The 72,089-nt window shown below is 42.8% G+C and overlaps 1 long non-coding RNA gene and 1 pseudogene across 2 annotated transcripts; both read right to left on the bottom strand.

Annotated features, from left to right (window-relative positions):
• Positions 1-32,018: 32,018 nt before the first annotated feature.
• On the bottom strand, positions 32,019-40,152 carry LOC145850394 (uncharacterized). Its single transcript, XR_014379095.1, has 3 exons — positions 39,534-40,152; positions 36,755-36,781; positions 32,019-32,935 (listed from the first exon to the last, which is right to left on the bottom strand). It is a non-coding gene; the product is annotated as an uncharacterized LOC145850394 (long non-coding RNA).
• A 2,534-nt stretch (positions 40,153-42,686) lies between these two features.
• Positions 42,687-44,471, bottom strand: LOC106562873 (butyrophilin subfamily 1 member A1-like; annotated as a pseudogene). Its single transcript, XR_014391708.1, has 4 exons — positions 44,402-44,471; positions 43,808-44,162; positions 43,382-43,663; positions 42,687-42,843 (listed from the first exon to the last, which is right to left on the bottom strand). The product of XR_014391708.1 is annotated as a butyrophilin subfamily 1 member A1-like (transcript).
• Between the last annotated feature and the right edge of the window lie 27,618 nt (positions 44,472-72,089).

The raw sequence follows: 72,089 nt of genomic DNA, 5'->3' as shown, positions 1-72,089 counted from the left end.
AAATCAAGCCATGAGGTCAAAGGAATTGTCCGTAGAGCTCCGAGACATGATTGTGTCGAGGCACAGATCTGGGTAAGGTTACCAAAACATTTCTGCAGCATTGAAGGTCCCCAAGAACACAGTGGCTTCCATCATTCTTAAATGGAAGAAGTTTGGAACCACCAAGACTCTTCCTAGAGCTGGCTGACCGGCCAAAATGAGCAATCAGGGGAGAACCTTCCAGAAGGACAACCATCTCTGCAGCACTCCACCAATCAGGCCTTTATTGTAGAGTGGCCAGACGGAAGCCACTCCTCAGTAAAAGGCACATGACAGCCCACTTGGAGTTTGCAAAAACGCACTTAAAGGACTCTCAGACCATGAGAAACAAGATCAGAATGGTCAGAATGTCAAGCGTCACATCTGAAGGAAGCTTGGCACTATCCCTACGGTGAAGCATGGTGGTGGCAGCATCATGCTGTGGGGATGTTTTTCAGCGGCAGGGACTGGGAGACTAGTCAGGGTTGAGGAAAAGATGAACGGAGAAAAGTACAGAAAGATCCTTGATGAAAACCTGCTCCAGGGCGCTCAGGACCTCAGACTGGGGTGAAGGTTCACCTTCCAACAGGACAATGACACAGCCAAGACAACGCATGAGTGGCTTTGTGACAAGTCTCTGAATGTCCTTGAGTGGGCCAGAGCCTGGATCGAACATCTCAGGAGAGACCTGAAAATAGCTGTGCAGCGACACTTCACATCCAACCTGACAGAGCTTGAGAGGATCTGCAGAAAAGAATGGGAGTACCTCCCAAAATACAGGTGTGCCAAGCTTGTAACCCAAGAAGACGCGAGGCTGTAATCGCTGCCAAAGGTGCTTCAACAAAGTAATGAGTAAAGGGTTTGAATACTTATGTAAATGTATCATTTCTAAAACCCTGTTTTTGCTTTTTCATTATGGGGTATTGTGTGTAGATTGATGAGGGAAAAAACAATTTAATCCATGTTAGAATAAGGCTGTAATGTAACAAAATGTGGAAAAAGTCAAGGGGTCTGAATACTTCCTGAATGCATTGTATGTGTGGGGTACAGAGCTGAGGTAGTCACTCAAAAATCATTTTAAACACTATTATTTCACACAGAGTGAGTCCATGCAACTTATGTGACTTGTTAAGCACTCCTGAAAGTATGTAAGCTTGCCATGACAAATGGGTTGAATACTTATTGACTAAAGACATTTTGAATTAATTAGTAAAAAATTCTATAAACATGATTACACTTTGACATTATGGGGTATTGTGTGTAGGCCAGTGACACACAATCTAAATTGAATCAATTTTAAATTCAGGCTGTAACACAACAAAATGTAGAAAAAGTCAAGGGGTGTGATTACTTTCTGACGGCACTAACTTCAAGAGAAGTAGAAGTCACACAGTGGGCTCTATTTAACAAACCTACAGCAGTGGTCCATCTCAGCGCAGGCAGTAGAGCTACAGGTTCAGGGGTGTCAGAAATAGTTTCACAGTTATCAGTGCAGTGGCTGGTGTTGGCGCCAAACGGCTGGGTTTTGATTAATAAACACGTTGTAGGTGTGTCAAGGTTTGGCCCCTCACTGGCCAATCAGAATGTGCTCCATGGTTATATATGTGGTTGTTTCAAGTTGTGTATTTACAGTCTTTTATGTTTTGCCTTGGAATCAACTCCAATTCCAATGTTAGTCCGTCATAGTTAGTTAAATGTCAAACAGAAACAAAATAACAAAATGTAGACCTACTGTATCTTTGTAAATGCGTTAACTTGAACCCATTTGCAGTCCACATTGTTCTAAGTAATTGCGTCTTCAATAGCATTCACACTGATATAGGGGCTAGGCCTAGTGTAAATTACATTATGGCTGAGCATGGAAATGCCAAACATTGTCAATAAGCAAGATTAAATTAATTATTAATAAGGCCTAAAAAGAGAACGAATAATTCTAATAAAATTCTAAACAAAACAACAACTTGTTTGAAATAGGCTGTCATATTGTCTCCCCGTGGGCATGAAATATTAAAACAACACAGACTATGGAGGGTTTTATGCACATCCAAACTGTTTTCTCATTCACACATCTCCAGAAGTTGCATTGCAAGCACACCACTAACGATGTCACCATAACACCGGGAAGGTGAATCAATCTAATAAGTCTGGTTGTAGTAAAATTAAACGAATAACAAGCTATCAGTTTTTAGAATACAAGAACAACAATAAACAAATGTAAAATGTAATGACATCATAAAACGGCCAGGATAAAATAAATACATGCTTTGCTGTCGAACCAGCCTTCGTTACAGTGGGCCTAAGGGAGGGCTTGGGTTTTGAATATATGAAGCGGAAAACAAGACATTTTTACATGTTACAGAAAACTTCTAAATATGAGGTTCACCGGTATTCCCAGAGTTTCTCATCTCTCATTTCATGATGGGCTTGGACACGTAGCCTACATCATGGAGGGGTTTTACGCACGTCCAAAACGGGACCAGCACGGCTCAAGGTATGTGGGCCTGCCTACAATGCATAGATAAAAAGGGAATGTCGGCTCACTGTTTTACTCCTCTCAAACTGATATTTTAATAAAGCTTTGGTGATTAACATTTATTTCCAAGAGGTTTCAGGTGCCATACCCTTTATCGACAGTCTTGACTACTTTGCTATTGCATTGGGCAGACAAAAAAAGCCTTAATTGAGAGGATGTGAAAATAAAACGAAATGGGAAAAAAAACATTAGTTTTTTTATGTTTCTAAAACCGAAGTATACAGGCACCTAAAGCACATTACTCTTGTTCCATGCACATATGGGCAGTATGTGTCACGGCTGAATAGGCTGGTTAACGCTACATTCATGGCATAACCAACTGCGTTACCGCTAAATTCATGGCATAACCAACTGCGTTACCGCTAAATTCATGGCATAACCAACTGCGTTACCGCTACATTCATGGCATAACCAACTGCGTTACCGCTACATTCATGGCATAACCAACTGCGTTACCGCTACATTCATGGCATAACCAACTGCGTTACCGCTACATTCATGGCATAACCAACTGCGTTACCGCTACATTCAGCTTTTGGTTGGTCTTAAATATCCCTATCAGCGCTGCCTGAAATTAGCACTCTGGATCATGTTTTTAAGGACACACCTCAAATATTTTCACTCCGCCCATCTGAGCGCAAGCTTACTGTATAAATTGCCGAACCTGCCATTAGGGCTAGAAAATGCCAGTGCGCCAGTTTTTACATGACGAAATTGAAAACTAATGTGCATTTGACACTAGCGCTGCCTTAACACCAGCCTAAAATAGACACCATTATGTTCTAGAACAGGATGTGTTGAGGCTGTAGAGGACCACTAGACTAGAGAGGTAGTCTCTGATACACCTGAATCACTGATGGACCAGTCACATTAATGTTGATGTTCTAGAACAGGATGTGTTGAGACTGTAGAGGACCACTAGACTAGAGAGAGGTAGTCTCTGATACACCTGGATCACTGATGGACCAGTAACATTTATATAATTCAATTAAGAAGTGGTGGTAGGGTGGAACATCTTCATTGGAGAAGTTGTCTCACAGAGGTACGCTGGAGTCATTTAGGTGCTTGGAAGTCAATTAGGATTTACGACATTAAAGTAGTGATTTGAGGAGTCCCAGAGAGAGACTACATCTTCTAGTGTTCATGTTTATGATGTTCTGTCTTCCATCTACTCTACATATTTACAGAAAGAGAGGGGTATCTTCAGACCATCACTTTGCTAGATTTATGTCAACCATTTTGTGTCTCTTTTTCTTGCTGAGCACCAAGTGGCAACCAGTATGCTACATTCATTCATTTTTGGACATGTATGAATTATATGTACCCATTGATTCTTGAAGAATAAACATATAAATGATTAAATAGCTGTGTTTAACTGTTGTACCCCATCAGAATCCAAAATAAAACATTGTATTATCTCAAAGCTTGTCATCTAAGTAAATGCAAGAAACACTATACAGTGTAAAACATATTTAAAACTATAATTTTGATACAGTATCATGGATGGTCAGTCCTTGCATCCATAGCTCTGTTTATGAATTTGAGAGTGACATTATTTCTCCAGCCCCTCCCTCAGCTTTTTACCAAAACAACAGTGGCGGGGATCACGCTTTGTTATTGTTTCAACTTCTGACTGTGCTTAGGTGTTCCTTCTGATGTTGGAAAAGTGTTATGAGACAAGGGCCGGATGCAATTTGTCGTGGAAATATTGAATAAAATATTTCTCAGATACCGGAACTTGTAAATTCAAAAATACTTTATTACAAAAGCAACAGTAGCTGAGAAATTCCATGGAATGACTGACTTCTCTTGTTCAAACAATCAGTATTTATACATTTCTACCAAACCGTTATCTTTCTGTTTTAATTCTGGCTTGTTTACGCCCACATCTGACTCAGTTTAGATTATATTGTTGGCGCCACCACAGGTTTACTATAAAAAAATTATACATTTATTACATATATATGTTCCCATTATAAGTACATTTCCAATAGTTTTTAATTAATACAACCATGTCTTCCCAATACATATACATAGCTTGTGGCCCTTGTATTGGTTGGTAAAAATGCATAGTCACTGTCCCACACCAGTTCAGGTCTGTGTCACTTGGAAATGATTAACCCATGTACCTGTCTAGTAACCTTGACTAGATTCTATGTGGCCCCAGACAGTCTGGTCTATGTTAGTTCAGCTGAGCTTATTCACATTGATACTTCTTAGTCATGTTTCTTCATGTCTACTGGTTAACTCTATGTTGGACCACTCCTGCACATTCACATTGTTTCAACCTTTATTCTGTTTACACATGTCTAATGTTTAACCTCATATTGCTTCTTCTTCCTACTTCAAAGGAAATAGTATAGGTACTGGAAAATCACCAGGTGACTGGAGACTCTCCAACATTGGCACTGGAAAGTTACCAAAGAACTGGAAATTTCCATAAGATTGAAGGCGCATTATATCACAGCACACTATAACAGACTTTTAAAGGTATTTAACACTTTAGTCGACGTGCAGTGTTTACCATGAATGCGATCTATTCGAATGCCGGTGGAAAATGCCTTTAAAAAGTGCTTTGTCAGCTTTGAATTGCCCTGCGCAGTATCCAGACCACCTGTCTCCAGAGCTTCAAATACAGTTAATCTCTTTCCGTAACGTGTCGAGGACGGCTATTAATAAAAGCAGTTGAGCTGACAGCTGATTTGCACTGTTTCGCTATGGTTTTAGTCAACAATCTAACCTTTAAACAGCGTACATCCCTCCTATAGACAAGTTGCAGTGAAGTAAAATCAATTGATGTAGTGATACTTTCAACCACCAGAGGGAGGCAAATATACGTTTATTTGACAGCGGACGTTGACATGGTCCTAGTAAGGTCTGGATGGTCTTCTGACTTATAAAACGGTGGGAAATCAAACAAATAAGTCATGAAAACATAAACATATTTTTTAAAGTAATTCTAGTGCCTGATTTCGGGGACTGGCAGCTTGTGGGCTCCCGAGTGGCGCAGCTGTCTAAGGCACTGCATCTCAATGCTAGCGGCGTCACTACAGACACTGGTTTGACCCTGGGCTGTATCACAACCGGCTGTGATCGGGAGTCCTATAGGGCGGCGCACAATTGTCACAGCGTCGTTAGGGGAGGGTTTGGCTGGGGTAGGCCATCATTGTAAAATAAGAATTTGTTTCTTAACTGAATTATAAAGGTTAGATAAAAAAATATATATAAATTAATTTAAGATGTTACTGAACTGCTGTATTTGAAGTACAACTCCCTTCTGCTCAGTTTCACTGATGTTGCTATGGCAACTCAAGCTGTTTTTACCATCAACGTAACTGTTGCTTCTGCAGAGATATCATTTTCGAACCTAAAACTCATAAAGAACTATCTAAGAAGCATTAGGCTCTCGGTTTGATGAGTTTTTGAACACCTAAGTAAGCTCCACTCATTACACTGGTGCTGTCGTAGCCTTGACAACAGCATTTGTTCACTGACTATCCCCTCATACTATCAATCAGTTTCTTTTTCACTTTTTCAGTCACATTCCTGAAGGCCAAAAAACAACATTTAGCTTCCTGGTACATTTGGAAATGAAAAAGGTTTATGAATGACTCTTTGGAGGGTTACTGTCAAAATGATTTATTATATATACGTATAAATTAAATGGTCTCTTGGGCTCCCCACCTTGCCGGGGCTGCGGGGGTGTCAGGTATGCCAGTGTTTCTCCCCATATGTTCACTAAGATTAAAGTTATTATAGGTCTGTATAGTTTGAGGTCTGGATTGAACAACATAAATGTCCACTTACAGTAGTTTGTGATATCCATCAGTATGTTGCTCATTTTCATAACCAACAGTCTCTTACTCTATATTTCAGATGTTGAAACCATCAGAAGACATGCAGGTGTGTTTTATACTATGTGACTCTAGCTGTATTTTAGGGAGGAATAGTGTCCTCACTGTCCTGTTGATCTGCTCCAAACTCATCAATACTCTACAAGCCAGAGTATTAACCTGAAATAACTATCATGTATTTACTGTGACAGCTGTAAGCATGGGCAAGTAAGGCTGAGACAAAGATTCAATCAGATCAAGTGTTAACCAGCGATACCAGATAGCCACATAGGGGATATTTTGGTTGAGGTGGAACTGCATTGGATCCGTCAACCTGTGTGAGCTGCTCTTGATCATTGTCAAGAAGCCCCAGCCGCCCCACTGGCTTTAGAAGTTCAGAAAGAGGTGTAGGCTGTACAGAAATAATTGCGATCAAATTGGACGATTTCTATCATCCTAATGAAGGTGTAGATTACATCTCACATTTCAGTGTTCCAACTTGTAAACAAGGCTGCATTTCTGTTAATGCAAGTGCAGCCAATGGCAATGTCCGCTTTTTGTATAATGCCAAGAGTCACTTGTGTATTCAGACTGGTCTCATAGACTAGATGTAACATAGTAAACGTGAATCCGGTACACTGAAATTGTTTGGTATGATTACATAAGATAGAAGGTTACTTAAGGCTAAAACAAAAGGAGGGTGGTTGGTCAGGCTGTGTGGGCGTATAATGCAAACGTCTAGCAGCAACCGTTGATGCTCCAATCTCATCACGGACAACTTTACCATTTTAGCAACTTTCTTAGCTGCTACTTTTTAGCTACTTTGCAACTACTTAGCATGTTAGCTAACCCTGACCGTAACCCTTTTAGCTAACCTTTCCTTAACCATTTTAGCTAACCCTTCCCCTAACCTATACCCTTTAACCCAACTCCTAACCTTAACCCTAACCATAACCCCTAAACCCTAGAGCTAGCTAACAGTAGTGTTAGCCACCTAGCTAACGTTACCAACAACAAAATGGAATTCGTAACATATCATACGTTTTGAAAATGTGTAATATTGTACATGTTGGAAATTCATAACATATTGTACGAATTGCAATTCTTCACATATCATACAAATTGTAACTCGTAAGGTATCATACAAAATGGATTATGGACATCCACAAATGAATACATACCATACGAAACGTAACATATCATACTAAATGGATTGTCTCGTATAATCTTACAGAATAATAGCAACTGCTTTGAGACCACTTTGCTGGATTTGACAGCTCTTAACACAGCTCTACCTCCGACACTGTCAAAACAACCGCTATGTTGGATAAAACAGATCTGATTGAATCCAGCCCTAAATCATGTATTAACATTAGTTTAGAGGTTGTCACCCTTGACCTAATGAAAACTGCTACAGGATGTCCTGTTGTCTCTACCTCAGTCACACATGGATCACTAATAGAGGAAGACAGTATCATGTGTCAGAGTTCAATACAGTAACATGTCCTCCACTTGTATTATACCCACTGATGTCATTGTGTTTACCATAGTGTATTATACCACTAATGTTGATGTCATGATGTCTGAGAGAGAAGCCCCAGAAGGTGGAGGTGTTTGTGGATTATGAGAAGTGTCAGGTTTCCTTCTACAATGTGGAGGACAGGTGTCATATCTACTCTTTCACTGGCTGCACCTTCACTAAGAAACTCTATCCATTCTTCAACCCTGGTGGTTCAGATAGTGTTTCACTGGTCATCTGTCCTGAAGATGTCACTGACTGACTGTTTTAAATCAAACAAGGTGCAATTGTTATTTGTGAAATGCTTGTTATTCTGCTAATGTGCAGTAAATATACTGTATATAATAAAAAAGTATAGAAAAACAAACCAAAACCAAATGCAATATTTGTTACAGGAATTGACTTACTTAATAGATTACGCATTTCAAAAAAAAAATAGAGGGGCGTTGTTTTTCTAGCTTTCTCCATTGAGGGCATTGTGTGGAACATTCTGTCTTACTGGTCATCTGTCCTGTAGATGTCACTGACTGACTGTTTTAAATCAAACAGGGCAGATACAGTATAAACAGCAGTAACTCCTATTGGGAGACTTAATGTACATGAGTTCTAAGTTATAGATTTCCTGTCAGTCTTTGTTGTTGTTGTAGAGTGGACCAGTTGATTGTTTATTGGATAGGACAGAGAGGTAAAGAGTGAAGGTAGGAATGTTGAAAGAGCAATGGGTTGGATCTGAACCCATTCTGGTACTGGACCATCCCAGACCACTGATTATTTGACTAATCTTTGACGTGTCTTTCACCAATCCCTTGGACTGTTCTGTCTTCTGGAGTGTGTGCTATATATTTTTATTCTCTGTGTTTTCTAAATGTATAGTGCTTTCTGTGGTGGTGGGGCAAGCCAGCAGAAAATATGGAGCCTAGCGCCGTGATTGGCTGTGTTCTGTCTCTCATGGGGACACTTTGTCACCGTGAAGTCGATGGGTAGACTTCCAAAATTCTAGCCCTTTGAGTGCTGCCATAGAATTACATTAGAAGTGCCCATCCAAGAAGGCTCAAGGTCATTGGCCACAGATAAAATGACGTCAAATCACGTTACATGTAGAGTAGCTTTGATTGGACTGATCATGTCAACATCATACTTTCAACATCTTAGCTAGCAGTCAATATCATGAATCAAGTCGACAATCTACTGGCAAATCCTTTTTAATCCTTGTCTTATGAAGATAAATAATGGAGTGAAATTAAAGATAAAACGTATCGATGCTTATCGGCCATTGGACATAAACATTACACAACAAGTTAGAAATTGCAAATTCAACAATGAGTGGTTTGGAAGGAAGTGCTCACAGTACAACAAGGTGAGTCCAAAAATGTCTTGTTTGCTGCTGCATAAATGATGTAATATGCCAGGGAGATATGTATACTGTAGCTAAGAAAGTAATACTAAATGTATGTTGTGTAGTAAGCTGTTAGTAGCCCATGTGCCTCATGCTAATAATTTGGTCCCTTTTCCCCTCCTGTTCTGACTTGGTGGTGCACATGAAGCCTATTTTAGAGAAATGTAATCATTGAATATTGTAAGAGTTTTCATTTTCTGCTTATATGCCCCCGTTATTTATCCTACGGTTCTGACTTGTTGTACAGGGAGAATACTGTTAGAACAGCCCATGTTCTGAATTCTGTTGCTGTATACTTCAAAAGTGCTGAACAAGTAGTTATATTGACAACGTCCGTCCTAGCTCGCTCATTTATTTCTTAATCGAAATTACGGATTGTCTCTTATCCGCTCGCCGTTCCCTTATGCCATCGTTTGTAAATCTCAATTGTCAGTAGAAACCACATTTGCTTAAACAAGGCAGCCATATCAGCTATATGTTTTAAGAAGGCAGTAAATGAGGCTGAATTAACTGTTTCGCTGCCAGACATGGCTCCGCTGATAGCCAGGTGTAGCAGTGGTAAGGTGTTGGGACTGCTGTTGGGACTTTGCTGTTGGGACAGCTTTATGTAGGCCCTAACAGTTTGTGGGCACTGTTTGTAACCGTTAAAGTGCAAACAATGTATTGTTTAGTGTTGTGTTGTGTAGTGGCTTTGCTGGCGTGCACAAGATTTACATGCTAAAATCACAACTAGTTGTGTAACCTTTCTGCTGTGTGCTCCTACATTTAGGTAACAATGTAGCAGCAGCACAAAATACATGTGTTTTACATATTGATCATTTGATAATAAAATGTTCTGAAAGAGTGTTTAAAAATTGTTTTAGCTCCATCATTGTCATCAGACAGACTACTGTTTCAGTCAGACTACTGTATACGACAGACTACCCCATCAGACTACTGTATCAGACAGACTAATGTGTCAGACAGACTACTCTATCAGACTATTGTATCAGACAGACTATTGTGTCAGACAGACTACCCATCAGACTACTGTATTAGACAGACTACTGTATCAGACAGACTACTGTATCAGACAGACTATTGTATCAGACAGACTACCCATCAGACTATTGTATCAGACAGACTATTGTGTCAGACAGACTACCCATCAGACTACTGTATCAGACTACTGTATCAGACAGACTATTGTATCAGACAGAATACTGTGCTTCCACATCTGCATTGCTTGCTGTTTGGGGTTTTAGACTGGGTTTCTGTATAGCACTTTGACATCGGCTGATGTAAAAAGGGCTTTATGAATAAATTTGATTTATTAATTGATTGTATCAGACTATTGTATCAGACAGACTACTGTATCAGACAGACTATTGTATCAGACAGACTATTGTATCAGACAGACTACTGTATCACACAGACTATTGTATCAGACAGACTACTGTATAAGACAGACTATTGTATCAGACAGACTACTGTATCAGACAGACTACTGTATCAGACAGACTGTTGGATCAGACTACTGTATCAGACAGACTACTGTTTCAGACTACTGTATCAGACTACTGTATCAGACAGACAACTGTTTCAGACAGACTACTGTATCAGACTACTGTATCAGACTACTGTATCAGACAGACAACTGTTTCAGACAGACTACTGTATAAGACAGACTACTGTATCAGACAGACTGTTGGATCAGACTACTGTATCAGACAGACTACTGTTTCAGACTACTGTATCAGACAGACTACTGTATCAGACAGACTACTGTATCAGACTACTGCATCAGACTACTTTATCAGACAGACTATTGTATATAAGGAATTTGAAATGATTTATACTTTCAAGTATATTTCAGCAATTACATTTACTTTTTTATACTTAAGTATATTTTAAACCAAATACTTTTAGACTTTTACTCAAGTATCATTTTACTGGGTGACTTGTACTTTTACTTGAGTCATTTTCTATTAAGGTATCTTTACTTTTTTAAAGATGCCTTAAGTATGACAATTGGGTACTTTTTCCACAACTGGAATAGTGTCCTCACTGTCGTGTTGATCTACTCCAAACTCATCAATACTCTACAAGCCAGAGTATTATCGTGGCATAACTATCATGTATGTACTTTGATCACCAGCCATGTGTCTTTGACAGCTGAATGCATGGGCAAGTAAGGCTGAGGCCAAGAGTCAATCAGATCAAGCATTAACCAGAGATAGCAGACACCCACATAGGGGATATTTTGGTGGTGTTTGAGGTGGAACTGCATTGTAGGTGTCAATCGGTGAGCAGCTGCTCTTGATCATTGTCACGAAGCCCCACCCATGTCAATCACTAAAAAAGTTCATAAAGAGAAAGTGAAGGCAATACAGAAATAATTGCGCTCAAATTGAAAAAAACATTCAAGAAAATAATGAGGATTTCTATCATCCTAATGAAGGTGTAGATTACATCTCCCATTCCAGTGTTCCAACTTGTAAACAAGGCTGCATGGGATTTCTGTTAATGCAAGTGCAGCCAATTGCATTGTCCGCTTTAGGTATAATGCCAGGAGTCACTTGTGTATTCAGACTGGTCTCATAGACTAAACGTATTATAGTAAACGTAAATCCGGGACACTCAAATGAGTATGATATGATATGGCTGTGGGTTGGAGAGTAAGGGGAGGATTACACTGAGTCCTCATGATGGATACTAGACTGTATGGCTGTGGGATGGAGAGTACAGGGAGGATTACACTGAGTCCTGATGATGGATACTAGACTGTATGGCTGTGGGATGGAGAGTACAGGGAGGATTACACTGAGTCCTGATGATGGATACTAGACTGTATGGCTGTGGGATGGAGAGTACAGGGAGGATTACACTGAGTCCTGATGTTGGATACTAGACTGTATGGCTGTGGGTTGGAGAATACAGGGAGGATTACACTGAGTCCTGATGAATAAAAAAAGAAATACAAATAGGACAAAACACACATCACGACAAGAGAGACAACACTACATAAAGAGTGACCTAAGACAACAACATAGCATGGCAGGAACACATGACGACAACAACATGGTAGCAACATAACATGACAACACAGCATAGTAGCAACACAACATGACAAGTTTGATTTGAATTCGAAATAAATCACTGACAGTGTCACCAGCAAAGCACCGCCACCCCATCACACCTCCTCCTCCATCCTTCACGGGGGAACCACACATGCGGAGATTATCCGTTCACCTACTCTGCGTCTCACAAAGACACAGCGGTTGGAACCAAAAATCGCAAATTTGGACTCATCAGACCAAAGGACAGATTCCACCAGTCTAATGTCCCCGAAGCTGACAAGGTAAAAATCTTTCATTCTGCCCCTGAGCAAGGCAGTTAACCTGTTAGGGCTAGGGGGCAGCATTTGCACGTCTGGATAAAAAAAATGTACCCGATTTAATCTGGTTACTAATCCTACCCAGTAACTAGAATATGCATATACTTATTATATATGGATAGAAAACACTCTAAAGTTTCTAAAACTGTTTGAATGGTGTCTGTGAGTATAACAGAACTCATTTGGCAGGCAAAACCCTGAGACATTTTCTGACAGGAAGTGGATACCTGATGTGTTGTATTACCTTTAAACCTATCCCATTGAAAAACACAGGGGCTGAGGAATATTTTGGCACTTCCTATTGCTTCCACTAGATGTCACCAGCCTTTACAAAGTGTTTTGAGTCTTCTGGAGGGAGATCTGACCGAACAAGAGCCATGGAACGATGATGTCCCATTAGACACCTGGCGCGCGAGTTCATGTTGGGTACCCTCGTTCCAATACGTTATAAAAGAGTATGCATTCGTCCACCTTGAATATTATTCATGTTCTGGTTAAAAAAGGCCCTAATGATTTATGCTATACAACGTTTGACATGTTTGAACGAACGTAAATATATTTTTTCCCCTCGTTCATGACGAGAAGTCCGGCTGGCTTAGATCATGTGCTAACAAGACGGAGATTTTTGGACATAAATGATGAGCTTTTTTGAACAAAACTACATTCGTTATGGACCTGTGATACCTGGAAGTGACATCTGATGAAGAGAATCAAAGGTAATGGATTATTTACATAGTATTTTCGATTTTAGATCTCCCCAACATGACGACTAGTCTGTATCGCAACGCGTATTTTTCTGGGCGCAGTGCTCAGATTATTGCAAAGTGTGATTTCCCAGTAAGGTTATTTTTAAATCTGGCAAGTTGATTGCGTTCAAGAGATGTAAATCTATAATTCTTTAAATGACAATATAATATTTTACCAATGTTTTCTAATTTTAATTATTTAATTTGTGACGCTGACTTGACTGCCGGTTATTGGAGGGAAACGATTTCCTCAACATCAATGCCATAGTAAAACGCAGTTTTTGGATATAAATATGAACTTGATAGAACTAAAAATGCATGCATTGTCTAACATAATGTCCTAGGAGTGTCATCTGATGGAGATTGTAAAAGGTTAGTGCATCATTTTAGCGGGTTTTATGGTTTTGGTGACCCTGTCTTTGAATTGACAAAACATTACACACAACTCTTGTAAATGTACTGTCCTAACATACTCTAAATTTATGCTTTCGCCGTAAAACCTTTTTGAAATCGTAAAACGTGGTTAGATTAAGGAGATGTTTATCTTTCAAAGGGTGTAAAATAGTTGTATGTTTGAAAAATTTGAATTTTGACATTTATTTGGATTCAAATTTTGCGCTCTTGAAATGCACCTGCTGTTGATGGAGTGCACCACGGGTGGCACGCTAGCGTCCCACCTAGCCCATAGAGGTTAACCAACTGTTCCCCGGGGCGCCAAAGACATGGATGTCAATTAAGGCAGCCCTCCGCACCTGTAACGGCTGTCGGGAGAGAGAGTAGACCAAGGCGCAGCGGAGTTAGTGTTCATCATGATTTTAATTAATGTAAGAACACTATACAAAACTGAACAAAAACACGACAGCAAAACAGTCCTGTTAGGAAATAATCTAACAGAAACAATTACCCACAAAACCCCAACGGAAAAACAGGCACTTATGTGTGACTCCCAATCAGCAACAACCAATAACAGCTGTGCCTGATTGGAAGCCACACTGCCAAAATCAATGAAACAGACAACATAGAAAATCAACATAGAACGCCCACCCAATGTAACACCCTGGCCTAACCAATGTAAAGAACAAAAAACCCCTCTCTATGGCCAGGGCGTTACAGTACCCCCCTCCAAGGTCCGGACTCCGGCCGCAAAACCTGACTCTGAAGGGGAGGGTCCGGGTGGGCCTTCTTAAGGCGGCGGCTCAGGTGCGGGATGTGGCCTCCGCTCCACCCTCGGCGTTGCCCACTTAGGTAGCGCCCCTGGCCGCGCCGGAGGACTGGTGGGCGACCTTGGTTGCGCCCGGCTGGCGGGCAACCCTGGCTGCGCCCGGCTGGCTGGCGGCGATGGCTGCGCCCGGCTGGCGGGCGACACTGGCTGCACCCGGCAGGCGGGCGACCCTGGCGGCTCCGGACAGGCGGGCGGCTCTGGCGGCTCCGGACAGGCGGGCGGCTCTGGCGGCTCCGGACTGGCGGGCGGCTCTGGCGGCTCCGGACAGGCGGGCGGCTCTGGCGGCTCCGGACAGGCGGGCGGCTCTGACGGCTCCGGACTTGCGGGCGGCTCTGACGGCTCCGGACTGGCGGGCGGCTCTGGCGTCTCCGGACTGGCGGGCGGCTCTGGCGGCTCCGGACTGGCGGGCGGCTCTGGCGGCTCCGGACAGGCGGGCGGCTCTGGCGGCTCCGGACTGGCGGGCGGCTCTGGCGGCTCCGGACTGGCGGACGGCTCTGGCGGCTCCGGACTTGCGGACGGCTCTGGCGGCACCGGACAGGCGGGCGGCTCTGGCGGCTCCAGACTGGCGGGCGGCTCTGGCGGCTCCGGACTGGCGAGACCCACTGTAGGTCTGGTCCGTTGAGCAGGCACAGGACTGACCAGGATGGGGAGACCCACTGGAGGCCTGGTCCGTGGAGGCGGCACAGGAGATACCAGGATGGGGAGACCCACTGGAGGCCTGGTCCGTGGAGGCGGCACAGGAGAGACCAGGATGGGGAGACCCACTGGAGGCCTGGTCCGTGGAGGAGGCACAGGCTTAACCTCTATGGGACCGGCGGGACGAATTCGTCCCACCTACGTAACAGCCACTGCCAGCCTGTGGCGCGATTTTCAAAATCTTCAAAATCCTATTACTTCAATTTCTCAAACATATGACTATTTTACAGCCATTTAAAGATAAGACTCTCGTTAATCTAACCACACTGTCCGATTTCAAAAAGGCTTTACAACGAAAGCAAAACATTAGATTATGTCAGCAGAGTACCAAGCCAGAAATAATCAGACACCCATTTTTCAAGCCAGCATATAATGTCACCAAAACCCAGAAGACAGCTAAATGCAGCACTCACCTTTGATGATCTTCATCAGATGACAACCCTAGGACATTATGTTATACAATACATGCATGTTTTGTTCAATCAAGTTCATATTTATATCAAAAACCAGCTTTTTACATTAGCATGTGACGTTCAGAACTAGCATACCCCCCGCAAACTTACGGGGAATTCGCTAACATTTTACTAAATTACTCACGATAAACGTTCACAAAAAGCATAACAATTATTTTAAGAATTATAGATACAGACCTCCTCTATGCACTCGATATGTCCGATTTTAAAATAGTTTTTTGGTGAAAGCACATTTTGCAATATTCTAAGTACATAGCCCAGGCATCACGGGCTCGCTATTTAGACACCCGGCAAGTTTAGCACTCACCATAATCATATTTACTATTATAAAAATGTCATTACCTTTTGTTGTCTTCGTCAGAATGCACACCCAGGACGTCTACTTCAATAACAAATGTTGGTTTGGTCCAAAATAATCCATCGTTATATCCGAATAGCGGCGTTTTGTTCGTGCGTTCCAGACACTATCCGAAATAGTAAAGAAGTGTCGCGCGCTTGGCGCAATTCCTGACAATAAAATTCAAAGTATTCCATTGCCGTACGTCGAAGCATGTCAACCGCTGTTTAAAATCAATTTTTACGTCATTTTTCTCGTAGAAAAGCGATAATATTCCGACAGGGAATCTCCTTTTCGGCAAACAGAGGAAAAAATCCCAAAGGCGGGGGCGGTCGGGGTCACGGGCATAAGCTAGTGTCTCTTGATGGGCCACTTGAGAAAGGCGATAATGTGTTTCAGCCTGGGGCTGGAATGACGACATTCTCTTTTTTCCCGGGCTCTGAGAGCCTATGGACGACGTGGGAAGTGTCACGTTAGAGCAGAGATCCTTAGTAAATGATAGAGATGGCAAAGAAGTTCCAGAAATGGTCAGACAGGCCACTTCCTGTAAAGGAATCTCTCAGGTTTTGACCTGCCATTTGAGTTCTGTTATACTCACAGACACCATTCAAACAGTTTTAGAAAATTTAGGGTGTTTTCTATCCATATGTAATAAGTATATGCATATTCTAGTTACTGAGTAGGAGTGGTAACCAGATTAAATCGGGTATGTTTTTTATCCAGCCGTGTCAATGCTGCCCCCTAGCCCTAACAGGTTAACCAGGATGGGGAGACCCACTGGAGGCCTGGTCTGAGGAGGAGGCACAGGATAAACCAGGCTGTGGGGGAGCACTGGAGTTCTGGTACGTAGGCTCCTTACCCACACTCCAGGCTGAATGCCCACTTTGGCCCGGCATGGGCGGAGCGCAGGCATTGGGTGAACTGGGCCCTCCCAGCGCTCCGGAGACACAGTGCACAGCGCCGGCGCAGGATAACCTGGACCGAGGAGGCGCACTGGAGACCAGACGTGCTGAGCTGGCACCATCCGCCTTGGCTCGATGCCTGCACTCGCATGGCACTTGCGGGGGGCTGGCCTATAGCGCACCGGGCAATGCACGCCCACTGGAGACACCGTGCGCTTTACCGCATAACACGGTGCCTGACCAGTACTGCGCTGCCTGCCGTAAGCACAGGGAGTTGGCCCAGAATTCCCTCCTGGTTCCGCCACACTCCCGTGTGCCCCCCCAAAAATGTTTTGGGGGGGGCTGCCTCTTGTGCCTGTTGCGCTCCCTCTCCTCATACCAGCGCCTCTCAGATATCGCTGCCTCGATCTCCCACTGCGGGCAGCGATAATCCCCAGCTTGAGCCCATGGTCCTTTTCCGTCCATTAATTCCTCCCATCTCCAGGAATCCTGAACGTTCCTCTCCATCTTCTCCAAAGTCCATGAGTCCAATTTACTTTCCTTCTCCTGGTGCCTCTCCTTCCTCCGCTGCTTGGTCCGTTTTTGGTGGGTAATTCTGTAACGGCTGTCGGGAGAGAGAGTAGACCAAGGCGCAGCAGAGTTAGTGTTCATCATGATTTTAATTAACGTAAGAACACTATACAAAACTGAACAAAAACACGACAGCAAAACAGTCCTGTTAGGAAATAATCTAACAGAAACAATTACCCACAAAACCCCAACGGAAAAACAGGCACTTATGTGTGACTCCCAATCAGCAACAACCAACAACAGCTGTGCCTGATTGGAAGCCACACGGCCAAAATCAATGAAACAGACAACATAGAAAATGAACATAGAATGCCCACCCAATGTAACACCCTGGCCTAACCAAAATAAAGAACAAAAAACCCCTCTCTATGGCCAGGGCGTTACAGCACCTCTCTGATTCATAGGGGTTGGGTTAAATGCGGAAGACATTTCAGTTGACTGCATTCAGTTGTTCAACTGACTAGGTATCCCTCTTGCCCTTTCCCATTGCTAGTGTTTATTAGCCCAAGCAAGTCTCGTCTTATTATTGGTGTCCTTTAGTAGTGGTTTCTTTGCAGAAATTCGACCATGAAGGCCTGATTCACGCAGTCTCCACTGAACAGTTGTTGTTGAGATGTGTCTGTTACTTGAACTCTGTGAAGCGTTTATTTTGGCTGCCATTTCTGAGGCTGGTAACTCTAATGAACTTATCCTCTGCAGCAGAGGTAACTCTGGGTCTTCCTTTCCTGTGGCGGTCCTCATGAGAAACATCATAGTGTTTGATGGTTTTTGCGACTGCACTTGAAGAAACTTTCAAAGTTCTTGAAATGTTCCTAATTGACTGACCTTCACATCTTAATTCTTGCATCTAGGCGTTCCGCGCGACCCCTAGCCAACAGCCAATGGAACAGCAGGGCGCAAAATTCAAAACATCAAAAATCTAATAATTTCAATTTCTCAAACATATGACTATTTTACACCATTTTAAAGATACACCTCTCCTGAATCCAACTACGTTGTCCGATTTCAAAAAGGCTTTACTGCGAAAGCAAAACATTAGATTATGTTAGGACACCACCTAAACAAGAAAAGCCACACAGCCATTTTTCTAGCAAGGAGATGTCACAAAAATCCAAAATCCAGCTAAAATGAAGCACTAACCTTTGACGATCTTCATCAGATGACACTCCTAGGACATCATGTTACACAATACATGTATGTTTTGTTCGATCAAGTTCATATTTATATCCAAAAACAGCATTTTACATTGGCGCGTGATGTTCAGAAAATGATTTGCCTCCAAAACCTCCGGTGAACGTGCACATTCATTTACAGAGATACTCATCATAAACGTTGACAAAATATGTAGCAATTATTTAAAGAATTATAGATATACTACCTCTTAATGCAACCACTGTGTCAGATTTCAAAATAACTTTACGGAGAAAGCACATTGTTCAAAATTCTGTGTACAGAGCTCCGCCATCAATGCAAGCTATACAGTTAGCCGTCAAGCCACGGCGTTGTCAAAACTCTAAAATACTGTTATAAATATTTTCTTACCTTTGCTGATCTTCGGCGGAATGCACTCGGAAGGACTCCCACTTCCACAAGAAATGTTCATTTGTTTGATAAAGACATTTATGTCCAAATACCTCCGTTTTGTTGGCGAGTCCAGAACACTATTCCAAAGGCACGAGACAGGGGCGCAAATCAATAGACGAAAAGCTCAAAAGTTCCATTACCGTTTGTAGAAACATGTCAAACGCTGTTTCCAATCAAACCTTAGGGTGTTTTTAACATAAACAATCGATAATATTCCAACCGGACAATAACGTATTCATTACAGAAGAAAAATAAAAATGCTATCCATGCGTGAATGCGCATGAGTAACTACATGACCTCAGACAATCCACTGCTTGAACCGGCTGTTATTCGGTCAAAATTCACCATAGAAGACTCAAACAACTTTCTAAAGACTGTTGACATCTAGTGGAAGCCTTGGGAAGTGCAAGTTGACCCCACAGACACTGTAGTTTCAATAGAAAATGGTCTGAAAGACTACAAGTCTCAGACTTTCCACTTCCTGGTTAGAAACTTCAGAGTGTTTTCTATCGAAATCTACTAATAATATGCAAATATTTGACTCTGGGCCCGAGTAGTAGGCCGTTTAATTTGGGTACGTTTTTCATCCAGCCGTGTAAATACTGCCCCCTATAGCGAAGAGGTTATTAAAGTAATGATGGACTGTCGTTTCTCTTTGCAAATTCGAGCTGTTCTTGCCATAATATGGATGGCCTTTTACCAAATAGGGCTATCTTCTGTATACCACCCCTACCTTGTAATTGAAATGCATTCTAGGTGACTACCTCATGAAACTTTTCGAGAGTAGGCCAAGAGTGTGCAAAGCTGTCATCAAGGCAAAGGGTGGCTACTTTGAAGAATCTCAAATATAAAATATATTTTGACATTTTTTGGTTACTACATGATTCCATATGTGTTATTTCAGTTCTGATGTCTTCACTAGTATTCTACATTGTAGAAAATAGTAAAAATAAAGAAAAACCCTTGAATGAGTAGGTGTGTCCAAACTTTTGACAGGTACTGTATATAATTAAAAAGTCCAGAAAAACAAAACATACCTGAACAGTTTAACAAGAATAATGCAATATACGTTACAGGAATTTACTCAGTTAATAGATAATGTATTTCTTTAGTAAAGAGTGGCGCTGTTTCGCTCGCTCAGATGCTTTGTCCAGTGAAGGCCTCAGACTGGACTTTGCCTTGGGCCTCCAAATCACTAAGTCCACCCCAGGTTAAGGTACAGTATTGTTCCCTGGGGTGAAAAAAGATCAAAATACACATCATGTACCTTCAGATGTACACATGATCTAACATGGTACTGTTTGGTACCTTTAAGGGTACATGTGTGGATAATGTATTATAATGGTTTAAAAAAACAGATAAAGCAACACCTCACGGCACAACGCCTCTCCCCTATTTGACCTAGACAGTTTGTGTGTGTATATATTGATATGTAGGCTATTTGTGCCTTTTTTAAATTGATGTAGTTCTGTCCTTGAGCTCTTGTCTATTAATGTTCTGTATTATATCATGTTTCATGTTTTGTGTGGACCCCAGGAAGAGTAGCTGCTGCTTTCGCAACAGCTAATGGGGATCCTAATAAAATACCAAATGATAAATTGTTGTACCCAATATATTGAATATGAAGGTACAATCATTGGAGGCGTGGCTTAGTGGGGCCGTGGCGAGTGGAAGTGTTTAAGTGGTCTATGGTTATGTTAATTAAAGTTTGTGCATTTCCACTGCCAGTTATGAAGTCTTTATAAAGGCTTACAGAAGAGCATGTGTGATTAATATTGCAGCGACCTTAACCCAACACTGAGCGACCTAGTCAAGAGGTATGGAGAAAAGGAACTTTAAAAAATCCATAAATGTATCATGCTTGTGTAACGTGGTTAGTTATGTTCCCCATGCCAAAGCAGAAATGTGTATTTAATATTGATTTATTCTAATTGGTTGGTTTAAGTCAGATATAAATAAGGGGCAATGCCATTGGCTATGGTTGCAGATAGGGTGAGATGGCAAACATATATGTTTCCCAGTCTGATATTGACATGCAAGCGGTAGGTCATGTTCTGAAGTGTTGTGTTCTATTTTAATATTTACGATGTGTACGAGTTCACCATGTATATTAGCTATATGTACAGTATCCTGTTAGAGTTTGATGTAATTCTAGCCATGCATTTTGATATAATTGCTGTATGAGCGATTAGCTAGCATGCTCTATTGAAGTAATGGTGGTGGCATTTAGCATGTGACTCATACATGGTTGTTTCTCCCTGCTGCAGATCCCTGCTACAGCAGCCATCTTGGTGCATGTCAGATCCATGCTACAGCAGCCATCTTGGTGCATGTCAGATCCATGCTACAGCAGCCTTCTTGGTGATGTCAGATTCATTCTACAGTAGCCATCTTGGTGATGTCAGATCCATGCTACAGCAGTCATCTTGGTGATGTCAGATCCATGCTACAGCAGCCTTCTTGGTGATGTCAGATCCATGCTACAGCAGCCATCTTGGTGCATGTCAGATCCATGCTACAGCAGCCATCTTGGTGCATGTCAGATTCATGCTATAGCAGCCATCTTGGTGCATGTCAGATCCATGCAACAGCAGCCATCTTGGTGCATGTCAGATCCATGCAACAGCAGCCATCTTGGTGTATGTCAGATCCATGCAACAGCAGCCATCTTGGTGCATGTCAGATCCATGCTACAGCAGCCATCTTGGTGCATGTCAGATCCATGCTACAGCAGCCATCTTGGTGCATGTCAGATCCATGCTACAGCAGCCATCTTGGTGCATGTCAGATCCATGCAACAGCAGCCATCTTGGTGCATGTCAGATCCATGCAACAGCAGCCATCTTGGTGCATGTCAGAGTCCTTCTACAGCAGCCATCTTGGTGCATGTCAGATCCATGCCACAGCAGCAATCTTGGTGCATGTCAGATCCATGCTACAGCAGCCTTCTTGGTGATGTCAGATTCATTCTACAGCAGCCATCTTGGTGATGTCAGATCCATGCTACAGCAGTCATCTTGGTGATGTCAGATCCATGCTACAGCAGCCATCTTGGTGATGTCAGATCCATGCTACAGCAGCCATCTTGGTGCATGTCAGATCCATGCAACAGCAGCCATCTTGGTGCATGTCAGAGTCCTTCTACAGCAGCCATCTTGGTGCATGTCAGATCCATGCAACAGCAGCCATCTTGGTGCATGTCAGAGTCCTTCTACAGCAGCCATCTTGGTGCATGTCAGATCCATGCTACAGCAGCCTCCTTGGTGATGTCAGATTCATTCTACAGCAGCCATCTTGGTGATGTCAGATCCATGCTACAGCAGTCATCTTGGTGATGTCAGATCCATGCTACAGCAGCCTTCTTGGTGATGTCAGATCCATGCTACAGCAGCCATCTTGGTACATGTCAGATCCATGCTACAGCAGGCATCTTGGTGCATGTCAGATTCATGCTACAGCAGCCATCTTGGTGCATGTCAGATATATGCTACAGCAGCCATCTTGGTGCATGTCAGATCCATGCTACAGCAGTCATCTTGGTGCATGTCAGATCCATGCCACAGCAGCCATCTTGGTGCATGTCAGATTCATGCTAAAGCAGCCATCTTGGTGCATGTCAGATCCATGCTACAGCAGCCATCTTGGTGCATGTCAGATCCATGCTACAGCAGTCATCTTGGTGCATGTCAGATCCATGCTACAGCAGCCATCTTGGTGCAAGTAGCTAGCTAGCCAATATCAGCATGGTTTCAGACCATAGACATCAGAAATCTAACACAAGGACAAGTAACATTATACATCAGTTAGCTAGTTATGACCAGTAGAGGTACGTGGGAAAAATCACTGAGAAAGCCAAGTCAAGCCAGTAAATAAAGCCATATTACAACCTACTGTATATAGTGATAATTGCATTGTTTGCTCTATAACCCATTCGTTCATACGCCACCATGATATACAATAAGGCAGTGACAACAAAAAGACAACAGTCAGACAGTGGAGGAATAAATTCAACTACACATATGTTTCTTTCATCACAAAACCGGAGAGCAACATCTGTCTGGTGAAGTCCACAAAGCAAATATTGCATTTAACAAACAGTTATATGACCTGGAGTAAGGTCAAGCAAGTTAATGTTTTCGACATTACTAACAACCACTGATTTAGAAACATGGCGTTACCACAAGTCAGCAAAAAGACAACAGGGGCACTGCCTCCACTATTCCAGCACCATTTACACTTAAACATGTAAACCCCTCACATCAAGAAGGCTATATATGCTTAGTTCAATACACTGAAAACAAACTTAAAGATACCAACAACTACAGTGCCTTGCGAAAGTATTCGGCCCCCTTGAACTTTTCGACCTTTTGCCACATTTCAGGCTTCAAACATAAAGATATAAAACTGTAATTTTTTTGTGAAGAATCAACTACAAGTGGGACACAATTATGAAGTGGAACGAAATTTATTGGATATTTCAAACTTTTTTAACAAATAAAAAAACTGAAAAATTCGCAAGGCACTGTATTTAGTCCAGTCAATGTTGCTAAATATCCTGTGGCTGTCCATGGTACTGGTGTGTGTGTGTGTGTGTGTGTGTGTGTGTGTGTGTGTGTGTGCGCAAGTAAAACATGTTTTTTTGACACACCCTACCTGTAGACTAGTTGAACACCAATTCCATCCTCCTCGCATGGGCAACAACGAATCAGCTAAGTAGCTAGCTAGTTAACGTGAGCCTACTAGGCTACATATTGAACTTCAATCGTTTCAGGCCAGTGGCACAACATATGCATTTATGGTTAGATCAGAATTGCCATAAAAATAAAGAGTTTCACACTCTATATATATAAACTCACAGTAATTTACTGGGTAAAGATTGCCGTCATAGTCATTGGCCTGTAAGTCATAACCACAAGGTGAAATCCCCAACTACATCCATGGCTTAGGAAATGGCCAATTTAGCAAACTAGCTACTGCAGGACATCAACACAAGCAGACCAGAAACAGACACGTTTTTCTAAAAATGACATTTTGGTTAGGATGTGATTTGATTGGTGTGAAGATAAATCCAAACTGGCCTCCCTTGGGGGCGTTTTGCTGCACCAGGACAACCCACAGTTGATCTCAGCTCAACGCTGATTAGCTCATTATTTATCAAGGGAGGTCAAATGCTTGCCAGCATCAATCATTCAAATGCTACGGTGGCAACATGTTATACTCTTTTGGTCCAGACAGCATCAGATACATGGGGTACACATACTGAGGGGTGCTGTTTCCCTCGGTCAGATGATTTATCCGGTCAGATTCAGCCCCTTGCAAATTGACGGAAAATTATGAAAACACAGAGAGAGAGGAAATAAACTATTTTATATAGAGATTTTTGGGGGTCAAATATTTGTGGAAGCCTGGCTTCCCTTGGCAACAATGAATCCGCTCCACTGGTTAGGACTAAATAGTGAAGCGTCACAACTGTCGGAAGGATTAGACCAAAGCGCAGCGTGTTGAGTGCTCATCTTCTTTTATTTAACGTATAAAGTGAACACTTAAACAAAAATAACAAAACGACAATCGACAGTTCCGTAAGGTACACGGACTATAACGGAAAACAACCACCCACAAAACCCAAAGGAAAACAGGCTGCCTAAGTATGGCTTCCATCAGAGACAACGAAAAACATGGAAAATGAAACATAGAAATAGAAAACTAGAACCAAAATCCCCTAGAACCAAAACCCCCAAAACACACAAAACAAACACCCCCTGCCACGCCCTGACCATACTACAATGACAAATTACCCCTTTTACTGGTCAGGACGTGACAGACATTTTATATTAAAATGAAGCAAATTAATGTCACAGTCTGCCAACAACTATACCTTTAGCTAGCTAGCTAACACAAAGTATTGAATGAGTGGCTTGAAAACAGTCAAATCAAGTATTCCAAAAATATTACTAAAATGGAAACATTTCACTTTATATCTAGCAAGATATATTATATAGCTAGCTATGTCGTACCTTTTCAGCGGAAAGAAATCTCGCTTTCCCTTTCTGCTCTACAGTTGAGCTCAGCTCAACGCTGATTAGCTCATTATTTGTCAAGGGAGGCCAAATGCTACGGTGGCAACATGTTACACTCTTTTGGTCCAGACAGCATCAGATACATGAGGAACACAAATTGAGATGGAGGGGCGCTGATTTCTCCGGTGAGATTCAGCCACTCGCAAACTGAAGGAAAGTTATGAATACACAGAGAGGAAAAATATATATATTTAGATTTATAGAAAATGAATACCAGTGAATACAGCGGTTCTCAGGCAGGCTAGGGGCACACTGTTGTTACTGTTGCATCACATTGGATGACCACCAGCAACATCTTGGAGCTTTTGAACATAAAAAAATACAACAAGTTACATATTGCTGCTTGTTTTTGTTTTTTGCTTTCAGAAGGGCCCTACTGGTTTAATGGGTCAGAGGTCAAGTCAGCCCAGGTTTTTCTTTTCTTTCTATGGAGTAACCAGTGTCACTGAGTGTACATAACATGTAACAGGCATGTTTTCCTGTGGGGTCTTTCAATTTCCCTAGATCTCTTTAGAGAATTGTCTATAGACTGGAATGTTTGGTGACATACACTGCAAGGTATTGCATTCCTCATATGTTGTTTATAGTGTGCAAGTGGAATTCAGCAGGAGAGAATGTGACGTGGTAAGTTATGTTTCCACTTGCCACTGCAGAAATGTGTATTTAATGTTTATTTATTCTATTTGGTTGGTTTAAGTCAGATGTCAATAAGGGGTCATGTCTTTGGCTATGCTTGCAGAACATACATTTTTCCCAATCTGATATTGACATGTTCTGAAGTTCTGTGTTCTATTTTAATATTTACGATGTGTACGAATTCACCATGTACATTAACTGGTGACTAATATACACTGAACAAAAATATAAATGCAAAATGTAAAGTGTTGGTCCCATGTGTCATGACCTGAAATAAAGGATCCCAGAAATATTCTACACGCACAAACAACCTACATGATCCCTGTTAGTGAGCATATCTCCTTTGCCAAGATTATCCATCCACCTGACAGGTGTGGCATATCAAGAAGCTGATTAAACAGCAAGATCATTACACAGGTACACCTGTGCTGAGGACAATAAAGACTGTGAAGGACCTCGGCATTACTCTGGACCCTGATCTCTATTTTGAGGAACATAGCAAGACTGTTTCAAGGACAGCTTTTTTCCATCTACGTAACATTGCAAAAATGATGCAGAAAATTAATCCATGCTTTTGTTACTTCTAGGTTGGATTACTGCAATGCTCTACTTTCCGGCTACCCGGATAAAGCACTAAATAAACTTCAGTTAGTGCTAAATACGGCTACTAGAATCCTGACTAGAACCAAAAAAAGGTATCATATTACTCCAGTGCTAGCCTCCCTACACTGGCTTCCTGTTAAGGCAAGGGCTGATTTCAAGGTTTTACTGCTAACCTACAAAGCATTACATGGGCTTGCTCCTACTTATCTTTCCGATTTGGTCCTGCTGTACATACCTACACATACGTTACGGTCACAAGTCACAGGCCTCCTAATTTTTTTTTTTTTTTTTTTTTGTCATTTAGCAGACGCTCTTATCCAGAGCGACTTACAGTAGTGAATGCATACATTTCATTTCATGAATTTTTTATTTTTATTTTTTATTTTTTGTACTGGCCCCCCGTGGGAATCGAACCCTTACCAGTGAAGACTCCAGCTGAAGTAAAAAATAAATAAATGAAACCAAAGATAATGTTTTGTGATAGATATGACAGATGAGATAAAGAATATGGATGTGGAAGACCTTGGCTTTCATGGTTACACGTGGTCTGCGGTTGTGAGGCTGGTTGGACGTACTGCCAAATGGAGGTGGCTTGTGGTAGAGAAATTAACATTAATTTCTCTGGCAACAGCACTGGTGGACATTCCTGCAGTCAGCATGCCAATTGCACACTCCCTAAAAACTCTAAACATCGGTGGCATTGTGTTGTGTTACAAAACTGCACATTTAGTGTGGCCTTTTATCAAATCAAATCAAATGTATTTATATAGCCCTTCTTACATCAGCTGATATCTCAAAGTGCTGTACAGAAACCCAGCCTAAAACCCCAAACAGCAAGCAATGCAGGTATAGAAGCACGGTGGCTTGGAAAAACTCCCTAGAAAGGCCAAAACCTATGAAGAAACCTAGAGAGGAACCAGGCTATGAGGGGTGGCCAGTCCTCTTCTGGCTGTGCCGGGTGGAGATTATAACAGAACACGGCCAAGATGTTCAAATGTTCATAAATGACCAGCATGGTCAAATAATAATAATCACAGTAGTTGTCGAGGGTGCAACAAGTCAGTACCTCAAGAGTAAATGTCAGTTGGCTTTTCATAGCCGATCATTGAGAGTATCTCTACCGCTGCTGCTGTCTCTAGAGAGTTGAAAACAGCAGGTCTGGGACAGGTAGCATGTCCGGTGAACAGGTCAGGGTTCCATAGCCGCAGGCAGAACAGTTGAAACTGGAGCAGCAGCACGGCCAGGTGGACTGGGGACAGCAAGGAGTCATCATGCCAGGTAGTCCTGAGGCATGGTCCTAGGGCTCAGGTCTTCCGAGAGAGAGAGAAGAAAGAAAGAAAGAAAGAAAGAAAGAAGAGAAAGAAAGAAAGAAAGAAAGAGGGGGGGGGTAGAAAGAAAGAATTCACACAGGACACCGGATAAGACAGGAGAAATACTCCAGATATAACAGACTGACCCTAGCCCCCCGACAAACAAACTACTGCAGCATAAATACTGGAGGCTGAGACAGGAGGGGTCAGGAGACACTGTGGCCCCATCCGATGATACCCCCGGACAGGACCAAACAGGCAGGATATAACCACACCCACTTTGCCAAAGCACAGCCTCCACACCACTAGAGGGATATCTTCAACCACCAACTTACCATCTTGAGACAAGGCCGAGTATAGCCCACAAAGATCTCTGCCACGGCACAACCCAAGGAGGCGGGTCGCGCCAACCCAGACAGGAAGACCACGTCAGTGACTCAACCCACTCAAGTGACGCACCCCTCCTAGGGACGGCATGGAAGAACACCAGTAAGCCAGTGACTCAGCCCCTGTAATAGGGTTAGAGGCAGAGAATCCCAGTGGAGAGAGGGGAACCGGCCAGGCAGAGACAGCAAGGGCGGTTCGTTGCTCCAGAGCCTTTCCGTTCACCTTCACACTCCTGGGCCAGACTACACTCAATGCGCAGGCTGTCAAAAGTGGATTTTTTAATTTTTATTATGACTGTGTAGACTTGGACTGTCACGCCCTGACCATAGAGAGCCCTCGGGGTTCTCTATGGTGTAATAGGTCAGGCCGTGACTAGGGGGGTTTCTAGGTATTATATTTCTATGTTGGTGTATGTGTATGGTTCCCAATTGGAAGCAGCTGATAATCGTTGCCTCCAATTGGGGATCATACTTAGTGTGTTCCTTTTCACCTCTTGTTTCGTATGTGTGCTTATGTGCGCTACGTACTTCACATCTTTATATCATTGTTGTTTTGATAAGATTCACTATCATTAAAATGTGGAACTCTACTCACGCTGCGCCTTGGTGCAATTATTTATATGACGGTCGTGACTGAATATCCCACCAGGTGAGCACCAAGCAGCGTGCCCAGGAGGTGAAGGAGAGTTGGTCATGGGAAGAGATACTGGGTGGATGCGAGACCCTTCCTTGGTGGGAGTCGCCGAGGAGTAAAGGAGGACAGCGACGACGCCGGGGTCCGCAGCCACAAACAGCCCAAGGGCAACCCCAATTTTTTTGGGGGGGGCACAAGGGGCGGTCGGCCCGAGGAGAGAGCCAGAGACCGTCTGGGAGTTGATGCAGCAGTTTGAGGAGGGTTATCGGAGCGAGGTGTTGGCTAGGAGTATGCTGCAGTGCCGGCGTTTTGAAGAGCGTGTCATCAGTCTGATGAAACCTGTACCGGCTCCACGCACCAGGCCTCCAGTGAGCCTTTCCAGCCCGGCATGTCCTGTGCCGGCTCCCCGCACTCGCCCTGAAGAGCGTGTCATCAGTCCGGTGAAACCTGTGCCGGCTCCACGCACCAGGCCTCCAGTGGGCCTACCCAGCCCAGTACGTCCTGTGCCGGCTCCCCACACTCGCCCTGAGGAGCGTGTCATCAGTCCGGTGAAACCTGTGCCGGCTCCACGCACCAGGCCTCCAGTGCGCCTCCCCAGCCCGGTACGTCCTGTGCCAGCTCCCCGCACTCGCCCTGAAGAGCGTGGCATCAGTCCGGTGCAACCTGTGCTGGCTCCACGCACCAGGACTACAGTGCGCCTTCCCAGCCTGGTACATCCTGTGCCGGCTCCCCGCACTCGTCCACCACCGTGTGTACAGTCCGGAGTCTCCAGTGACGGTCTACAGCCCGGAACCTCCAGCGACGGTTCACAGTCCAGAGCTTCCAGCGATGGTTCACAGTCCAGAGCTTCCAGCGATGGTTCACAGTCCAGAGCTTCCAGCGACGGTTCACAGTTTTGAGTCTCCAGTGACGATCCACGGCTCGGAGCTTCCTGCGCTGGTGCCATGGCCGGAGCCTTCCTCTGCGCCGGTGCTCAGTCCAGGCACGGGTCCAGTCCCGCTCCATGGCCGGAGCCTTCCTCTGCGCCGGTGCTCAGTCAAGGCACGGCGTCCAGTCCCGCTCCATGGCCGGAGCCTTCCTCTGCGCCGGTGGTCAGTCCAGGCACGCCGTCCAGTCCCGCTCCATGGCTGGAGCCTTCCTCTGCGCCGGTGCCCAGTCCGGGCACAGCGTTCAGCCTGGCTCCATGGCCGGATCCGTGGTCTGAGCGGGTGTTACGTCCCGCACCGGAGCTGCCACCGACGCTAGTTGCCCACCCTAACCCTCCCCATCTAGTTTCAGGTTTTGCAGTTGGAGTCGGCACCTTGGTGGGGGGGGGGGAGGGTACTGTCATGCCCTGACCATAGAGAGCCCTCGGGGTTCTCTATGGCGTAACAGGTCAGGCTGTGACTAGGGGGGTTTCTAGGTATTATATTTCTATGTTGGTGTATGTGTATGGTTCCCAATTGGAGGCAGCTGATAATCGTTGCCTCTAATTGGGGATCATACTTAGTGTGTTCCTTTTCCCACCTGCGATGTGGGATATTGTTTCGTATGTGTGCTTATGTGCGCTACGTACTTCACATCGTTATATCTTTGTTGTTTTGATAAGTTTCACTATCATTAAAATGTGCACCTCTACTCACGGTGCGCCTTGGTCCAATTATTTATATGACGGTCGTGACATGGACCCGTTGTTAAAAGAGACATTTTATTATAACTGTGTAGACTTGGACCTGTTGTCAAAAGAGATATTTTATTATGACTGTGTAGACTTGGACCTGTTGTTTGACCTGTTGTTGATATGTTAAATATATTATCAGATTACTATATATTATGTGGTTAGTTGATATGTTAAATATATCATCAGATTAATATATATTATGTGGTTAGTTGCTATGTTAAATATATCATCAGATTACTATATCATATGAAGTGGTTAGTTGATATGTTAAACATATCAGATTACTATATATTATGTGGTTATATCACGGCCCCTCCTCTGCAGTGCAGGGGCGGTTCCTCCTGCAGGCAGGGGAGGGTCGTTAGTGATTGGAGCCACCTGGGCTCAGGATATTTAAACTGCTTCACTAACCACTCTCTCTCTCCCTGCTCCTCCAGGTATGATCCTGTTTTGTTTGTTCCTTTGTAGGTTTACTTAGTTTCCACTCACTCAGTCATGTTCACACACACAGATTCATGCATCCATGCACTTTACATACACCCTACATTATGACATTTCCACACCTCATTCTTTGTTCTTTGTTTAAAGTTAATAGTTTTTTGGTTTACAATAAAGAACCTTTTGATTGGCCTATACCTGCTCATGTCCCCTCATTTTTGCCACAGGCTATGAGCCGGCCTAGACAGTTGATATGTTAAATATATCATCAGATTACTATATAGTATGTGGTTATTTATGTATTTAACCATCTAGAAGCTACGAAATCTGGCATGTATCTGCAATGTAGTCAGCAGCACTAAACACTTAAAGGACTACTAGACAGACCAACATGTACCAGTGTATAAAGGACTACTAGACAGACCAACATGTACCAGTGTATAAAGGACTACTAGACAGACCAACATGTACCAGTGTATAAAGGACTAGACAGACCAACATGTACCAGTGTATAAAGGACTACTAGACAGACCAACATGTACCAGTGTATAAAGGACTACTAGACAGACCAACATGTACCAGTGTATAAAGGACTAGACAGACCAACATGTACCAGTGTATAAAGGACTAGACAGACCAACATGTACCAGTGTATAAAGGACTACTAGACAGACCAACATGTGCCAGTGTATAAAGGACTACTAGACAGACCAACATGTACCAGTGTATAAAGGACCAGACAGACCAACATGTACCAGTGTATAAAGGACTAGACAGACCAACATGTACCAGTGTATAAAGGACTACTAGACAGACCAACATGTACCAGTGTATAAAGGACCAGACAGACCAACATGTACCAGTGTATAAAGGACTAGACAGACCAACATGTACCAGTGTATAAAGGACTAGACAGGCCAACATGTACCAGTGTATAAAGGACTAGACAGACCAACATGTACCAGTGTATAAAGGACTAGACAGACCAACATGTACCAGTGTATAAAGGACTAGACAGACCAACATGTACCAGTGTATAAAGGACTAGACAGATCAACATGTACCAGTGTATATTTATTATGAAATGATACATTTATAAAAATGTATTTTGTGTTGCTACATTAACTAAATATAGAAGCAAAGTAGAATGGATACACAACAAACTGTTAGAAAACACAGAGAAATTATGTTTTACTTAACATTTATTTTTCTTAACTTAAAGCATTGTTGGTTAAGGGCTTGTAAGTAAGCATTTCACGGTAAGGTCTAAACCTGTTGTATTTGGCACATGTGACAAATGCGATTTGATATATAGCACATTCTCATGAAGACCGAACAGTCCAAGGAAGGTGTGAAAGACACATACAAATATTAGTCAAACATTAACAAGAAATCAGTGGTCTGGGATGGTCCAGTACCAGAATGGGTTCAGATCCAACCCATTGCTCTTTCAACATTCCTACCTTTACCTCTCTGTCCTATCCAATAAACAGTAAACTGGCCCACTCTACAACAACAAAAGATTGACAGGAAATCTGAGAACTCATGCACATGAACTCTCTCCTATTACATGCTTTTATTAACTGTTTATACCTGCCTTGTTTGTTTTAAAACAGTCAGTCAGTGACATCTACAGGACAGATGACCACTGAGATACTATCAATAATACCAGGGCTGAAGAATGGAGAGTTTCTCAGTGAAGGAGCAGAATGGGCTCTTTTTTTTTTTACTAGGTCGGGCTTCGACCCCTGGTATCATATAAACTCACATAAGACATGGAAGACTGGAGAATTGCAGGAAATGAGCTTTAAAACAGCAACCTGTTCTCTTGGCCAACAAGAGGGGTGTGAACAGTTTGCGTGGGGTTGTGAGGTGGTGGGTTGATACTACGCTGATTATCCATCTGATCCTTTGCCACCTAGGAAATATGTGTCACCGGTCTGTCTCAAATAAGACTTGAGCACCCCTGGTCTGGAGTCACATCCACTGTGGAGAAAAACATACATTATTGCAAACACAATGACATGATGACATCAGTGGTATAATACACTATGGTAAACACAATGACATCATGACATCAATATCAGTGGTATAATACACTATGGTAAACACAATGACATGATGACATCAACATCAGTGGTATAATACACTATGGTAAACACAATGACATCATGACATCAGAGGGTATAATGCAAGTTGAGGACAACATGTTACTGTATTGATCTCTGACACATGATACTGTCTTCCTCTATTAGTGGTCCATGTGTGACTGAGGTAGAGAGAACAGGACATCCTGTAGCAGTTTTCATTAGGTCATGGGTGACAACCTCTAAACTAATGTTAATACATGATTTAGGGCTGGATTCAATCAGATCTGTTTTATCCAACATAGCGGTTGTTTTGACAGTGTCGAAGGTAGAACTGTTAAGAGCTGTCAAATCCACCAACGTGGTCTCAAAGCATTTGCTATTATTCTGTAATTAAATCCGAGACACTCCATTTAGTGTGATATTATATGATACGTTACGTTTCGTATGTATTCATTTGTGGATGTCCATAACCCATTTTGTATGATATGTTACGACGGCAATTAGTACTATATGTTACGAGTTTCCAAAACGGACAATATGTTGAAATTTCCAGATTGTAAAATATGTTACAAATTTGTAAAATGTATGATATGTTACAAATTCCAATTTGTTGTGGCTAACGATAGCTAGGTGGTTAATGCTAGCGTTAGCTAGCTCTAGGGGTAATGGTTAGGGTTAGCTAACCCTTCCCATTTAACCTAAGAAATTACAAAGTAGCTAAATAGTTGCAAATGAGCTAAAATGCTAAAGTTGTCCGTGATGAGATTCGAACCGCTAGACGTTTGCGTTATACGCCCACACAGCCTGACCAACCACCCTCCTTCTGTTTTTTCCTTAAGTAACCTATCTTATGTAATCATACCAAACATATCCTACTAATTTCAGTGTCCCAGGTTTACCTTTACTATGTTACATCTAGTCTGAGACCAGTGTGAATCCACAAGTGGCTCCTGGCATTATAGATAAATGTAAAGTCCCCATATTTGCAGTGGTGTAAAGTACTTAAGTAAAAATACTTTAAAGTACTACGTGTTTTGGGGTATCTGTACTTTTCTATTTATATTTTTTACTATTTATATTTTTTACTACTTTTACTTCACTACATTCCTTAAGAAAATCTTGTATTTTTTACTCCATCCATTTTCCTTGACACCAAAAAGTACTCATTACATTTTGAATGCTTAGCAGGACAGGAATATTGTCAAATTCACGCACTTATCAACCAAACAAACATCCCTGGTCATCCCTACTGCCTCTGATCTGGCGGACTCACTAAACACACATGCTTCGTTTGTAAATGATGTCTGAATATTGCAGTGTGCCCATTGCTTTCCGTAAATGTAAAATAAAAAATGGTGCCATCTGGTTTGCTTAATATAAGGAATTTGAAATGATTTGTACTTTTACTTTTGATACTTAAGTATATTTTAAACCAAATACTTTTACTCACATAGAATTTTCCTGGGTGACTTTTACTTGAGTAATTTTCTATTAAGGTATCTTTACTTTACTCAAGTATGACAGTTGGGTACTTTTTCCACCATTTTATTTATTTTCTATTATTCAATTCAGTCTGGTATGAGAACGGTAGCCCCTATCTGCAAAAGCAGGGTGTCTGCGGAAAGCTGAGTATCTTGGTGTAACGCGGGTCGTCTAATGCGGACCAAGACGCGGCGTGTGACGTGCTCATAATTACATTTATTAAACTCAAAATCAAACATAACAAAATGACCATAAACAGTCCCGTCAGGTGCAACATACACAAAACAGGAAATAACCACCCACAAAACACAGGAAAAACACCCCTAATAAATAGGACCTTCAATTAGAGACAACAAGGAACAGCTGCCTCCAATTGAAGGTCAACCCACGAAACTTAAACATAGAAATAGACACACTAGAATAAACATAGAAATATACTTACATAGAACATAAACCAAAAACCCCGAAATACATAAAACAAACACGCCCTGACCAAACTACAATAACAAATAACCCCCTTTACTGGTCAGGACGCGACACTTGGTTATTGATTGGTGCCTTCAAATCTTTGATGTGACTTACTACCATATATGGGCATACGAATTTAAGAATTTAATATAGAATTTAATGTAAGAGCAGACTGAGCCGATGACCTCATTTCAAGATGGCTGCTACCTACATTCCAGTTAGCGTTGTGAAGCATAAACAAAATAAACACGTAAAACGTTGATACACACCGAAAGCTGGGACTCCACAGATCATGAGGATATCTTATTTGTCTGCCTGTGACCTACCGTTATTGATCACCAGCCCCAAGAGTCAAAATGTTTATTTTACACAACGTTTTCACCAAACAGCAAACATCTTAAAAGGTAAGCTTCAATTTGATCTGTGTTTGAGCTATAGCTACATGGGGGTATCAAATGAATCCTTAGGTTGGTAAGAACAAATCAACCCTATTACCAATGTTATATGATGATGTATGACTTAATGGCAAGATCAAATGTCCACGAGTGACTATATCTTTGCGCATCAAAAATATGTTGCCTGCTTATGCGCTGTAGGCATCTATTACACAGGAGATTGGCTAAGATGGCACCTTGACGGTCTTGTAGCCAATGAGATAAGCTTTCCTGGGATATGCAGTTGAACTGGGTGGGACCTAGAACCTTTCATGCGTAATGCTAACTACTGAATACCCAATAACACCACCACAATGTTTGAGTGAGGATGATATGGTAGAAATTGTGTTTTTATACTGAACAAATAGCATTTAGGGATTGCAAATATGTAATAGCACTGAAATTATATAATTTATAGACATGCCACAGTGGAGAGGTTTAGGGACACTTGGAAGCGTCCCGTGACCACACTTACTAAAACATCTGCCCATTTCTAGTTGTTAGGTCTATCAATCCCCTATTTTCTCTCCTGATATTGTCCACATGTTGTGGAAGCCATCTGATGTGTTTCCAGCTCTAGTCATCAATAATTCACTTATAGCTTGTCAATGACAGATGACTTTCAAAATAATAAAAAAAAAAGGTTATTTAGTGTGTGCTTGATTTGGTGTATTCTGAACTATGTAACTCCTATCTTCTGATCATTTCCTCAGTCTCGCGGATGTCTCCTTTCCAAATATACCAAGTTTTGGCATATCAGAATCATGTAATTACACATGAATGGCAGTTACGTTTAGGTATGTCTATTTAGGCCGAAATCTACATTTTGCCATTACATTTAAGAGGTTGCATTAACAGAAAACCCATGCAGCCTTGTTTACAAATTCAAACATTGGAATGTGAGATGTAATCTACACCTCCATTAGGATGATAGAAATCCTCATTATTTTGTTTGATGTTTTTTCAATTTGAGCGCAATTATTTCTGTATAGCCTACACTTTCTCTTTCTGAACTTCTGAAGAGTGGGGCGGGCATCTTGAAAATCATCAAGAGCAGCTGCTCACCGATTGACAGCTCCACCTGCATTGGAGCATCACCACAATGTCTCCCATGTGGGTGTCTGCTATCGCTGGTTAACGCTTGATCTGACTGAATCTTTGTCTCAGCCTTACTTGCCCATGCTTACAGCTGTCACAGTAAATACATGATAGTTATGTCAGGCTAATACTCTGCCTTGTAGAGTATTGATGAGTTTGGACCAGATCAACAGGACAGTGAGGACACTATTCCTCCCTAAAATACAGCTGGAGTCACATAGTATAAAACACACCTGCATGTCTTCTGATGGTTTCAACATCTGAAATATAGAGGAAGAGACTGTTGGTTGTGAAAATGAGCAACATACTGATGGATATCACAAACTACTGTAAGTGAACATTTATGTTGTTCAATCCAGATCTCAAACTATGCAGACCTATAATAACTTTATTGTGCATATTTATGTGCATAAAGTAGCATAACATATCCCAGCAACATTAACTCTTAAATTGTTCCAGCTGCAAACATACACCAATCCAACTTTCACATGTTCAGTCTATCCTATATAATGTTGCACACATTTCCATAAAATAACCCACCAACACAAACTCTTGAACCATTCAAGCAAGAGAAACTAAAACGAACTTTCACATGTTCAGGCTATGCTAACTTCAAATTAACCAATCACTCCACATGACCATACATCAGCAGAAAATAACCCACCAACAGTAACTCTTGAACTGTTGAAGATATACTGTTCAAAAAAATAAAGGGAACACTTAAACAACACATCCTAGATCTGAATGAAAAAAATTATCTTATTAAATACTTTTTTCTTTACATAGTTGAATGTGCTGACAACAAAATCACACAAAAATAATCAATGGAAATCCAATTTATCAACCCATGGAGGTCTGGATTTGGAGTCACACTCAAAATTAAAGTGGAAAACCACACTACAGGCTGATCCAACTTTGATGTAATGTCCTTAAAACAAGTCAAAATGAGGCTCAGTAGTGTGTGTGGCCTCCACGTGCCTGTATGACCTCCCTACAACGCCTGGGCATGCTCCTGATGAGGTGGCGGATGGTCTCCTGAGGGATCTCCTCCCAGACCTGGACTAAAGCATCCGCCAACTCCTGGACAGTCTGTGGTGCAACGTGGCATTGGTGGATGGAGCGAGACATGATGTCCCAGATGTGCTCAATTGGATTCAGGTCTGGGGAACGGGCGGGCCAGTCCATAGCATCAATACCTTCCTCTTGCAGGAACTGCTGACACACTCCAGCCACATGAGGTCTAGCAATGTCTTGCATTAGGAGGAACCCAGGGCCAACCGCACCAGCATATGGTCTCACAAGGGGTCTGAGGATCTCATCTCGGTACCTAGTGGATGTCAGGCTACTTCTGGCGAAAACATGGAGGGCTGTGCGGCCCCCCAAAGAAATGCCACACCATGACTGACCCACCGCCAAACGGGTCATGCTGGAGGATTTTGCAGGCAGCAGAATGTTCTCCACGGCGTCTCCAGACTCTGTCACGTCTGTCACGTGCTCAGTGTGAACCTGCTTTCATCTGTGAAGAGCACAGGGCGCCAGTGGCGAATTTGCCAATCTTGGTGTTCTCTGGCAAATGCCAAACGTCCTGCAAGGTGTTGGGCTGTAAGCACAACCCCCACCTGTGGACGTCGGGCCCTCATACCACCCTCATGGAGTCTGTTTCTGACCATTTGAGCAGACACATGCACATTTGTGGCCTGCTGGGGGTCATTTTGCAGGGCTCTGGCAGTGCTTCTCCTGCTCCTCCTTGCACAAAGGCGGAGGTAGCGGTCCTGCTGCTGGGTTGTTGCCCTCCTACGGCCTCCTCCACGTCTCCTGATGTACTGGCCTGTCTCCTGGTAGCGCCTCCATGCTCTGGACACTATGCTGACAGACACAGCAAACCTTCTTGCCACTGCTCACATTGATGTGCCATCCTGGATGAGCTGCACTACCTGAGCCACTTGTGTGGGTTGTAGACTCCGTGTCATGCTACCACTAGAGTGAAAGCACCGCCAGCATTCAAAAGTGACCAAAACATCAGCCAGGAAGCATAGGAACTGAGAAGTGGTCTGTGGTCCCCACCTGCAGAACCACTCCTTTATTGGGGGTGTCTTGCTAATTGCCTATAATTTCCACCTGTTGTCTATTCCATTTGCACAACAGCATGTGAAATTTATTGTCAATCAGTGTTGCTTCCTAAGTGGACAGTTTGATTTCACAGAAGTGTGATTGACTTGGAGTTACATTGTGTTGTTTAAGTGTTCCTTTTATTTTTTTGAGCAGTGTAGATACAGCAAACCACGTTCATATTCTCAGGCTATTCTAACTTTCATCTACACACTTTTTCAACTATAACCAGTCTACAAAATTACTACTGCAGACACTACTATAATGTTTTTCATAACCATACATACTTTAAAACGGTTTCGCTTTAAATAGTATAGTTAAATGTTTTAACCTTCTACAACTATCACAAAAAGAGCTTTAGCCAGCCCCATAACTTTACTTGTAAAGTTACAATCTAGTATTATTAATAATAGAATACATGGGACATTATAGGTTCCTACAGGAACCTTAATACCCTAAAAGGTTATTTGAGGAACCTTTTTAAAAGGTTCCCTTGGGAAAAGGTTCCTGGAAGTACCTTTTGGGGTTCCGCTGGTGTTGCAATCGGAGGAACCCCTAAAGGTGCCTCCAGGAACCTTTTCTTTTTAGAGTCTAGTGGTCCTCTACAGTCTCAACACATCCTGTTCTAGAACATCAACATTAGTGTGACTGGTCCATCAGTGATCCAGGTGTATCAGAGACTACCTCTCTAGTCTAGTGGTCCTCTACAGTCTCAACACATCCTGTTCTAGAACATCAACATTAGTGTGACTGGTATCAGTGATCCAGGTGTATCAGAGACTACCTCTCTCTAGTCTAGTGGTCCTCTACAGTCTCAACACATCCTGTTCTAGAACATCAACATTAGTGTGACTGGTCCATCAGTGAACCAGGTGTATCAGGGATATGAAGGACACAACTTACCCAGTTGTCGAGTGAGATCCTTTTCAACCTGATCTGTAAACAAAGATAAGATAACCCAGGAAACATTCATGTAAACAACATTGTGTTTTCTACTTCTTTAGAAGTTACATAGAAGAGACATTGGTTTATACAATGTTTGACCTGTTCTATATGGTCTGAAGACATTGACAATGACAAGACAATGGGATATCATGTTTGCATGTATGTACTGTACTTATCACTGTCCTTCCCGAGGCCCCTCTAAATATGTAGAGTAGATGGAAGACAGTGAGAACATCATTAACATGAATACTAGAAGATGTAGTCTCTCTCTGGGACTCCTTGGTCGAGATTCAATCCAATGTGCAGTATACCACAGGGCACTTCACAGCTGACAATTCAGTTTTTAAAGTAATTTTACCCGGAATTCACGGAGATCACATTCATGATAAACACTGCACATCGACTCAAGTGTAAAATACCTTTAAAAGTCTGTTATAGTGTTCTGTGCTATAATGCGTCTTGAATTGAATCCCATCCCTCGTCTCATTCCACTGTTCCAACATCAGAAGGAACACTTAGGGCCAATCAGAAGCTGAAACAATAACAAAGCGTGAATCAAATGACATGGATGACAGTTGAGATTATATAAAAATCAATAAACATAAAATGGTTGACATAATAAAGTGATGATCTGAAGACACTACTTACCCTTCTCCTTCATGAGGACATCTGTAAACATGTAGAGTAGATGGAAGACAGTGAGAACATCATTAACATGAACACTAGAAGATGTATTCTCTCTCTGGGACTCCTTGTCTCATATCACTTCTCTAATATCATACTACTGGATAAATCTAAATTGAGTTCCACACACCTAAATGAGTCTAGCTTACCTCTGTGGGTGAGACATCCTTTATCCAATAGAGATCTCCCACATTATCATTTACCTCTTAAATTCACTCAATAAATGTGACTGGTATCAGTGATCCAGGTGTATCAGAGACTACCTCTCTCTAGTCTAGTGGTCCTCTACAGTCTCAACACATCCTGTTCTAGAACATCAACATTAATGTGACTGGTCCATCAGTGATCCAAGTGTATCAGAGACTACCTCTCTCTAGTCTAGTGGTCCTCTACAGCCTCAACACATGCTGTTCTAGAACATCAACATTAATGTGACTGGTCCATCAGTGATCCAGGTGTATCAGAGACTACCTCTCTCTAGTCTAGTGGTCCTCTACAGCCTCAACACATCCTATTCTAGAACATCAACATTAATGTGACTGGTCCATCAGTGATCCAGGTGTATCAGAGACTACCTCTCTCTAGTCTAGTGGTCCTCTACAGCCTCAACACATCCTGTTCTAGAACATCAACATTAATGTGACTGGTCCATCAGTGATCCAGGTGTATCAGAGACTACCCCTCTCTAGTCTAGTGGTCCTCTACAGCCTCAACACATCCTCTTCTAGAACATCAATCTATGGTATGAAGATACTGACACTAATAAGGTGCTGGGATATACTACTTCAAGTTTAAAATTTGTATGGACACCACTTCAAGTTTCCAGTTTTATTAGAAGTATGTACGGGATGTGTGACAGGTTATAGGAAATACTCATAGCCTGTTATACATTAAAAAGTATTAGTAAGTTCATAGTATGTGAGGATCTTAAAACATCTAAGGGTAAAAAGATCATGCATTCTATATTAGGTGATAGAGATTGATAACATTCATATAATTGTGTTAAAAAGTTCAAATCCATCAAGCGTACAAAGGGTAAGAATTGTAAAAGGAATGTGTAAACGTTATGTTGATTACTTTATTTTGTGGTGCCTAATTGAAGGGGAAAAGTGTTAATCTGTGATCTACTTAATGTACGTTATTGAAGATAAAATAGAGTCATTTAAATGTAATAACTCGCTAACATGTCAAGGGTGTTTAAGGTGTGTCTTAGTAACATCCTGAGGAAGTTAGAGTTAAGTTTGTAGAGAGTAATATGAGCCCTGCTCGGTTGCAGCGAAGGCTAGCTTCGTACTGAGTAGCTGCCATTTTATATCGATCGTGAATTAACATGTGCGTTGTTAATAAGATATTTTGCGGTGTTATTTGTATAATTGTTTTTCAAACACTTTATTGACTGTTGATAAATTGAGTTATGGTTTACTGAGTTAAAGCTTTGTGCTTGACAGTAATATTGAAATTAGTGTATGTTTCAGTGAATTACAGTGTATACTGTTGTGACTTGAATAAGCCTTGTACCCTACAACACTAGCTCTTTCCTGTATATCTGTTGTTTTGTAAAATGTGTTACTTTTGTAAAATGTGTTACTTTGGTAAAATGATTGCAGTAAAAGTTCTCAGTGAGGAAACAATACCATATCACTCTCGTGATTATTTCTCCCCTTTTTCAGGGGCGTAACAGATACACATGGTATTCACTGTCCATGCTTACTTGCAGGTTTGACAATGCAATAACAATGAATATGTCAATTGGAAGCTGTGGCTAAATGAGTCCAGCGTACCTCTGTGAGACAATAAAGACATTCTACCCTACCACCACCACCACCTCTTTATGTCATTCAATAAACATGTCAATTATATGGTTTAGTCTGCTTTGTGAATCTTTACATTCATGTGTGTAATCTGGGTTAGTGACAATTAAACCACTACTTTCCCTGCTACAGTTTGAGTTGATTTATTATCACACCTGCAGATTAAAATCAGTCATCAGTGTCAACATGTGAATCACCTGCAGGTTAAAATCAGTCATCAGTGTCAACATGTTAATCACCTGCAGATTAAAATCAGTCATCTGTGTCAACATGTTAATCACCTGCAGATTAAAATCAGTCATCAATGCTAACATGTTAATCACCTGCAGATTACAATCAGTCATCAGTGTAAACATGTTAATCACCTGCAGAATAAAATCAGTCATCAGTGTCAACATGTTAATCACCTGCAGGTTAAAATCAGTCATCAGTGTCAACATGTTAATCACCTGCAGGTTAAAATCAGTCATCAGTGTCAACATGTTAATCACCTGCAGAATAAAAGCAGTCATCAGTGTTAACATGTTAATCACCTGCAGGTGTAGTATATTATCCTGTATCCATAGAATACAACCACTGTGAATGTGTTGAGGTTGAAAAAAGCATTGCAGACATTTATTTCTAACAATGAAACATTCATATAATTTCTCCATTACCTTTCTTAATGCATATGCAGTAGATAGCCAGAGCTAACCCAATCACAGTGATGGCTCCCAGACAGCATAACACAATGAAGGCCATTCTCAATGGGGTTGCGTAATCAAATAACTCACCTAAAACACACACATCATTACACATCAACAACAGGGTTTGGTACTAATACTACCACACATCATTACACATCAACAACAGGGTCTGGTACTAATACTACCACACACATCATTACACATCAACAACAGGGTTTGGTACTAATACTACCACACACATCATTACACATCAACAACAGGGTTTGGTACTAATACTACCACACACATCATTACACATCAACAACAGGGTTTGGTACTAATACTACCACACACATCATTACACATCAACAACAGGGTTTGGTACTAATATTACCACACAGCGTTTCATGTTAAATCAAATCACATGGCTGCTTTCAGTGAAAATCAATAGATTACAATATAGGCCTCCTGAATAAGTGTAATGTAGTGTAAAACCTATTGGTCGCTAAATCCGGGGGAAATTAAGGACCATGTAAAAAAACTGTTGGTCACATATTATAGCGGGTGTAGCGAAATGCTTGTGTTTCTAGTTCCAACAGTGCAGAAATATCTAACAATGTCTAAAGAATATTATGTTGTTACTCACTAGGGAGGTGAACCTCTGTCTCCATCTTCTCATTGATCCGGCTCTGTTGGACTCTGCAGGTAAAGCGGTTGGTGTCAGTCTCCTGGACAATGACATGTTGTTTGACTGTGTAGAATCCCTTGAAGTCTCTGTGTGTCTCAGGAGGACCAGCAGAGAGACGGTCTCCTTTACTGTCCAGCCACACCAGCTCAGGCTGAGGGTGCCAGCCTTCTGTTTCACACAGCAGACCCATCCCTCCCTCTCTGTGTCCCTCAATGGACACCACTGGCTTGGATCCTACAGCTACAGACACACAGATAGACTGGATGTTAACTGGTGACAGGCTGTGAACAAATAGACACATACTGTATCCAGTAATATGAAGAAAAGAGGTGATGTCATTGTACTGTAGTTATATTTTTACAATAACATGAAAATAAACCTCACCTTTAACGAGGACTTGAATAATGAAATCATCATACCAGCTCTTTGCCTTAATAAAGCATTTGTAACGTCCCTCATCAGTGCCTTGTACCCTGGTCAGTTTTAAAGAGGTGTTTCCCTTCCACAGTTCCTCTTTAAACAGTGAAGTTCTTCCAATGTAGGAGAGAATCTGATTATCTTGTATGATTTTGCTGTTTTGGTAACGATAGACATGACTGCCTGCCTATGGAGTCCAGGTTCAGCCAGTCCACTGTCATGTCCTCAGCACTGATGTTGGGTTTGAGTTAACAGGGCAGAATGATGTCATCACCAGCTACAGCAGCAATGACATCAGTTGGACCAAGAACCTCAAACCTCTCTGAAGAGAACAGGCAGAAAGGAAGGAGCATTTAGGACATTACCCACCACTAAAGATACACAGACTGTAGGTACATTACCCACCACTAAAGACACAGACTGTCAAATGTAATTGATAGAAACGTGCCATTCAAAACGTACAAAAATCTATGCAATAATGCACACACACACACAAATAGGAAGCACTAGTTGCTGCTTGAGTCACCACACACACACAGAGGGAATTAACACTGTAGTTACCTGACTCAGAGTGTGAACTGTGGAGGAGAAACAGGAGGGTCACAAACAGACTGTCTGGTCCAGTCTCCATTATTCCTGAAAGAGACAATTGGTCTAACAAATAAACATAAATTATAAAGATCAAAACCAGATTTCAACCAGTAGACCTTCATTATCTTACTATGGCTCCTTTCAGTTAAAACCAATAGACCTTCATTATCTTACTATGACTCCTTTCAGTTAAAACCAATAGACCTTCAGTATCTTACTATGGCTCATTTCAGTTAAAACCAATAGACCTTCATTATCTTACTATGGCTCCTGTCAGTTAAAACCAATAGACCTTCAGTATCTTACTATGACTCCTTTCAGTTAAAACCAATAGACCTTCAGTATCTTACTATGGCTCCTTTCAGTTAAAACCAATAGACCTTCATTATCTTACTATGACTCCTTTCAGTTAAAACCAATAGACCTTCAGTATCTTACTATGGCCCCTTTCAGATAAAGTCAATAGATTACACTATATTACACTATACAGTTCAACATTTCTTACTTGTTGTAAGGTTGTCTGAAATAGACCTGGATCAGGCATCTTGCATGTGGTTCAATAACTATCAATCTGACAGGTCACAATGTGTGTTACTGACAGTATCAAATGTAGTCTCCTCAATATTAGGAAATGTCTGCCACAGGGGTCGATTTTGGTCCCTGTTCTCCTCACGTTTTGTATAAATTATTTTGTTCTCTCTGTTAAAACCTGTAACATACATCTCTACGTGGATGCTAGATATTCACTACTGTATATAAAGCGGTTCTTCAGAGACTACCTGTAAAAATTATTGGTTTCTAAATCCAGAGAAATGAAGGACCATGTAAAAAACTGTTTGTCACTAAATCCGGCTAGAAGGACCACGTAAAAACTGTTGGCTGGTATGTCCTCACGCTTCTGAGTGGTCTGCTGTGAATGCCCTCACCCGCTACTGTATATACTTATAACTGATTGGTTTGGTTCTGTCCTCTATAGTACCGCCCAGTTAGAACATGACGTTGAGGTCCATCACTATACTCTTGATAGTCACACATGTAACTGTATTGCTTCCGTCCCTATCCTCGCCGCTACCTGGGCTCGAACCAGGGACCCTCTGCACACATCAACAACTGACACCCTCGATGCATCGTTCCCTATCGCTCCACAAATGTTGCGACCCTTGCAGAGCAAGGGAAACTACTTCAAGGTCTCAGAGCGAGTGACATCCCCGATTGAAACGCTATTTGCGCGCACCCCGCTAACTAGCTAGTCATTTCACACCGGTTACACACACACCCAGACACAGCTGTTTCCATTTGAGGATGTTTATATGATTGGTTTGGTTCTGCCCTCTATAGTGCCGTCCAATTAGAACATTCCATTTGAGGATGTTTATATGATTTTGGTAATCTGAGTGACTTGGAATCTTATTGTTGTGGTTCTATAAGACAAAGATATGCACACATGTAAATAGTATTAATTAAGGGTTATAACTACACTATATTTAAGTGATAATGCCCAAAGGTGGTTGGAGGATATATTTGCACGGGTGTTGTTAGGCCCGAGGCAAAGTGGAGATCCGTCAAACCGTGCCAATATGTCCTCCAAACACCGGCTTCAAGGGCATTATCACTTTGGTACAATGGGTTACCAACATATTCAAATAATGATTGACATATTTTCGTAATTTTTATTTATTTATTCATACTATTTTATCCTTCTACAAGATATAGTCGCAACACAAATCTTTGTTCTGTATCTATGGACTCGACCCAGTCGTTCAATCTAAATGTTCCATTGCCATACTGGCTGCCAACGGCTAATTTAGTCACGTCAAAAAAGTGCAGCCAGAATAACAGCAAAGTAGCTGGATTTGCTTAAACTGTTTTCTAGTGACATTTATTTAGATACATTCATAACAGTGAGCTAATGAGGCGCGATTTTACCTGGCACATAAAATGTGCTCACTTGTCAGGACAATGTTGTTCAGAGGAGCCAGCCAACAACACTGCTTGGCTGGGATGATGAGACAGTGGAGTAGGCATTTTAACGTCATATATTTAGCTGGTGGCAACATGTGGAAAAGACACTGGCTGGAATGCAGTTTTAACCAATCAGCATTCAAGATTAGACCCACCTGTTCTATAAACGTGTATGTACATGATTAAATTAGAAATGTCATTAAACTTACAACGGGGCTATAAACACAGTGTCACGTCCTGACCAGTAGAGGGAGTATTAGTTATTGTAGTTTGGTCAGGACGTGGCAGAGGGTATTTGTTTTATGTGGTTCGGGGGTTATGTGTATTGTTTAGGTGCATATGGGGTCTGCACCTTTGTGGGGGGTAATGTCACGTCCTGACCAGTAGAGGGAGTATTAGTTATTGTAGTTTGGTCAGGACGTGGCAGAGGGTATTTGTTTTGTGGTTCGGGGGTTATGTGTATTGTAGAGGGGTGTTTTATTTATGTGTTCCGGGGTTTTGGTGTATGTTCTGGTTTTTGTATTCTAGGGTTTTTCTAGTGGTTATATTTTTTTGTGGTCTGTGTGGCTCTCGATCAGGAACAGCTGTTCATCGTTGTTCCTGATTGAGAGTCATATTTAAAGAGCTTGTTTTCACTTGTTTGTTTGTGGGTAGTTGTTTTAGCACTGCTTTTAGTTAGCCTGCTAAACTGTTCCTGTCGTTCTTTGTTTATTGTTTTTCGTGTTCACTTTAATAAATAAGTATGAGTATTCACGTACCCACTGCGCCTTGGTCTCATCTATACGACAGACGTGACACACAGCATCAATATAAACATAAATATTCACCTCTTGGAAAAGAGAAAAACTAATTACTTGGATTGACAAAGTGTCAAGATTTATGTCACCCTCTCTCTACAGCCATGTGTGAGAATCTGCCAGGCTGAGATCTTATCAGATCTGCCCTGGCGCCACAGGATCGCAATTACTCTGTGCATGAGCTAGGTCCAAAAACTGTCTGGGATGATTCTAGAACAGGCCTGGGAAATTATTACCCATGGAGGGCCACATTAGAATATATTTTTGCCATCGCGGGCCACAATCATATTACAAGATTATACATGGATTATACATCATGTGTATGACTGTGTTGACAGACATATCTACTGTAAATCACGTCCAGATATACTACTTATTTTACTTGTTTAACATGCACCGAAATAAACCACATCCATGTTCTCCTTTTGGTAGGTATTTTCATTATTAAACATGCAATGAACTACACAGAGAGGAAAAGTACACTACCATGGACAGAAAGAACTCTTGTTAACAGGTTTGCACAAAAACACAAGAAAGAGAGAGAGCTCAACATTACATTTAAACCACTCAGTCAGTGTGAGGAGTGAAGTCTCTGATGGGCATTGACTAGAGTAGTGAAGTCTGGTATAGTTTATGACGTCGCTATGCGCAGGATTGCTGAGAGGTGGGAGTCAGTAAGAGATGATCTGTGCCTTGACTTGTTATATTTCATCACTGAACATGTCAGTTTACATACATAGGTTGACCCAAACAGCACAAACATCTTCTGAGCATGACTCCTAATCTTTGGAAAGTTTTGTTCATCGAGAGGTGCATAGAACCTCATTTGTGACCTTGTTTTGAATAGTTCTCCAATCACTGCATCAGACTGTAGATCGATAAGCTGAAGTTGCAGGTCAGTGGGAGCATTATCCACATTAAAGGTGAAAGGAGAGGAAACCAACAGCATGTCATTTTCCAACACTTTGAAAATCCTCAAAACGTTGAGAAAACTCACAGTTCAAAGCACGCAGCAGCGATGTATACTTCTCCCGCTGGTCATCTGATAGGGAACAGACTGGTAGTGTCGGAAGGTGGGTGAGATCTTGCCCTTTAAAGATTTTGCCCTTGTGAAGTGTATCACTTTAGGGACTGTATCCACAACATGGCTCATTTTCAGAACACATTTACAGAGCACCTTCTGATTAGGGGTGCACCGATATGATATTTTTGGCCGATACCGATATCCGATATTTTCCATGCCAAAAACACCCAGATACCGATAACCGATATAAAAAAATTTGCGGCCTTTGAAGCATTCTAGTACAGTTAAATAGTTAACACAGACTGACGCAGCGGTCTAAGGCACTCGATCTCTGTGCAAGAGGCATCACTACAGTCCGTGGTTCGAATCCAGTCTGTATCACATCCGGCTGTGATTGGGAGTCCCATAGGGCGGCGCACAATTGGCCCAGTGTCTTCCATGTTGGGCCGGTGTAGGCCGTCATTGTAAATAAGAATTTGTTCTTAACTGACTTGCTTAGTTTAAATAAAGGTTACACACACACACACACACACACACACACACACACACCCTACCACACCACACTGACCAAAAAGTTATTTTGTTGGCATTTATGTATGTCCCCATTACCAGTAAAACATAATCAAAACCTATTTCTTTCACTTACTTGATATGCTGTTTCGTTTTTCATTTGTTTACTCGTTTCATTCTCAACCAGGATTTCCTCATGCATGTCAAGCAGTGAAGTTCCAGCTCTGTCTGTCCATGGCCTCTCTTCCTCGGTGCGCACTGTCACTGTGTCAGTTTCCATCTTGTCCAGCTGTGTATGTAACATTTCACGTAAACCCTGTTTCCTGTCTGCATCAAAGTAGCGGTCCTTGTACCTTGTATTGAGCATGGTGGTGACACAGTAAAGAGGCTCAGAGAGAATGCCACCGAACCAAATTATTTTGTAAGTTTTAACCCCACAGTCTGTGTCAGCAGTTTTGCTGAGCAGGCGTTTCAATGCCATGACAGAAGGTATCATGTCTGCTGCAGCCGCAGTTGAGCTTATCTCTCTTATTTCTCTTATTTCTCAGACTCCTAATGCTCATGGAGCTGACATCGCTGGTCCAAATGTCAGTCATGAAGCTAATAGCAGTGACGCTCATGGATGTGAGTTTCAACAATACCGTGTAACTCCGGTAGGGAAACATCTAAAAAATAGTGTGTACCGGGGCTCGACCAGTCGGTGAAAGCCAACATCATCCACGACAGAGGACGGTTGATTGTCAACGGCAATGAATTCCATTATTTGGTGTTAATGGTTTTCACCTTTAAGTTGTCTAGCTGACATTTTTTTACTCTTTCAAATGACTGCTGGACTTGAACTTGTTTAGTTGTTGGAAGTGTGCGCTTTGTATTTTTCTGCTTTTGTTCTGTGTAGCGCTGTATTTTTTGTGCCGTCATTACGTCATCTACCTACGTTATATTGGTATGTACGTCATCTACCTACGTTATATAGGTATGTACGTCATCTACCTACGTTATATAGGTATGTACGTCATCTACCTACGTTATATAGGTATGTACGTCATCTACCTACGTTATATAGGTATGTATGTCATCTACCTACGTTATATAGGCATGTACGTCATCTACCTACGTTATATAGGTATGTATGTCATCTACCTACATTATATAGGTATGTACGTCATCTACCTACGTTATATAGGTATGTATGTCATCTACCTACATTATATAGGTATATACATCATCTACCTACATTATATAGGCATGTACGTCATCTACCTACGTTATATAGGTATGTATGTCATCTACCTACATTATATAGGTATGTATGTAATCTCTCTAAGTTATATACTGTAGGTATGCACGTCAGCTTTGACATCGGTTTTTTACATCGACGTTAAACTAGACATCAGGCCGTTGCCGATGTTGGCATTTTTAGCTAATATCTGCCGATGCCGATGTGCTTACCGATATGTCGTGCATCCCTATCCCAAATGGTACCCTATTCCCTATTTTGTGCACTACTTTTGACCAGAGCCCATAGTAGTGCACTATATATAGGGAATAGGGCATCCCTAACAGATAGTGTGGTGAAGAAGGTGCAAGGAGGCTGAAGAAATTAATTTTGGCCCCTAAGACTCTCACAAACTGTATCACCGCCTGGTACAGCAACTGCACCGCCCACAACCGCAGTGGCTCTCCAGAGGGTGGAGAGGTCTGCCCAACACATCACCGGGGGCACACTGCCTGCCCTCCAAGACACCTACAGCACCCGATGTCACAGGAAGGCCAAAAAGATCATCAAGGACATCAACCACCCGAGCTACGGCCTGTTCACCCCGCTATCATCCAGAAGGCGAGGTCAGTACAGGTTCATCAAAGCTGGGACCGAAAGACTGAAAAGAAGCTTCTATCTCAAGGCCATCAGACTGTTAAATAGCCATCACTAGCCGGCTACCACCTGGTTACTCAACCCAGCACCTTAGAGGCTGCTGCCCTGTATACATAGACATGGAATCATCGGTCAATTTAACCTGTTGGGGCTCGGGGGCAGTATTGAGACATTTTGAAAAAAATATGTGCCCATTTTTAACTGCCTCCTACACCAACTCAGAAGCTAGGATATGCATATTATTAACACATTCGGATAGAAAACACTCTGAATTTTCTAAAACAGTTTGAATGGTGTCTGTAAGTATAACAAAACTCATATTGCAGGCAAAAACCTGTGAAAAATAGATTTAAAAAAAATGTGAATTTTGTGACTGTACTATTTAGTGTCATTGTTTTATAGATACCATAGTGAGAAAGGATTCATTTCGCAACACCTACGGCTTCCACTAGATGTCAACGATCTTTATAAAGTTGTTTGAAGCGTCTATGATAAACAGAGAGCAAATTAGAATCCAAGGAAGTTGACATGTCATCACTTCATTTTTTTGCTCCTGTGCATAAATCTGAGAAGCGTGAGTTTGTCATCATTGTTTATCTAGACATAGGATAGGTTGTGTGAAAATATTACTGATGTTTAACGTTAAAAATGGACCAAAAGATTAATGCTAAACAACATTTGACATGTTTGAACGAACATAAATAAATTATTTACTAGGTTTTTTTAGCTTTTCGGCGTGATTTTACACTCCCCCCACCACGTTTTGTGGGAGCATAATGAACGCTAAGTACTTGGTGTTATTTGGACATAAATTATGAACTTTGTCAAAAGAAACCACATTTGTTCCGGACCTGGGATGCCTTCCGGACCTGGGATCCCTGCCTTCTGATGGAGATAATCAAAGGTAAGGGGATATTTACAATGTTATTATCGATTTTAGATGATGCTAACTGTATAGCATAGCTTAGTGTTCTTAGCATAACACCCCGTTTATTGCAAAATGTGATTTCCCAGTAAAGTTATTTTGAGATCTGGCCATTCGGTAGCAATTACGAGATGATATAATATTATTCTTTGAATGACAATATTATAATTTACCAATGTTTTCGAATAGTAATTTTGTTATGTTCACCGGAAGCATTTCAGAGAAGAAAAAAATCTGAATTTCACGCTACTGTAAAATGCTGTTTTTGGATATAAATATGAACTTGATGGAACAAAAAATGCATGTATTGTATAACATAATGTCCTAGGAGTGTCATCTGATGGAGATTGACAAAGGTTAGTACATAATTCTAGCTGGTTTCTGCTTTTGGTGACGCCTGAACTTGAACTGAAAATGGATGTTTGTACTTTTGTGGCTATGTACTGTCCTAACATAATCTAACTGTATGCTTTTGCCGTAAAGCCTCTTTGAAAATCGAACAATGTGGTTAGATTAAGAGATGTTTATCTTTTAAATTGTGTAAAATAGTTGATTGTTTGAGAAATTGAAATTATTAGATTTTTGATGTTTTGAATTTCCAGCCTTGTTAGCAATCCCGACTCGGGGTTCATTGCTAACCTGTAGCCCCAACAGGTTTTAACAATGGAACACTAGTCAACTTTAAAAATGTTTGCATACTGCTTTACTCATTTCATATGTATGTACTGTATTCTATTCTACTGTATTTTAGTTGATGCAACTCCGACATTGCTCATCCTAATATTTATATATTTCTTAATTCCATTCTTTTACTTTTAGATTTGTGTGTATTGTTGTGAATTGTTAAATACTACTGCACTGTTGGAGATGGAACACAATCATATGGATCAGCTGGAACAATCATTTGGATCACAATCAGCTGGAACACAATCATTTCGCTACAGCTGCAATAACATCAGCTAAATATGTGTATGTGACCAATACAATTGGATTTTGATTTGGCTGAAACTAATCAAAGTAACATGAAGTAATTAATGGTAATTACCTATTATTACACAACTAATAACTCCCCCACCTTACAACTTACATTTCGATGCACACACAAAGTTCAGACGTTCGTGTTACCATCGACAATAAAAAGTCCTCAGAAACATGCGTCCTCTCCCATCAGACGATGATAACGCTCTGAACTGAGTGGGTGGGTGCAGTGTTCATATATACATTTCCAAACGCTCTGATTGGTTGGGAATGGCAGGGCTCTAAGAGATAACTCAGGTAAGACTGTGAGGTGAAGTTAGGTAGAGAGGAGAGGAGAAGGACTGACTTTTTTACAGGTAGGCCACCAACTGTAACAGTATATAGTTAGAAAAGAGGGTTCTTCAAAGGTTCTTTGTTAAGGTTGATGGTTCAAAAACAGATATTAACCAGTAGACCTGACTTCAGTACTATGGTCCATTTCATCTAAAATCAACAGAGTAGAGTAGAGTGATTATACAATACCCTAATTCCAATGAACATTTCTTTGTCTATAAAAAAAGGAAAACATTTGAAGTGGTTTGATAGTACTTTTTTAAATTATTGTAACGATCGTCGTCGGGTGACGAGGAAGCGGACCAAAACGCAGCTGGGAGCGAAGACATGTTTATTCTTTACACTGAATTAAACACGTACACAAAATCAAGAAAATGCCGATACGTTACTTGCTCAAAAACAAAGAGACAACACCCCACAACCAGTGTGGGGGAAAGAGGAACTTAAATGTGATCCCAATCAGAGACAACTAGCGACAGCTGTCTCTGATTGGGAATCGACAGAACCCAACATAGAAATAAACCCCATAGAGCTAACACAAGGCTATAATGCAAACATAGAAAACAAACCCAGGAAAAATACCCAACATGACACACCCTGACCCAAAATACCCGAGTTCACCTGGTCAGGGCGTGACAGTACCCCCCCCCCCCCCCCCAACGGTGCGTACTCCCGGCGCACCAAACTTAAGTCTATTCGGGGGGGGACCCGGGTGGGCGCCTCACCCTCGGTGGAGGCTCTGGCCCCGGGCGTGTTCTTTCCCCCGCCTCCACCTTAGCCCTACCCCTCTGGCCCGGACTGGACCACTGTGGAGCGGCATGCTCAGGCTCTGGAGCGGAGCCGTCGACCGGAACAGGATTGGGCACCGGTGGACCGGACACGGGCCGTGCCGGACTGGGAACACGCACCACTGGCTTGGTGTGGGCAGCAGGAACGGGCCGGGCCGGACTGGGAACACGCACCACTGGCTTGGTGCAGGGAGCAGGAACGGGCCGGGCCGGACTGGGGACACGCACCGTGGGCTTGGTGTGGGGAACAGGGATGGGCCGGACAGGACTGGGGACACGCACCACTGACCTGGTGCGGGGAGCAGGGACGGGCCGAGCCGGACTGGGAACACGCACCACTGGCTTGGTGCGGGGAGCAGGAACGGGCCGGGCCGGACTGGGGACACGCACCGCTGACTTGGTGCGGGGAGCAGGGACGGGCCGGGCCGGACTGGGAACATGCACCACTGGCTTGGTGCGGGGAGCAGGAACGGGCCGGGCCGGACTGGGGACACGCACCGCTGGCTTGGTGCGGGGAGCAGGAACGGGCCGGGCCGGACTGGGGACACGCACCACTGACTTGGTGCGGGGAGCAGGGACGGGCCAGGCCGGACTGGGAACACGCACCGCTGGCTTGGTGCGGGGAGCAGGAACGGGCCGGGCCGGACTGGGGACACGCACCGCTGGCTTGGTGCGGGGAGCAGGAACGGGCCGGGCCGGACTGGGGACACGCACCGTGGGCTTGGTGCGGGGAGCAGGGACGGGCCAGACAGGACTGTGAACACGCACTGGTGAACTGAAGCGTGGAGCCGGTTTAGCCACTCGTCCTGGCTGGATGCCCATCCTAGCACGGCATGTGCTGGGCATGTCCACCGGACGCACCGGGCTGTGCGGGCGCACTGGCGACACAGCGCGCAACTCCGCATCCCATGGCTCCTCCTCCAGATCTTCCCTCAGCAGGTCTTCAATCAACCGCCTCATCTCCGTCTCCTCCTCCGCCGTCATCCCCCACGAGAGCAGTGGTCTGGGCTCTTCCTCTGCCCTTCCGGACCACCCCATTAGCCCCCCCAAAAAATGTTCTTGGGGGTGTCTTCCGGGCCTCCTCGACCGCCGCCTGCGACTCCGTCCACCGGCTGGCTTTACCTCCTCGACCTGGGAATCCTTTCGCCAGGGTCCTTTCCCCGACATGATCTCCTCCCAGGTCCAGAACTCCTTCCCCTCGCGAGCCCATCTCTCGCGCTCCTTATCCTCCCGCTGCTTGGTCCTGGTTTGGTGGGGTGTTCTGTAACGATCGTCGTCGGGTGACGAGGAAGCGGACCAAAACGCAGCTGGGAGCGAACACATGTTTATTCTTTACACTGAATTAAACACGTACACGAAATCAAGAAAATGCCGATACTTTACTTGCTCAAAAACAAAGAGACAACACCCCACAACCAGCGTGGGGGAAAGAGGAACTTAAATGTGATCCCAATCAGAGACAACTAGCGACAGCTGTCTCTGATTGGGAATCGACAGAACCCAACATAGAAATAAACCCCATAGAGCTAACACAAGGCTATAATGCAAACATAGAAAACAAACCCAGGAAAAATACCCAACATGACACACCCTGACCCAAAATACCCGAGTTCACCTGGTCAGGGCGTGACAATTATCAAATGAATACCTTAGAAAATACAGACCATGGCAATGTACAGTTTGCCATTTCACAGGATGTTTAACTTTTCATGATCAACTAATCCAGGCACTTGTCATCTCCCGTCTGGAGTACTGCAACTCGCTGTTGGCGGGGCTCCCTGCCTGTGCCATTAAACCCCTAGAACTCATCTAGAACGCCGCAGCCAGTCTGGTGTTCGACCTTCCCAAGTTCTCTCACGTCACCCCGCTCCTCCGCACACTCCATTGGCTTCCAGTTGAAGCTCGCATCTGCTACAAGACCATGGTGCTTGCCTACGGAGCTGTGAGGGGAACGGCACCTCCGTACCTTCAGGCTCTGATCAGTCCCTACACCCAAAGAAGGGCACTGCGTTAATCCACCTCTGGCCTGCTCGCCTCCCTACCTCTGCGGAAGCACAGTTCCCGCTCAGCCCAGTCAAAACTGTTCGCTGCTCTGGCACCCCAATGGTGGAACAAGCTCCCTCACGACGCCAGGACAGCGGAGTCAATCACCACCTTCCGGAGACACCTGAAACCTCACCTCTTTAAGGAATACCTGGGATAGGATTAAGTAATCCTTCTAACCCCCCCCCTACCCTCCCCCCAAAAAAGATATAGATGTACTATTGTAATGTGGTTGTTCCACTGGATATCATAAGGTGAATGCACCAATTTGTAAGTCGCTCTGGATAACAGCGTCTGCTAAATGACGTAAATGTAATGTAATGTAAATGTAATCAACGCAAGGCCGTAATCCTCCATTCTTCTTGGCCATAAAGAAGAAACCAGCCGATGCAGGGGAAGTGGGCGTGCGGATGAACCCCTGTTGGAGCGCCTCCTGAATGTAACCCTCCATGGCCTAGGTCTCAGCCACAGACAGAGGGTAGATGCGTCTATGCGGGGGTGTTGCATCAGCAAGCAAGTCGATGGCACAGTCCCAGGGGCGATGAGGAGGGAGACAGGTGGCCTGGGTCTTGGAGAATACCTTCCTCAGATCCTGGTAGACCTCAAGGATGTTGGGCTGAAGGGCAACCAAAGGACTCTCAACCGATGTGGAATCACAGGGAACAGGGAAGCAGGTCCTCCGGCATACAGGTGGCCAGTCTGTGATTCTCATCCTCAACCATGAAATGGTGGGGTTATGGATTTGAAGCCAAGGACGATCTTGTGAACTGGTGCACTGGTGATGAAGAAGGGGATATTCTCCTGATGATTGGACTCCACGGTGAGGGTGAGTGGTTGAGTGATGTGTGTAATGGTTCCGGATCCTAATGGCCCCCAATCGAGGCCTTGCACTGGAAAGGAGAGGAGAGTGGGTATGAAGTAATATTGAGAGAGGAGGCAAGGGTCTGATCCATAGAATTCTCTGCGGCACAGGAATCCACTAAAGCTGTTGACACAGGACATGAGGGACAGTCAACCAACGAGATGGACACCAAAAAGTGCCTAACAGGAAGTGATGAAGATGGAATACTCACTCCTGGCCCAGGAGATGGCAGATCACGTGACCGTCCCTCTGTTCTAGTAGATCCCAGATTCGGACATGTCGGACACCGCTGGATGTACTGTGTCGGTCCCTCCTGGACCACAGTGCATACAGAGCCCCAGTTGTATCCATCTGCGGCGCTCTGCCGCGGGGAGGTGTGTGACCCCTACCTCCATGGGTTCAGGCTCTGATTCCGAGTGTTCACCGAAGGAGGGAGAGAAGCGATGAGAATTCCGACATTCCTGGAGAAGGTTATCCAGATGGATGGCCATCGCAATGAGTGCGTCCAGGGTAAGATTGTCGACCTCTTCTAAATAGCGTGTGAAGCGCCGGTTCATTCCATCCATTTAATGCTGCTACTGTCCGGAAAGTGAGCGCGTACTCAGCAGCCCCCTGGCGTAATTGAAGTAAACACTCACCTCCCTCTCTGCCCTCTGGGGGATGATCGAAGATACATTTGAACAGAGCCATGAACCCCTCATATGAATTTAGCTCCTCTTCTCCTCTCTCCCAGATGGCCGTAGCCCATTCCAATGCCCGCCCCGTCAGCAGAGAAATAACAGTGGCAATCTTAGACCCTTTCGGTGGTGGGGGCTCCCATCTGGTGTGTAAAATAAAGGGAGCACTGAAGTAGAGAACCACAGCATTTGGATGGGGTATCGTCATATTTCTCTGGGAGGGATAAATGGGCATCGTAGGACCTGAGCGGGTTGCTGAATGGGCTGTTGGGCTGGCTCACTGGGTAGGCTGGTTCTAATGTATCCTCCACGAGTAGGATGCTGCGCCTCCCGGGAATGTTCGAGACGCTGCAAACTGCGAAGGACCTCTTCCATGGCCGTCCCCAGTTGTTCCAGCTGGTTATGGTTCTGACGCAGAAGGTAGCCCTCTTCGTTGACCGTCTGAGAGATATCCGATTTTCCTGCTGCTTCCATTGTTGGAGTTGGTATTTTGTAACGATGACGCCGTGAGTCAAGAAGCAGGTAAAAGGTTTAATGAAAACAACAAACATGCAACAAGACAGTGTAACAGAAGCGAGGTACAATGAACACAGGTGCAATACCAACTTAGATGAGTGCCAGGTGCACGCACTGATGAGTGCCAGGTGAGCGCGATGATGATTCCCAGGACCGGTGGTTAGTATTCCGAGGATGCCGCACGCCGGAGGGGAGGAGCAGGAGTAGAAGTGACATAGTGTTCATGTTAATGATGTTCTCACTGTCTTCCTTATACTCTATATGTTTACAGATGACCTCAGCATGGAGAAGGGCAAGTAGTGTCTAAAGATCATCACTTTGCTAACATTATTAGAACCAATATCTATTCTAAAAAAAGTAGAAAACACATCATGTTGTGCATATTAATGTTCCCTGACTTTTATCTGATGTTGGAACATTTATATGAGACAAGGAGTCCCAGAGAGAGACTACATCTTCTAGTGTTCATGTTAATGATGTTCTCACTGTCTTCCATCTACTCTACATGTTTACAGGTCCTCAAGAATGAGAGGGGTGTCTTCAGATATTCACTTTGCTAGATTTATGTCAACCATTTTATGTTTCTTTTTTTTGCTGAGCACAAACGGGCAACCAGTAATTACTACATTCATTTTTGTACATGCATGAATTATATGTACCCATTGATTCTTGAAGAATATAACTTATTGATTATTAAAGAGCTTAGTTTAACTTTTGTACCCCATCAGAACCCAAAATATATATTTTTTTTATCTCAATGTTTGTAAACAAAGTAAATGTAAGTAACACTATACAGTCTAAAACAAATATAAAACTCTAATTTTATATCATGGATGGTCAGCCCCTCAGCTTTTTACCAAGACAACAGGGATCACGCTTTGTTATTGTTTCAACTTCTGATTGGCCCCAGGTGTTCTTTCGGATGTTGGAACAGTGGAATGAGACAAGGGCCGGGATTCAATTCAAGGCGTGTTATAACACAGTACAGTATTACAGACTTTTAAAAGGTATTTTACGCTTGAGTCGACAGGTTGGCCCAGGGTTTGGGGCTGTCCAAGTAGGCTGTCATTGTAAATAAGAATTTGTTCTTCACTGTCTTGCCTAGTTAAATAAAGGTTAAATAACAAAATATATATAAAAAAGATATGTCTACAGATGAGATTGAAAAGGTTTTCACCAGTAAACCGGGTAAGTAGTATCCTTCATATCCCAGTGTCTTCAGACCATAGATTGATGTTCTAGAACAGGATGTGTTGAGACTGTAGAGGACCACTAGACTAGAGAGAGGTAGTCTCTGATACACCTGGATCACTGATGGACCAGTCACATTAATGTTGATGTTCTAGAACAGGATGTGTTGAGACTGTAGAGGACCACTAGACTAGAGAGAGGTAGTCTCTGATACACCTGGATCACTGATGGACCAGTCACATTAATGTTGATGTTCTAGAACAGGATGTGTTGAGGCTGTAGAGGACCACTAGACTAGAGAGAGGTAGTCTCTGATACACCTGGATCACTGATGGACCAGTCACATTAATGTTGATGTTCTAGAACAGGATGTGTTGAGACTGTAGAGGACCACTAGACTAGAGAGAGGTAGTCTCTGATACACCTGGATCACTGATGGACCAGTCACATTAATGTTGATGTTCTAGAACAGGATGTGTTGAGACTGTAGAGGACCACTAGACTAGAGAGAGGTAGTCTCTGATACACCTGGATCACTGATGGACCAGTCACAGAGAAACACATGTTAAACTGACACTCTTACAGGAACAGGCATAAGGCATTTATATAGATGCCTCACCTGTCTGCATAGACTCTAGACTTGCTGACTTCCACAGATTCATATGTACATACAGTATGATCTATTGAGTTAGATGATGGAAATTATTAGATATGATTAGAGCAAGATGAATTATCATCGGAGAATGAAGTCAAGAGGTGGTAGGGAAGATCATCTTTATTGGATCAGTCTCCTCTACAGAGGAACACTGGACTCATTTAGGGTTAACCCTGGCTAACAAGTTAAATCAGCAATACAAAATTGGGTTTAATTATTTATTTACTAAATACCTAACTAATCACACAGAATTACATATACACAGAATACAAATGATGTCATACAGAAAACGACCCTGGTGGACGGAGCCGACATGGCGGCTTGTTACACAAAGAAAGGGGGTTGGGCTTGAATGAAAGAGCGGGAAGACTGAGGAACAAAGAAAGCAGCTATGCTATCGTAAATACATTATCGTATGCATTCTAAATTACCGCCCATTTGGAAAAGGAAAATGCAATAAATATTTACTCTGAGCTGTGCTTCGGTAGGTTGGTTGTAGATGCTGGCCGGGTTGGCCAACAGAGAACTTCCGGTCCTCGGAAGAATGTCAATGGTGATAAAATAGATACTTTGTAGTATCTTCGTTGTGTGTTAGACTGGATCCGTCGTCCGTCCTTTCCTAGCCCACGTCTACAGCGGCCGCTGCTAACTCAACGGCTAGGAAGTATCACTTCTGTAGTGAATAAGCGTTTAAAGTTCATACCATTCACAACCAAAGCTCACGCCGAGGTTGGCTTAGTTCTGTACTTGACATGTGTGTCCTTGTAACGCAGAGGCTGCAGACCTCACGTAGTGGAACTAACCTGGTTACATTGTGTCATTGTCTTATATAGTGGCGAGGGGAGAAGGATGTGTTTCATCGTTTATGACCCCTGTCTCTTCACAGGGGCGGGCCACTGATCAAGCAGGGCACTTTCCTTATGAAAACCCAATTCTCTCAATTGGAAGCTAAAATTACATTTAATCTCCTAACAAGCAATTTCAATATCAAACATTTCAAATGCATAACAATTTCATGTGACTCTGATAACTAGAGGGTGTATACTTTCCCAGGTACAGTTTATGTCGTCCTGTCATCAGTCATAATGTCTCAGATGACAACCGAACTGACATCCATACTCATTAAGTTCCAAAGCATATTTCCAACTGGTTTTATTACCGAAATATGGTTCCTTTTCCCCATTTGTTTGATGTTTCCAGACTCTCTATATTTAACAAAGGCTATTCAACAGTCCTTCAGTAGGGTCAGAGAGAGACCCACAGGCCAACGTCATGACATTTCACTAACATTATGTTAACCAATATATACTGCTCAAAAAAATAAAGGGAACACTTAAACAACACATCCTAGATCTGAATGAAAGAAATAACCTGATTAAATACTTTTTTCTTTACATAGTTGAATGTGCTGACAACAAAATCACACAAAAATAATCAATGGAAATCCAATTTATCAACCCATGGAGGTCTGGATTTGGAGTCACACTCAAAATTAAAGTGGAAAACCACACTACAGGCTGATCCAACTTTGATGTAATGCCCTTAAAACAAGTCAAAATGAGGCTCAGTAGTGTGTGTGTGGCCTCCACGTGCCTGTATGACCTCCCTACAACGCCTGGGCATGCTCCTGATGAGGTGGCGGATGGTCTCTTGAGGGATCTCCTCCCAGACCTGGACTAAAGCATCCGCCAACTCCTGGACAGTCTGTGGTGCAACGTGGCGTTGGTGGATGGAGCGAGACATGATGTCCCAGATGTGCTCAATTGGATTCAGGTCTGGGGAACGGGCGGGCCAGTCCATAGCATCAATGCCTTCGTCTTGCAGGAACTGCTGACACACTCCAGCCACATGAAGTCTAGCATTGTCTTGCATTAGGAGGAACCCAGGGCCAACCGCACCAGCATATGGTCTCACAAGGTGTCTGAGGATCTCATCTCGGTACCTAATGGCAGTCAGGCTACCTCTGGCGAGCACATGGAGGGCTGTGCGGCCCCCCAAAGAAATGCCACCCCACACCATGACTGACCCACCGCCAAACCGGTCATGCTGGAGGATGTTGCGGGCAGAAGAACGTTCTCCACGGCGTCTCCAGACTCTGTCACGTCTGTCACATGTGCTCAGTGTGAACCTGCTTTCATCTGTGAAGAGCACAGGGCGCCAGTGGCGAATTTGCCAATCTTGGTGTTCTCTGGCAAATGCCTAACGTCCTGCACGGTGTTGGGCTGTAAGCACAACCCCCACCTGTGGACGTCGGGCCCTCATACCACCCTCATGGAGTCTGTTTCTGATCGTTTGAGCAGACCCATGCACATTTGTGGCCTGCTGGGGGTCATTTTGCAGGGCTCTGGCAGTGCTTCTCCTGCTCCTCCTTGCACAAAGGCGGAGGTAGCGATCCTGCTGCTGGGTTGTTGCCCTCCTACGGCCTCCTCCATGTCTCCTGATGTACTGGCCTGTCTCCTGGTAGTGCTTCCATGCTCTGGACACTACGCTGACAGACACAGCAAACCTTCTTGCCACAGCTCGCATTGACGTGCCATCCTGGATGAGCTGCACTACCTGAGCCACTTGTGTGGGTTGTAGACTCCGTCTCATGCTACCACTAGAGTGAAAGCACCGCCAGCATTCAAAAGTGACCAAAACATCAGCCAGGAAGCATAGGAACTGAGAAGTGGTCTGTGGTCCCCACCTGCTGAACCACTCCTTTATTGGGGATGTCTTGCTAATTGCCTATAATTTCCACCTATTTTCTATTCCATTTGCACAACAGCATGTGAAATTTATTTTCAATCAGTGTTGCTTCCTAAGTGGACAGTTTGATTTCACAGAAGTGTGATTGACTTGGAGTTAAATTTTGTTGTTTAAGTGTTCCCTTTATTTTTTGGAGCAGTGTATATTCTATGTACCTTCTAAAGAAGTAGAAAACACATAATGTTGTTAACATTAATGTTTTCTGACTTTTATCTTAATAATATGTATGTCTACAGATGAGGTTGAAAAGAATCTCACTTGTCAGTTGGGTAAGTAGTGCCCTTCATATCCCAGGGTGGGTTGCACCAACATGGATCAACTCTTAAACTGGGTTAAACCAAGCTTTATCTATTCATCTTGTTGCACCAAATATTAAACCTAGTTTTAAATGAATCCTAGTTAAATTAAATCCTTCCTCTAATCAAAATTACATTTTCACTTCCTGTTGCTCAATGAATAAAAAACAATATATACATTTAAATTGGAGTTTAATTCTAAATTGCCACTTGAGTTGGGTTTAACTGATAAAATGGCAGCATATCTACTGTGGAGAGACCAAAACGACAGAGTTCCTCAGAGAATAATTAGAGACAGGTTGAATCCTGTTGAGTTTTATGATGATTAACTCATTTTTAGTAGGCTATTTACGTGCCGATTTTGTACAACAATTGAGTTGGGGTTTATGATATGCCCTTCCTTGGTACGAATGATGATGTTATGCAACATGCTGTGACAGGCCTGATAACGGTAACAGTATCTTCAGTATCTTACTATGGCTCTCAGTTAAAACCAATAGACCTTCAGTATCTTACTATGGCTCCTTTCAGTTAAAACCAATAGACCTTCAGTATCTTACTATGGCTCCTTTCAGATAAAACCAATAGACCTTCAGTATCTTACTATGGCTCCTTTCAGATAAAACCAATAGACCTTCATTATCTTACTATGGCTCTCAGTTAAAACCAATAGACCTTCAATATCTTACTATGGCTCCTTTCAGATAAAACCAATAGACCTTCAGTATCTTACTATGGCTCCTTTCAGTTAAAACCAATAGACCTTCAGTATCTTACTATGGCTCATTTCAGTTAAAACCAATAGACCTTCAGTATCTTACTATGGCTCATTTCAGTTAAAACCAGTAGACCTTCAGTAGTTTACTATGGCTCATTTCAGCTAAAACCAATAGACCTTCAGTAGTTTACTATGGCTCCTTTCAGCTAAAACCAATAGACCTTCAGTATCTTACTATGGTTCCTTTCAGCTAAAACCAATAGACCCAGTATCTTCACACATCTCTGTATACATCAACGATGTCGCTCTTGCTGCTGGTGATTCTCTGATCCACCTCTACGCAGACGACACCATTCTGTATACTTCTGGCCCTTCTCTGGACACTGTGTTAACTAACCTCCAGACGAGCTTCAATGCCATATAACTCTCCTTCCGTGGCCTCCAACTGCTCTTAAATGCTAGTAAAACTAAATGCATGCTTCAACCGATCGCTGCCCGCACCTGCCCGCCCGTCCAGCATCACTACTCTGGACGGTTCTGACTTAGAATATGTGGACAATTACAAATACCTAGGTGTCTGGTTAGACTGTAAACTCTCCTTCCCGACTCACATTAAGCATCTCCAATCCAAAATTAAATCTAGAATCGGCTTCCTATTTCGCAACAAAGCATCCCTCACTCATGCTGCCAACCATACCCTCGTAAAACTGACTATCCTACCAATCCTTGACTTCTGCGATGTCATTTACAAAATAGCCTCCAATACCCTACTCAACAAATTGGATGCAGTCTATCACAGTGCCATCCGTTTTGTCACCAAAGCCCCATATACTGCCCACCACTGCGACCTATGCTCTCGTTGGCTGGCCCTCGCTTCATATTCGTCGCCAAATCCACTAGCTCCAGGTCATCTATAAGTCTTCTTTGCTCGGTAAAGCCCCGCCTTATCTCAGCTCACTGGTCACCATAGCAGCACCCACCCGTAGCACGCGCTCCAGCAGGTATATTTCACTGGTCACCCACAAAGCCTATTCCTCCTTTGGCCGCCTTTCCTTCCAGTTCTCTGCTGCCAATGACTGGAACGAATTACAAAAATCACTGAAGCTGGAGATTCATATCTCCCTCTCTAACTTTAAGCATCAGCTGTCAGAGCAGCTCACAGATCATTGCACTTGTACATAGCCCATCTGTAAATGGCCCATCCAACTACCTCATCCCCATATTGTTATTTCTTTTTTTGCTCCTTTGCACCCCAGGGACAATCGGTAGTTGCTACATTCCTTTTTGGACTTGAGTTTGAGTTTATTTTTATTTTTACAGTGACAGTGCACATTAATCAACGTTTCAGTAAAAGTGCCGGTTTTAGCCAACCGGCTAATTTTCAACCGCAGTCCCTGGGCAGATTATTAAAATCAATTACAATACAGACAATCAATGAGCAGTGAGCACCCTCAGAGCAACATAGGACAAGCAAGACATAGCAACATAGCACAAAAAGCAACAAGACAAAATCCATAAAAGCAATAAAGTGTTTCTAGACCTCACAAGCTACAGACAACATGGAAAGCGACAATACACAGCTAGGGATTATGTTCACAAATCTGATTGACCTTTATCCATGTCTTCATGTTTTTTGTGAAAGTGTGATAGGTGGTGCAGTTATGTGTGTCTGGTGGCAGTGTATTCCAGACATGGGAAGCTCTCACAGAGAAAGTGGATTGACTAAAGGTGCTTTTCCTTAAGGGAACTATACAGCCACCTCTCATGGCAGACCTTGTGGATCTGCAGCCATATGTTTGGGCTTTCTGTTTAACAAATATACTGAGTGGAGGGGGAGCCAGGCCATTTAGGATCTTGAATACAAGACATGCGTCAGTGTATTGCACAAGATTTTCCCAACTCAGGAGCTCATGCTTTCTGAGGATGTAATAGAGATGATGGCTATTGGGCTTCCTATCAAGCACTTTGAGAGCCTGTTTGTAGACAGACTGAGTGGGTTTTAATGTTGTACAGCAAGCTTGGGCCCAACTAGTCAAGCAGTATGTTAAGTGGGGGAGTATCATAGATTTGAAGTACAGTTTTGCTACCTCTGTAGTCAAACAATTTCATATAAATCGGAAATTAGCTAGGTTGAATTTGGTTATTTGAATTACCTTTTTCACCTGCTTTTTAAAAGAGAGGTTGGAATCAAGTATGATGCCAAGGAACTTAAAATCAGATACCACCTGGAGCTTCTCCCCTGACACATAGACATCTGGCTCAGTAGCATCTGTTGCCCTCTTTGTGAAGAACATGCAGACAGTTTTTTTTCACATTGAGATGCAAACATGAGTGACTGAGCCACTTTGTAACCTTGACCATTACCATAGTGAGTTCTTGTGCAGCTTGTTGTTTGCTCTTTGCATGCACATATCACTGTATCATCTGCATACATTTGAACTTCAGACCCAGTACAGACAGAAGGCAGATCATTAATGTACAGGCTGAACAGTCTATCACAGTGCCATCCGTTTTGTCACCAAAGCCCCATACACTACCCACCATCGCGACCTGTACGCTCTCGTTGGTTGGCCCTCGCTTCATACTCATCGCCAAACCCACTGGCTACAGGTTATCTACAAGTCTCTGCTAGGTAAAGCCTTATCTCAGCTCACTGGTCACCATAGCAGCACCCACTCGTAGCACGCGCTCCAGCAGGTATATCTCACTGGTCACCCCCAAAGCCAATTCCTCCTTTGGTCGTCTTTCCTTCCAGTTCTCTGCTGCCAATGACTGGAACGAACTGCAAAAATCTGGAGACTCATATCTCCCTCACTAGCTTTAAGCACCAGCTGTCAGAGCAGCTCACAGATCACTGCACATGTACATAGCCCATCTGTAAACAGCCCATCTATCTACCTATCTCATCCCCATGCTGTATTTATTTATTTATTTATTTATTTATCTTGCTCCTTTGCACCCCAGTATCTCTACTTGCACATTCATCTTCTGCACATCTACCATTCCAGTGTTTAATTGCAATATTGTAATTACTTTGCCACCATGGCCTATTTATTGCCTTAACTTACCTCATTTGCACTCACTGTATATATACTTTTTGTTTTCTTTTGTTCTACTGTATTATTGACTGTATGTTTTGTTTATTCCATGTGTAACTCTGTTGTATGTGTCGAATTGCTACACTTTTTCTTGGCCAGGTCGCAGTTGTAAATGAGAGCTTGTTCTCAACTAGCCTGCCTGGTTAAATAAAGGTGAAATAAATGAACAGGAGGGGCCCAAGTACTGATCCTTGAGGCATGCCCACATCATAGCTAAGAGTGGGCGACAGCTCATTGCTCAATCTGACACACTTAGTTCTGCATTCAAGGTATGATTTCATCCATCTCAAGGCATCGGGGGAAAAGTTGAACTTGGGCAATTTTGTGATGAGAACCTCATGGTTAACAGTATCAAAAGCCTTCCTTAGGTCTAGAAACACAGCCCCAACAACACCCCCTTTGTCCATCTTGGACTTCACATTTTCCAGAAGAAAGCAGTTGGCTGTTTCTGTGGAGTGTTTTGCTCTGAAGCCAAACTGCATGGAGTGTAATGTGAAGGGGCTGTTGTTGAGGTGGGCAATCAGTTGTTCTGCTACACACTTTTCAACAACCTTCGACACCACAGGTAGTATACTAATGGGCCTGTAGTTACTCACGTCAGCAGGGTCACCCGATTTAAAGATGGCCGTTATTATGGCCGACTTCCATACCCTTGGAAACACCCCCTGACCAATAGATGTGTTGGTGACCTTAGTAATGGGGCCAATGAGTGACTCTTTGTAGTTTTTAAGAAAGGCAGAGTCCAGCCCAAACACATCTTTGGCTTTAAAGTTCTTTAGTGAGCTAATCACCTTGTTCACCTTTGACTCAGAAACCTCCCTTATGATGAAGACAGGTTGAGCGTCATTCACTAGCACTGAGTCCAAGAAACCAGTGGAGGGTTCTGTGACAGTACCCTGACAGATTAAAAAAAGTAGGAATTGAAGGCTATTGTTATTTCAACTGCATCCTGTGTTAGATTAGAAATCATGGTGAATAACAGTCTTTTTGCAGTGTTACTATGGTCTTTCCCTGTTAAGTTTTTTAGATTCTCCCAGATCAATTTAGAATTTCCCTTTTCTTCATCAATTATGTTAATAAAAAAAGTTTGCCTTGTCTTGTCTGATTTCTTTCATCACCTTATTTCTCAACATGGTAAACCTACGTCTATCATGCTCTAATTTGGATTTTAGGGCTGTTTTTAGAGCATAATCTCGTTCTTTCATCAATTTCCAGATTTCTCCATTTAGCCAAGGAAGAGTGCTCATTTGGCCAGGTTTGGATTTGATATTCTTTAGGAAACCATTTATTGTAGTCTGGATTGTGGATAGAAAAACCTCACTATCAGCTTCCACGTCTGTATAGGACAAGAGATCATTCCAGTTAATTCCCTTAATTGCGTTTTCAAAATAGTTGAATTCACTCTTAGGTATTCTTAGTTGATCCGGCTTTCTAACAGTAGAGACGTTAAACCTGTTCTTAGAAAGTTTTCTGGCTATAAGTGTCAGATTATGATCAGACAGCCCAGTAACCATATTGAATGATTTAGTCACTCTCTCTGGTTTATTACTGAACACCAAATCAATCTGTGTTTTAGAGCAACAAGTCACCCTGGTTGGCCCTTTAACTAGCTCTGTAAGGTCAAAGGTATTAGTGATCCATTTGAGGGTTTTCCTACAAGACTTGTCTTCATAATTAATGTTAAAATCTCCCATTAAGATGACCTCTTTCCCAAAATCACATTCCCTAAGCATGTTATTAAACTGATAAAAAAACACACTTTTGGTGGAAGGTGGTCTATACGTTCCAATAAGGGTAAAAGACATTTGGAGAGACAGTGTAACGTTCAGGCCAATACATTCTAGTTCATTATCACATGACCACTCAATTTGTTTACATCGGATATGTTCTTTAATGTAAATCATCAGACCCACTCCTCTTCCTTCAATCCTGTCTCTCCTGAAAACATTGTGGCCAGGCACAATCAAAGCAGCACATGGAGAGTTTTTATGGAGCCATGTCTCTGAAAGGCAGAGGAAGTCAAGGTTGGAGTCTGTGAGAAGATGTTGAATTTGATCACTTTTTGGAATGACACGTTCATGTTCAAGTGCCCCCCTAGTAGTCCCTTGGGTTTAGCTTGTGGGTCCCAGATGACTCGAGAGTGATTGACACATTGAAAAAAGTTACATTTTCTGTGTTTTTTGACGGCTGGGTTTAGGCCGTTTTGTTTCGTTTTGATTAGGGGCAGTTCGGTAGTGCAATTAACTATGCCTCCCGCTTGCACTGGATGCGGGGAACTACTTAAAACAGCTTACGTACCAGAAGCAGGGATCACATATAGCAACTTGGATATGTTTGCAGAGTCAAATTCCATCCTGGAGCCGGGTAAGTCGAGAGAAACCATGGGACCATAGCACTCACCCACTTCCACAGCGGCGACGATCAGTGGACGAGGCCATCCACTGCTTTCCACTCCGGTGAGTATCGCTGGCTCAGTGATGTTAGGCCCAGGATTGAGTTACACATCCCCGGAGAGCAGCAGAGTAGAGAATAGGTAGTTTAACAGTTTCCGATAAATGTTGGACTTGTGTTTGTTACGCCTAAGTGGTTCAATGGAATAGGGAGCGAGATAGACTTGGCCATTATTCAGAACATTATGGTATGCTGTGTACTGTCCGCTTCCGTGGAACGGTGAACCAATGTGTTTGGTGTTGATTTTCTCCAGCAGTAGATTGATTGTGTCATCCCAGCAAGGACGCACTGAGATTATCAGTAGAGCAGCTACATAACTGACAATCATGGCAATGTACTGGAGATAAAATGCATAATTGCACTTTAAATCTTTGCATGAGTTACTTAGCTGGGGTCGGCGTACACCTGATGTTTTAGACAAAATAACAGCATTCGTAGGAGAAGCAGCACCTGCCGCACTACCCTCCCTTCCGTCTGCCATTTTTTTTCGAAGCCCATGTGATCCGTGTTTCTTATACAGACTTATTGTCACGCCCTGACAAAAAGTCAGGTCGTGACTAGGGGGGGTCGTGACTAGGGGGGGTTTCTATGTTGGTGTATGTGTATGGTTCCCAATTGAAGGCAGCTGATAATCGTTGCCTCTAATTGGGGATCATACTTAGTGTGTTCCTTTTCCCACCTGCGATGTGGGATATTGTTTTGTGTTTGTGCCATTGTGTGCTACGTATTTCACATCGTTATATCTTTGTTGATTTTTTGGGAAGTTTCACAATCAATAAAATGTGGAACTCTACTCACGCTGCGCCTAGGTCTGATTATTTATATAACGATCGTGACACTTATACATGAATTATATGTACCCATTGATTCTTGAAGAATATAACTTATTAATGATTAAAGAGCTTAGTTTAACTGTTGTACTCCATCAGAACTCAAAATAAAAACTTGTTTTATCTCAATGCTTGTAAATGCAAGCAAACACAATAGTCTAAAACATATTTAAAACTATAATGTTGATACAGTATCATGGATGATCAGTCCTTGCATTCATAGCTCTGTCTGTGAATTTGAGAGTGATATTATTTCTCCAGCCCCTCCCTCAACTTTTTACCAAAACAACAGTGGCTGGGATCACGCTTTGTTATTGTTTCAACTTCTGTTTGGCCCCAGGTGTTCCTTCGGATGTTGGAACAGTGGTATGAGACAAGGGCCGGGATTCAAACCTTGACCCAGAAATATAAAAAACGAATTGGCCTATATCGAATCTCCCATTCCTCTAAAACATTTTTTAGAAAGCTGTTGTACAGCATATGTCCTCGTGCTCCTAGACCTTAGTGCTGCTTTAGATACCATCGATCACCACATTATTTCGGAGAGATTGGAAACACAGACAAGTTCTGGACTGGTGTAGATCTTATCTGTCGGAAAGATATCAGTTTGTCTCTGTGGATGGTTTGTCCCCTGACAAATCAATTGTACATTTCGGTGTTCCTCAAGGTTCCGTTTTAGGACCACTACTGTTTTCGCTCTATATTTTACCTCTTGGTGATGTCATTTGGAAACATAATGTTAACTTTCCCTGCTATGCGGACGATACACAGCTGTACATTCCAATGAAATATGGTGAAGCCCCAAAGTTGCCCTCCCTGGAAGCCTGTGTTTCAGACATAAGGAAGTGGATGGCGGCAATTTATTTTACTTTTAAACTCGGACAAAACAGAGATGCTAGTTCTAGGTCCCAAGAAACAAAGAGATCTTCTGTTGGATCTGACAATTAATCTTGATGGTTGTACAGTCGTCTCAAATAAAACTGTGAAAGACCTTGGCATTACTCTGGACCGTGATCTCTCTTTTGACGAAACATATCAAGACTGTTTCAAGGACAGCTATTTTCTATCTACGTAACATTGCAAAAATCAAAAACTTTCTGTCCAAAAATTATGCAGAAAAATGTATCCATGCTTTTATCACTTACATTTACATTTTACATTTTAGTCATTTAGCAGACGCTCTTATCCAGAGCGACTTACAAATTGGTGCATTCACCTATAATATCCAGTGGAACAACCACTTTACAATAGTGCATCTAAATCTTTAAAGGGGGGGTTAGAAGGATTACTTTATCCTATCCCAGGTATTCCTTGAAGAGGTGGGGTTTCAGGTGTCTCCGGAAGGTGGTGATTGACTCCGCTGTCCTGGCGTCGTGAGGGAGCTTGTTCCACCATTGGGGTGCCAGAGCAGCGAACAGTTTTGACTGGACGGAGCGGGAACTGTGCTTCCTCAGAGGTAGGGAGGCGAGCAGGCCAGAGGTGGATGAACGGAGTGCCCTTGTTTGGGTGTAGGGCCTGATCAGAGCCTGAAGGTACGGAGGTGCCGTTCCCCTCACAGCTCCGTAGCCAAGCACCATGGTCTTGTAGCGGATGCGAGCTTCGACTGGAAGCCAGTGGAGAGAGCGGAGGAGCGGGGTGACGTGAGAGAACTTGGGAAGGTTGAACACCAGACGGGCTGCGGCGTTCTGGATGAGTTGTAGGGGTTTAATGGCACAGGCAGGGAGCCCAGCCAACAGCGAGTTGCAATAATCCAGACGGGAGATGACAAGTGCCTGGATTAGGACCTGCGCCGCTTCCTGTGTGAGGCAGGGTCGTACTCTGCGAATGTTGTAGAGCATGAACCTACAGGATCGGGTCACCGCCTTGATGTTGGTGGAGAACGACAGGGTGTTGTCCAGGGTCACGCCACTTCTAGATTAGACTACTGCAATGCTCTACTTTCCGGCTACACAGATAAAGCACTAAATAAACTTAATTTAGTGCTAAACACGGCTGCTAGAATCTTGACTAGAACCCAAAAATGTGAGCATATTACTCCAGTGTTAGCATCTCTACACTGGCTTCCTGTTAAGGCTAGGGCTGATTTCAAGGTTTTACTGCTAACCTATAAAACATTACATGGGCTTGCTCCTACCTATCTTTCTTATTTTTGTCCTGCCATACATACATACACGCACGCTATGGTCACATGATGCAGGCCTTCTTATTGTCCCTAGAATTTGTAAGCAAACAGCTGGAGGAAGGGCTTTCTGCTATAGAATTACGTTTTTATGGAATGGTCTGCCTATCCATGTGAGAGACGCAGACTCGGTCTCAACCTTTAAGTCTTTATTGAATACTCATCTCTTCAGTGGGTCCTATGATTGAGTGTAGTCTGGCCCAG

This window comes from Salmo salar, chromosome 01 (genome assembly GCF_965601325.2).
Source record: "Salmo salar chromosome 01, fSalSal1, whole genome shotgun sequence".
In the NCBI taxonomy this organism is placed as follows: Eukaryota; Metazoa; Chordata; class Actinopteri; order Salmoniformes; family Salmonidae; genus Salmo; species Salmo salar.
The sequence above is the reverse complement of the archived record's forward strand: the minus strand, read 5'-3'. Positions and strand labels throughout refer to the sequence as shown.